The sequence below is a fragment of the Anneissia japonica genome, unplaced genomic scaffold (genome assembly GCF_011630105.1).
Source record: "Anneissia japonica isolate Jap-2015-1 unplaced genomic scaffold, ASM1163010v1 scaffold288071_len251177_cov169, whole genome shotgun sequence".
In the NCBI taxonomy this organism is placed as follows: Eukaryota; Metazoa; Echinodermata; class Crinoidea; order Comatulida; family Comatulidae; genus Anneissia; species Anneissia japonica.
This window is the reverse complement of record NW_022753604.1, coordinates 93959-160046: the sequence shown is the minus strand read 5'-3', so window position 1 is coordinate 160046 and position 66088 is coordinate 93959. Positions and strand designations below refer to the sequence as shown.

The 66088-nt window shown below is 33.3% G+C and overlaps 3 protein-coding genes and 1 long non-coding RNA gene across 7 annotated transcripts in view; 2 read left to right on the top strand and 2 right to left on the bottom strand.

The window, feature by feature from the left end:
* The window catches only part of LOC117122940 (lipase maturation factor 2-like), a gene marked incomplete in the record, with an annotated part of 23168 nt that extends 22238 nt beyond the window's left edge, over window positions 1-930 (bottom strand). Inside the window, 1 exon segment of the mRNA XM_033268720.1 lies at window positions 721-930. Within this exon segment, the coding sequence (XP_033124611.1) occupies window positions 721-814 (94 nt within the window).
* A 1536-nt stretch (window positions 931-2466) lies between these two features.
* Window positions 2467-15962, top strand: LOC117122938. Its single transcript, XM_033268717.1, has 5 exons — window positions 2467-2621; window positions 12330-12473; window positions 12701-12785; window positions 13208-13251; window positions 15424-15962. Exons 1-5 carry the CDS (start codon window positions 2546-2548, stop codon window positions 15609-15611), a joined length of 537 nt encoding a protein of 178 aa, XP_033124608.1. The 5' UTR covers window positions 2467-2545; the 3' UTR covers window positions 15612-15962.
* A 2062-nt stretch (window positions 15963-18024) lies between these two features.
* LOC117122935 lies at window positions 18025-25150 on the bottom strand. Of its 3 annotated transcripts, XR_004447772.1 has the most exons (10): window positions 25107-25150; window positions 22061-24585; window positions 21724-21892; window positions 21473-21614; window positions 20981-21220; window positions 20762-20886; window positions 20252-20391; window positions 18895-19756; window positions 18494-18621; window positions 18025-18315 (listed from the first exon to the last, which is right to left on the bottom strand). It is a non-coding gene; the product is annotated as an uncharacterized LOC117122935 (long non-coding RNA). The 3 variants fall into 3 exon arrangements; XR_004447771.1 differs by having other exon boundaries at window positions 20762-21220; XR_004447773.1 differs by lacking the exon at window positions 20981-21220.
* Window positions 25151-30976: 5826 nt separating this feature from the next.
* LOC117122933 (MOB kinase activator 2-like) lies at window positions 30977-60718 on the top strand. 2 transcript variants are annotated; one of them, XM_033268711.1, is made up of 5 exons: window positions 30977-31130; window positions 49972-50129; window positions 51945-52041; window positions 53266-53390; window positions 60055-60718. In XM_033268711.1, exons 1-5 carry the CDS (start codon window positions 31114-31116, stop codon window positions 60324-60326), a joined length of 669 nt encoding a protein of 222 aa, XP_033124602.1. In that variant the 5' UTR covers window positions 30977-31113; the 3' UTR covers window positions 60327-60718. The 2 variants fall into 2 exon arrangements, with proteins under 2 accessions (XP_033124602.1, XP_033124601.1); XM_033268710.1 differs by lacking the exon at window positions 30977-31130 and adding an exon at window positions 40508-40803.
* Window positions 60719-66088: the final 5370 nt, after the last annotated feature.

The following is a 66088-nucleotide window of genomic DNA, read 5'->3' as shown; positions in this document are numbered from 1 at the left end:
GTATAGACCTGCTTGGGGGATATATTCTCCACGAAAAAATTTGGCCTAGAAATCTGCCAACGCATTTCTGAAAATAAAACTGAGTTCTGCGCAGATTTCACCAAACATTATGCTTTAACCTGATCTTACATAAATAATGTATTATTATGCAGTAATTACACTTCTGCGCACATATTAACCTAGTGAATTTATGCTCAAATTTGAGCTGGTTTTTGAGGTATCGTCCGCACAATTAAGAAAACTTTACAATATGGTAGGACTAGGCCTACTACTACTAAATTTTGTAAACATCAATTATGTATTTCACTTTAAACTGCAATTTTGATGTTAAAAAGAATACTACTACAATACCGAAATACACACACACAAAAAAAAAAAAACATCCAATCACCTTTTTTAATTAATTAAGACTGTTGTAACAGTATCCACTGTCTATTTTTTTTATACACATCACCTACAATTTATTAGTCAGTGCTATAGAAATAAAGCAAAAAAATAATAATATTGGACAACGATTTGGTCTCCTAATCTACGATCTAAGCCAAATATCAAGATATACTACTATACTTTTCTTTAGGCCTACGGTATGGGTAGACATCTGATTATCATACGAGGTCAAACTCCTTCCTCCGGTGCATTCTGCCACAGACCCTACTTAGCACTAACTGCATGGAGCGGCGTCATTTCCCTGCTGAAGAAGGGCCTACAACTGAATCTTACCTGGGGCTTGGTGGTAAATTGATGCAAATGCCATCAAGTACACTGCTGACATGCACCAAAGAAAAGCATTTTTTGTAAAAGCTATGGAAATCATTTTGCAATATTTCTAGAATAAATGAAAATGTTTTTGCAGCTTGCACATAAAACAACAACGTGTTGTTAATACCGGTACTCTCGAATCCTAAACAATGTAGGGAGCCACCATTCGAGCACAACAAACTCTTCCTCACGCATAGCGCCGTCAGCGTCCGAGTGTGTGACTCACGCGCTCACGCGTAAGGATTTCTGGTATGCGCGCTTCCGATATGCAAAATAGCTACGAAAAGTAAACAGATCTCGTTAATCCGATAATGTATTAACATTCATTTTTTTAATTGCTTTTTCTTGAATGTCATTGTAGTCAAATGGTAAAAAAATTATTTTATTCATACTAAAACTATTTCTATCACAATTATTATTGTGTATAAAAAATAAACGAAAGAGGTAAAACGTAAGCGAGCATGAAGTTCGCGCGTAAAGATGTTCGGTTTGCGCGCTCCCTGTAAGCGCGCTTCCGGTGTAAGCGCATCTGGTTTTCCGATATGCAAAGTAGCTACGAAAAGTAAACAGATTTCGTTAATCCGATAATGTATTAACATTACATTTTTAATTGCTTTTCTTGAATGTCATTGTCGCCTTTTATGGTAAAAAAAAAATACTGTAAATCAAATTATTTTATTCATACTAATAAAACTATTTCTATCACAATTATGATTGTGTATAAACAAAATAAACAAAAGAGGTGAAACGTAAGCATGAAGCTCACGCATAAGGATGTTTGGTTTGCGCGCGCGAGCTTGCGATGGCAAATTGTAGCTACTTACGGAAAGTAAACATATTGTAGAATCTGTGTCCACTCATTAATCCGATAATGGAATAAAATTAGCTTTAATTGCCTTTCTTAAATGTCATTGAGGCCTTTTATGCTGAAAAATAAATCATATATTTTATTTCACTATAATATTAAACCTATTTCTATCAAAATAATGATTGTGTATGAAAAATATCGTTGATAATTTTGAGTTACGTCAAAATTAGCAAATTAATTTCAATTTTTTTAGCATTTTTTCATGATACATTTTTAAAGATTGGGCAAGGATAGCTCATAATAGAATCCAATGGATGACACTTGAGGAGGGCTATATCAGACAATGGATGTCGAAGCCCAGTAAGTAAGTAATGAATGTCTTCCAATTGTATACAGGTCCTTTATGAATAAAAATACAATTTTTTAAGATAATGATTTATATATACAAACTAGACATGCGAAAAACAATCTAATAAAAATGATAGAACTAGTAGCTCTACTTTTTATTCTATTTTAAATCTATTCAAATAACTTTACTTTGAAATAAGCATTTAATAAGAAAAAAAAAAATATATATATATATATATATATATATGCCTATATGTGTGTGTGGGGGTGGGGGTGTGTGTGTGTGTGTATAACATTAATAATTAGTATTATGTAACCGGTAAGGCCTATGTTCACTGCTGGACGAAAGCCGGTAGCTCGATCTTTTAATTGCTTTGTTTGCCCATTTTTTATCTAACTTGAATCAATAATTATATTTTACTATAATATATATAAATTTCTGATATCTCAGGAGCAACCACTTGTGATATCAGATCGATAGGTCACTACGACGAGTCACTCTAGTCAACGCCCTCTTCGAGCTGGCATTCGTTGAACTTTAAATACCGATGCAGCAAACAACGGGCCAGACTTCGGAGGTAACAAGAGATTTTAGAAGTTGTCGAGTCGTTGTGGCTGTAAGCTGTTAAGATGATGCAGTCCATGATGTCTGTTCTAGTTATGCTCCTACTGTGGACCTGTCTAATCAGTATATGCTCGGCTCAGAGTAAGATCATAATTAATATTTAATTTATCAATAATTTTATGCATTCGTAATTTACATTTATTGTCTGTTTTTCCATGTTTATGAAATGTTAATGTTTATATTATGCTTTTACAGATATATAGCTATTACATGGTTTATCAAGAAAGTAATTTTATAAGTTTTTGAATGTAACATTACTTTCCAATCTCGAACGGAATTTTTTGTTTATCTGGGTTCGGCGGCAAACATTTATCGACAACTTAAAAATAATAAATATGATTGGCATATGCGTCAACTGTAACTATTTGAAATTAATCAGAATAAGATGAAAAGCGCTCTAAAACTTTAAAATTTTCGTCATCATCTTTACCATGTCAACATATATACAGTACATATGAAGTTTTGGAAATCATTTTGTGGGAGTTTTAAAGTTGTATGTATTGGAACACGCAACACAACACAAGGTAAGCCCCTAATGCGGGGTTCAGACGCAGTTAGCGTTAATGATTATAGACATTTGTGATGTTTTGCTGTCGTTTTATGCTGAAACTTTATTGTGTTTACATTCAAGTATTTCCGTTCACTTGGGAGCACTTGCTAAGGGATGATGGCTTACTGTAGACGATAACACTGTTAGACTTAGAGCCAATAAGGTTCAAGATCGTAAATAAGACCACTAAATAGTTCGAATAAAAGCTCATGCACTAGCGTATGCAAATGGCTATTAGCCAAAGACTGAAAGTGAATTTTACCATGCATGACTTTCAAAATGTGATAAATTTTCTTTTGTACTTTTTATTTTCGCTTTTTTTTATGTGGGGGTGGGGTTGGTGGGGCGAGAACATCTACATTGATAAATTACATGACGGGACAATGTTATGATATAAAATCAAGTCCCTTCATAAGGCTTTGGAAATAACCATGAAATGGAGATAAGTGGTTTAGTAGTTACGATGCTTGTCTTCTAACCCCAAGGGACTGAGTTCAAATCGTATTAGGACAGGAATTTCTCTCATGAACAAAAACAACTTCAGTGCCCAGGCGTCATAATTAGACTTTTGTCTTGTGCTACTGTGTTGAAGTTCTGTCCAGAATATCAAAAACATGTGACATGCCTAAATATGGTCATGATGATATTACATCATGAACCATATATAGGCACATCATGACTATATATGGGCATACAACAGGTTTTTGTAAAAGAAAATTGGACAATCTGGACGGAGATTTATACGGTTCTTGTTTTCAGTGTCCCCAATGGAAATCATTATTTGACACTGATTTTCACCATAGTTAAATATTTTTTTTTTAAATAAAACAAAGCTAACTCGAGAATTGCCTGCCCTAAACCAAAATCCTGTCATGTACAAGACCGTCACTCAGAACAAGCATCTTAACTATAAGTCACTTTTATCAACATTGTCAACATGAGTCGTTTGCCCCAAGTTCGGTTGTTATTTTTAATAAATCATGCAGCCGATAGGAACCTTTGAAAATGTTTTATATAAATTGATTTTCCTTTGATGGTGACTTAACTTTTTAACTCGGGTGATTTCATATTTAAATCTATCTTTACACATTGTTATAAATGAAGGTTTTAACTATGCTTTTTTTTTTAAACTTTGACTTTTTAACTTTGTAAGTTTGAACTTGATCCTAATTTGCAATTTTGTGTTTTGTTTGTGTGTGTGTGGGTGTGTGTGTGGGGGGGGGGGGGGGGGGGGGTGTTTGTGTGTGTGTGTGCGTGTGTGTTACGACCCTTGTATTTTCTGTGCGTTGACTTTTTATTATAAAAATATTTACAATTTAAATAGTGTATCAAACAACAAATTTCCAATTGTATGTTTTATATTTGGAAAAATAAATGTTTTTGAATTTAAATTTCAATAACATACATAAGAAAGAGTCATCCTCCGTTGACGGATATAGTTTCACGTGTTTAAGGCCACAATGGTTAGGAATTAATTACGCTTATAACAAACTTTTCAATTTTGATATTTCTGTAAGAGATTTGAAGATAATATTTTAATTGAAATATTACCATTTTCAAGGACATCTAACATAGCTGAGTAAATATGTCATTGAGCGGAACATAGTAAAACTAACGAATGTTCAATGTCAATTAATGAAACATCCGTCGACATTATGTCTCAAACTGACCTTAGCACATCAAAATGATTCTTACCCTTTCGGTAGAGGCCTAAAGTTTGACTTGTGGTGTTTAAGATCTGTCGAAAATTACTTTATATTATTAGCGATTATAATGCTGAACTGCAATCCAATATAAAATCAGCTCACCATTATTATTTATTTCAACTCATCTATCAGCATTAATCAGCATAATTTTGCACTCACTGCCTATAAATTATCAAGTGTATATTTATACTGGTACTTTACATGTGAATTGAATATATATGTCTTTTAATTGAACTTTTATTTTCGTTTTTGTTCTGTGTCTTTTACTCTATGTATTGTTTCAACCAGAAAATGACAATAAAAAATAAGCCTATTGAATTTTCAATATGGTTTAAATGCCACGAAAATTAAAGTTTAGATCGGAGTCTAATATTTACCAGTGTTATGGTCTAATCTATTAATTATTATATTATGTAAACCTTAATGTCATATCCTGATACGAGCGATCTTTTTTGCCGTTTGCTTTTGGTGAAATAAAATAAAAATAAAATTTTTAAAACATTGTCTATCAATTAAAAAAAAAAAACAAAAAAACTCCACTGGTAATTCTCGTGATGAGAAAAAATGATTACACACGTTATTTTTTATTGATGTTTGAAAAAATTGTAAAGACCTAAAGAAATACCGGTACCCTTAAATTACAGCTAGTGGCGGATCTAAAAGCTCAAAATAGAGGGATCCCAGGAGGAACTTTCAGCGATACAGGGTCCACCCACGCCAGAAAAAGGCACTCTTAGATTTAAATTTGAATATAGGCCTATTTTCAGATTTTCCTTCATTTCCTTTTACATTTAAAAAAAATGGGGCTGGTCGAGCCGGCTGCCCCCCCCCCACCCACCACCCCCTCTAACATTGAATCCGCCACTGATAACAAATATGTTATCACTGATAATGCAATATTTTATTAAATTAAAAAAATTAATTATTTTTCGAATTCCATTTTTGAATCTTAAAGAAATTATATTCGTGGGCAAATTGATGCATTTCGTGATTTGTAATTGACGGCTTTCAAATGGATCCGGCGGCCGGTCCGAAGTCATCAATTGCGAAACTCCCTTATGGTGCTTAAGAACTTTAAAAAACATCCTATCGAATGTCTTTAATACTGACTCAATGTTAATTGTATGTATCCATGTGTGAAGAAACACGGGTTATGTTCATTAAACGATAAAAAAAAAAATTAGCAAGCTTCATAATTAGAGTTTAATCACTAAGCACATTTTCTTGAAGCCTTGCTTAGTAGAAAAATATAAGGACAACTGATTTCCATGTGTGATCAAACACGAGTTATTATTTATTAAACGATTAAAAACAAATGAAGTTTAATTACAGTTTTTAATGAACATTAGGTTGCGCATTTCCAAAAGCTAGGCTACGGAGGAAAATAAATGATTTTGACCAAAAACTCTGGAACGGTGTGAGATATAGATTTTTGAATATTTAAAATCTGGGTGAAAAAGGGGCGTAATCACCAATTTTCCACCGTTTTCTCCCAGTTTTTAAATTTTCAAAAATATGTATCTCATTAACTGTTCCGAAATTTTTGTCAAACACTTTTAGTTTCTTAGAAAAATCAGTACGACATATCAAAAAAATGTTTTTCTCCGTGTTCCCGTAACACCGGAGTTATGATTGGACTCAGTTGAGTCTTCTAAGCATTTATACGTACATTTTAACATCACACCCACCTTTAACTCATGTCTAACCATAGATCAGTTTAGTATAATAGATGGATCTTTAAAAATTGGTATTGTTGGAGGTGATATGCTGAAGATGAGATATTACAAGCCGATCTAAAAAAAAGTCGGATTGTCTGAGTAGAAGATGGTATAATAAATTGTTGGTCCAAGCCTAAGATTATACAATATGCGAGCTATTTTAAAGCAGTCTTTAAAATATGCCTACACTTTTGATAATTCCAATTAGCTTTTTCAAAGACTTTTAACTGTAACTCTATTGATAAAGCAAACGCTTCTTTAAACAGTAGGATAGACCAGTTTTGGGAAATGTCAATAATTTTAGTGACAACAACAAAATATACTCCTTAGGGGTTTTAGTAGATAAAATGTAAGAAACATTTTTATATTGCCATAAAAATGTGACCTCTTTGTGCATTGATAATTGTCCTTGAATAATCAATGGCGTGTGTTGTTATAATTAATGTTTATTGGTCTTTTTTAGTCGAATTAATGAATGAATAATTGATAAATGAATGAGGCATTGCTTACTGCACCTGTCACTCACATGTACATAATATAGGCTTAAACAACTGACAGTTAAACTCCTCCCCGAGTATAATTTCAAATCCATGGGGTTACTTTGATGGATAAGTGTCAGACAACTCTAACTTATTGAAACGGAAATTACATTTCAGAGGGAATTGCTTTTACTTTATTTGCTTCAGCGAAGTCATTTGATAGAGACATTACAAAACAAAATATTTTGAGATTTAAATTTAAAAAAAAAAAATGTTTTTGAGAGTTAGATTATTGTATCATTGATGTACCGGTGTGATAGAAAGTTTCACCACCCCCAACCCCTTCAGTGTATTTGGCCTTTCTAGGTCTACCTAACCCTCATAGCAAATTAGGCTATTGATATATTTCTTCAGTACACACTTTTTTCCATAGCATCTACTTTCGAAACTGCACGGCAAAGTTGTTTTGCCTTATGTTTTTTTTATGTTTACTGTCTGTACTTGCCAGAAGTCCATTATCTTGTTTGCTACCTGTAACAGTGCACGTGATGTGTATGCTGTTCGAGTTAAGTCTGTTGAGACGGTCATGATATTTACCACCTGTGCTTCCTTCGTTAGATGTTCGCAAAAAAATAAAATGTGGATGCCTTTGGTATTTATTTAAGTCAGAAACATCCATCCAGCTTTCATAAGATTGTAATGTCTGGTTTCCATAAAATCGCTACATGCTATCGCTGATAGCTTTTGTCGACGCTAATTCGCGGGTTGATATGCGTCGAAGAAAGTTAAGCAGTGTAACAATTGCACTGTAGCGTCATTCTAGCAATGTTACATGATCCGCGCCACCTTGCGCATGATACAATGGGTGTGCATTGTGGTCTCTTTTCATGTATCATAAGATATTAAATGATCTCTATTATATAATAGCTGGACTGTCCATTGGCTGGTTTTATTGAGGCTACTGACGCCATGTTGGGGAGCCCATAAAGTTATAAATACGTCATTACAGCTGAAAAATTTTGAATCGGTGTGACGATGACCAACAATGCGAGATCGCTCGCGCTTTGTAAACTGCTTGTAAACTGCACAATCAGGCACGTTGATTGGTTAATTGATTTGAAAAATTCTTTCGTAAAATTTAAGTTCATTATGAAAAAGTAGCCTATTGCAATAATCCTTTTTTTAAGCAATAATTTAAACAAATGACCCCAAAAACTTGTCTTGACTGGTACTCACTTGAGCTCTTGCAAATGGTGTCGGTGGCTTCATTTTTTTCTGTACAATTATTGACCGATGAGCAATCAGTGGTTGCAAATTGCAATGTATGCATGTACTGTATCTCGACGTTCCGATTGAGATGCTTCAATCGTCTTCAGGAGAATATAATATCTGTATAATGTAGACCCACATTTTGTAAGATGCCTTATTTCTGAGATAACTTTGATACACTCTATCAACATAAATTGTGTCATAATTACTGAAATGTTTTATATTACATTTCTGTATATTATAATTATTATTTTATCAATTATTCCCACACTTTTAATACTCTGCTAATCTTGCTGTTCATGTTTTTGTCGCTTCTTGTTTTGATTCTTGTAAAAATTAACATCTATTAAAGTGACTTCACAGTATCACTGATTCTTGTATTTAGATTGATATACACTCTTGCCTTTAAAAACGACACGTTTTCAATGTGGGGGTGCATTGCGTGTATTTGCAATTTATGTTTGGAGTGCCACTAATTTTCTAAGATAATCCTAAAGCTCCGTTAGTGTGTATTCATAGAATATTATACTCCACAAATCTGCCCACAACTCGGTCAGCTGTCCACGCGTCTAGACGATTTGGTACCGTAAGCGAAACAAATTACGTTCAGGCCCCAGAGGGGGTAAAGTATAGAAATATAGGGAACGGCTAGAATACAAATTCTCCCAGTTAGTTTCCCCCTTTTTATTTTTAAAATTTCGTAATTTATTAGGTAGCCGTTACCGATTATTTCTTCATACACCCCGTTGTTGTCTTAGAATATCTATTTCTACAACAATACATTTTTGTCCTCGCCAGAGCTTGGCTTTATTTTTAGAATTGTTTGCTTTTTCGAGTTCTAATACTAAAATCAGTATTACTCTAAGTGCAGCGTCGTACAATATTTTCTTGTTTATTCTTGATGTATAGGTTTGCTAATATAGGCTTCTAGGTAAACTCCTGTGAGAATTGTAACAGGTACTTATAACAAAGATAGGAAATCATTGAATTATGCAGCTAATTCAATAATAAATTCATATTTTGTTGACTTTTAAGGATATTGGCGTTACGTAGGTCTATTCTAGAAACACAGTTCTAACTATAATGACTACGGCAACATGACTACGTTAATGATGAAAACTACGACGGTGAGAAACGATACTGGTGACGATGATGGCGATGTTGGTTAATTTACTGACGAAGATGAGGATCATCATATAATACTAGGCCTATAATGATAATGATAACGAGAACGATGACGATGATTGTGATAATGACGAGAAGAGAGAATTCGACAAGACAACGTTGATGATGATAGTGATCATGGTGATGTAGATCAATTGTAGGTGATGATGATGATGATGATGATGATGACGATGATGGTGGTGGTGGTGGTGGTGGTGGTGGTGATGATATTGATGATGATGATAATGATGATGACGATGATGTTGGTGATGATGAAGATGATGATTCAATTATGATGATGATAATGATGACGATGATTGATGAATAATATTTACAATTGATTAGGGTAAATGTATAATAAACAAAAGCAGTACCACCGAGAGGGGTGGGGGAAAGATCCCCGGGGCCATAGAAATTGTAGGTAGAATTTTTTTTCAATATTTTTTTTTAAATAATAATGGGTAAGTATATTAAACTTTCACAAGAAAATTGTAATATGCACATTACTATCATGGGTTCTCAATAATGGGATGGGTCCCCTAATAATAGACCCTTCATCACCCCCCACCCAAAAAAAAAAAGTACGCCTTCGGCGCAGTCTTTCTCACGCTTCGCGCCCGTAACCCCCACAGCGACCCTTGTCCCTGTTACAGTCCTCTTTCTTGTAGACCCTACATAAAAGTATCGTAAAGTTACAATGCTTTTTAACTTTCTACGTATATAGATCGCACCCACTTTCCCTCTCCTCAGACTAAAATAGTAATTAAATTAGGTTAATAATTACTGGCTAATAAATTCTAATGAACTAATAATGACTGGGTGATAATCCCTCACAAAAATTTAAAAAATGCTGCATATAATATAACCTAGATTTGCCTATGCTAAATAATGGACTCTAGGGAATCCGTCAAAATTAAATTATAATTTTGAAATTATCAACATTTTCTGTTTTACCGGGTCACGTGACCGTCATAACAGGATTCAACGAATTCCAGCGGAGGTTCCTGATAAACTCGAGCGTCTTCTGTGAAGTGTAGACATTTTGTAACTATTAGCACTGCCTGTGTATGTGTGTATATGTATATGTATATATATATATATATATATATATATATATATATATATATACGTATGTATATACATATATATATATGTCTAAATGTATATGTATATATATATATGTATTAATCTACACATAAAATGCAAAAGCAATAAAAAAAAAACGGTGTACAATCATTGAAAGTTGACTTGCGGAACACAAATTTATTAAGCTATAACAAAATCAAACGGATATTTCGATAGCTCCTGCTATCTCCATCAACGTTAAAGCATGGACCTATTAATAAGTCCATGGTTAAAGTGAGAAAACTTTGGAGATCTTACTTATACATAAAGAATAATAAACGGTATAAACCAATCAGAATTAAGTTATCAATACAATTAGTTGATTGGACCACAAAATATAAGTTCAGTGACAAGTTAATGGGCGAATTAATTACAACTAAACCATGATAAGATGTCGGCAAAATGATTGTAAGCGGTAGTTTATTGGCGGTGCCATTGAACCAGCTTAATGCTAAGACTCATTTAACTACATATACATATACACACATATGCACACATATAAACATACTCATATACATATTCCGGTATATATTCTAGTATATTTTATTGAATCATCATTGCATAATAAAATTAATTGAGATGATTAATTACAAAAAAATAAAAAAATTATACAAATATATGGCACTAACTTAAACTTATATTATCATTACTATATATAGGTATAATTTAAGTTGGCTAAAAAACGTGTTTACGGTAAACACAATATAAGGAAATAAAAATATAGCATGTCTAAATGAAAATCACGTGGTTGTCTATTTTGTCTAAAAAGGATGTTTAATAGGCATGTGCTTATGGTATTTACTTCCTACTCTTCTTCTTCCCCTCACTCCCTCCCCTCTCTTACCGGTACTCTTCCTCACATATTGATTTTAAAAGTGGACATATCGTACCATAGCTTTTCGCGTCTTAGTTTTGAAATGCCTAGTATTATGTATTCAAAACTTAAATGCATCCACTTGACAGAGAGATTGTTTTATTAGATTAATTATCAGCGACAACGACACTACTATTAAGTGACACATGTTCTTTGTTAAACATTTCCTATAATTTTTGTCAAGGTAATTATTTATGCAGCTGCTAGAACTAGGGAATCTATTATAGGCCTACTATTATGAATCCAGTATCTTAAGTACCAGCCAGATGAAGCTGCCATTAACAGCCAGCGAAAGCTCGCATGTCTAATAAAATGACATCTTTAAGGTTGGAAAGGGGAAACTATAGGCCTAATAATAATACGCTTTCACCTAAAAAATATCGAGGTCTAGGTTCAATACTGATATAATTAATACGATACAATTCTACCTCCAATTCGAGACCACCCTTTGGATCTGAAAATTTGGGGTGATCTCGGGGGTTGGTTTAGCTTTGTGTTAAAAGGTTGAAGATTGTTATTTGAGTCTTTGGAAAACAACAGAAGCAAATACACAAGAAGATCAGTCGCTCATGGTTCGAATCCATCACTGATCTCCTTGTGTATTTGCTTCTGTTGACCCGTCCTTAGGATGAGAATTGAAGCCTTTGGTCTCGAGTGCAATATGGCTCATATGAACTTGGGTGTATACTGCTGAATTTTATAGATCATTTCAGAACTTGAGTTCCTGGTTCAAATCCATCGCGGGTCTATGAGCAATCAAACGTGTTAATCAAACGGACATGATATTAACATATAATCTTCAAGACAACAATTAGTTTGGTTTGTTTAGGGTTATACTTATACTTCGTATATTATTTTGAAATTAACATTAATTTTAAATATTTTCTTATTAATTTAATTTTAGTGGGATGTCATAACCCATGTCCCTTGTCATATTATCCGGTGTGTGGTTTTGATGACGTCACGTATAGCAACATGTGTATGTTTCATAACCAGAGGAGGTGTGTCAATCCGCATCTAGCTGTACGTCATAGAGGAGTATGTGGAGGTAACTACATTGTTTTACGTATATACGAACATTTTAATTCTTAACTTATTAAAGATTAAGTAATATTTCAGTGGAATAATACTATATATGCCTATGTATATTATTTGATTGTTGTGATGTACCCGTCAACTAATTGCAGTTTTCACCAACGAATTATAAGCTCGGGTCAATTTACCTTTCGACAAAATTTTAATTCCTTTTCGTTTTTGCTTCTTTCCTATTTTCAGAAAGCAGAGACTGTTATGACAACGAAGATGGCAAATGGTGGGAAATGAATTCCAGAAAAGAGAATTGGAGGACTTGCAAAGAATGGTAAATTTTTTGCGCACTGATATTTAATTTACAGCAGTTTCCTATAGGCTAAGCGTATAGTCGATACATATGATATTCTATTAAAGGCAAAAAAATATTGCATGATATCTGATTTCATAAAGTGGAAAACCAAGATAGGCAGGGCTAATTTCACCAAATACAGTTCAATTTCCGCTTCGAAACCACCCTTGGGACCTGAATTTAGTTCTTTGGAAAATGGGCTTCTAATTAGAGGGGCCTCGGAATTAGAGCGGTCTCGAATTGGAAGGTTCACTGTATAACTATTAACGATAACCTTAACCAGTCTTTTGTAAAGAAGACCTTTTTTTAATTTCCTATAATTATGGTTTATGTTTAGATAAATAACCATTCTGCATTTTTGGTTCGAGTTCTGAGTAACGTCGCTTCCTATTGTATTTCAGCACATGTGTCGGTAAAGTGTGGGCATGCTCACAATGTACCACAGGTTAGTAACAAAGTAAGGCCTATTATAGGCCTACATTCTAAAATATCTTCTGTGCACTCACCTCATGAAGACTTGCAATGGGCAATCATTCCCAATGCAATCAATCAATCAATCAATCAATCAATCAATCGATCAATCAATATATAGTTAATATATAATTACTAAAACTTCTGCGCACATACCTAAGGGTAGAAATGGGCCATTCCTCTTATAATCAATCGATCGATCAATCAATCAATCAAATAATAATTTATCGAGTGTTCAAACGATCTATCATTCAATCAATCAATATATCAAGTAATATATTTAAAAAAAAAACAGTTCAATATATCTATTGATTTTTATTATTAAATGTCTTGCGGTTTTTTAATATTTCTAACACCAAAGAATCATGTAAGTCAAATTGGAAACAAAAGTTCTAAAAAAAAAAACATAGGTGAAATAAGTAGGTTTAAGTGTTTCGTGTCATGTTTTTGAAGTTGCTCATACTCGTATTACCCTGTTTCACATACTGTAGTCCAAATGTTATCTGGGGGAAAAGTTTTTGAAGTCTTGAACATGTCTCATATAGACACTTAAAAAATACAAATTCAGTTAAGTTTTGCGGAGGCATTATAGGTTGATAACTGACCTGTTTTGGTGGAAAATCATTATGGGAAACGTGTTTGCACGTCATATGATTGGCAAGGGAAACAAATGTAAACTAATTCAATAAATTGTGAACAAGCAATGTGGGCGTTTGATATTATATTTATGAATAAGACGATAAATAAGAATAATTTCATATCATCAGATTTAAAAGTATATTTTGTTTTGTTTATTTATTTGGATTTTATATATTTGCTTTCAAATATATAAAATATATTTATATATTATATATTTATATATTTATATATTTTATATAGGCCTATTTGCTTTCTGGAGTTTGTCTCTTTTCTTCACCATTTCAGCATTTGTTTTATTACTGTGGCTATAGAAAGAGAAGAGAAAAAAATGTGTTTAATTGACTTTAATTGTATTTATGAGGCAAAAAAATGAAATTAGACATCACCCCGGACATCACTAGTAGAAACTTATTTGTAAAAATGTATAAAATTGAATTAAAAGATAAAAGATTTAGGCCTACAAAAAAAAAACTTAGCAACATGAAAAAAGACATGACAGGATACAACAGTCATTCACTGTACCAGAAATCAGCGAACCTGGATCGAGTCAGAACCATGACAATAACCCTAGGGGAACAACATGACTTGGGCCTATGTATAGTAGGCACGCATTTTAATTTAAATTTAACTGTACTTTCTTTTCTGTCCCCTATCGATGTTACTTTTATTAGCGATTTGAAAAAGGTAAAATTATTATTGTGGACTGGGATCGCACTGGAAGGTAATTCCACTTATGCTTGTGATGATAAAAAAATATATACGTGACAGAAACATAAGTGTGGTAAAAAAAAAAATCGAGTTAATGGGAGTTCAAAAACAAAAACAGTGGTGGCGCTATGACTTCAGATTACAACAGGAATCCGATTGCTATTACTATCAAAGAGTACAACTGCAAAGTATCCGACTGCCCCAATTTTGTATGCACGCAATGGAACTTCAAAAAGGTACTGCTACGATATGGAGGCGCCCTATTAGAATTCGAATAGATTTCGCTCGAAAATTGTCTTTTAAGGAAATGCCCCTTTGTGGCAGAGCGTTTTCAAATAGAATAACGTTCCATGAAACCCCGAGAGTCGGACCACTTGCAATTCTATTACGACATTGGATGTTTTGAACTAAGTTTATAATTTCAAGTTTTCCGCTATCCCTCCGCTCAAAGCCGGTGAGGTCATTCACATTGAAAATAGAAATGATGCGAGTGCCCCACAGATGACCCCCATTTACCCAGTGACCATATGTGAAATAAAGATGAAACTGTTTGAATTGAAGATTCGTAAATAATATAATTTTTATTCTTGGCAATGATCAAGAAGTTAATCTGCGGATGCAGGAGGTCTAATTAAACCAGGATTTCCATGGTCTTTGCAACTTGATCAATAAGAAGAATAATAAAGATAAGACATTTTTTAATTTGGAAACAGAAACATGGTTTTTATTTTGATTTGGTCTATATATATATATATATATATATATTTTTTTTTTTAAATATGCATATTTTCCATTGTAGGTAAAACGTATTGTCCTGAACGCTCATGCCCATGGCCTTGTTACTATGGTTACCGTGTAGAAACTAATGGATGCCAAAGTTGTGACTGTATGCCCCGTAAATACTGGTACCTCGCCGTGAAGGGGAACAACCACTATAATTGGCGACAAGCATACTGGTACAGACGCCGTCAGGGCAGGCAGGGATAGAGATGAGCCACGACAGCCTGGCAGATTACGGCCTAGAAAGATGTTTTTTATGATTTATATTTTATTCTATTTTGGTTTATGTCTTGGTCATATTATTATGGAATAAATATTATTAAATACTTTCAGTACACTATGTTGTAATTTCTTTTAAAATACGTAAATTAAAAAAAAAAACTATTCCTAATAAATGGATAGGGCTGGGGTCGTTAACTGTACATTGATTGATGAAGAAAATACAAATGTACAAGAGATACAAAAAATTATTATTACTATTATTACTAATATTACTAATATTACTATTATTGCTATTATTACTACTATTATTCCCATTATTATTGTTGTTGTTTTTATTATTATTATTATTGTATTATTATTATTATTATTGTATTATTATTATTGTATTATTATTATTATATTATTAATTATTATTATTATTATTATTATCATTATTATTATCATTATTATTATTATCATTATTATTATTATTATTATTATTAACATTATTATTAGTGGTATCATATTTAGATCTGCAGCAAAGCCCTAATTACTGAGACAGCCTGGGGCACACATGATAGCGGTTTTGTTAGAACTAGAGTTTCCCAGTATTAAGAAAAATTAATATTTTGCTCTGTGGCATAAAAGGACGGTTTATATTATTGTTATTTCTATTATAATTATCGTTATTACTGAAAGCAATCTTAATAAGGAATCGAAGGCTAAGTATATAATAAAGTTGTCATTTTAAACAAGAAATGCAATTAAACTGATTTATTATGATGATATTCTTGGAAAATCAATAAAGGAGAATAAGAAAAAAAATGTATTTCTAAATATTATTCATGTTTGCTCGTTAAAGAACAGATAGATATCACAAGTGAGACAAGTTAGTCTTTTAAAAAACGTTACAGACTATAAAGGAAATAGGATGGAAAATTGAGAGGAAAATCATCATGATGATGAATGACACAAAGAATGGAATGAGCTATTGCAGGCTGACTGTGAGATTGTGTGGAGAATTCCACAGCGCAGAAACGTATGCATTGACATTATATTATCATATAGGCCTATTATATTAAAATCATTATTGCCGTTATTACTAAACAAAATCATGATAAGAATTATTGGAATCGAGGACTTAATTATCATCATCATTATCATCATTATTATCATTATTATTAGTCCCATTAGTCTGCAGTGTTTGACGTCATAAATATAACTGTTTCGCTTTGCTCAAACAATCTTTCAGTTCCCACATCTCGTACAGAAACCGCACTTGAAGCTTTCGTTATTTTCTGCCTCTTCCTCTCCATGGAACGAACTTCCTCTTTAAATAAAAAAATTACCTTCACAACAATAATACTTTTTCTCATTTTTTTCCTTATGTATGGACCTCTCACTTTCTCTTCATGAAGAACCCTCATCAAACAATTATAATAATATATGATCAGGATGCCGGTGTGACAAAATAAATCCAATTAAGCATATAACATCTGCCTTACTAACAATGTTTATTTCCATCAACATCACAATTACCACAATTGAATATATATATATATCAAATGATAACAACAGTTAATTTATCGCAAGAAATTATTTCAGCATATGTCATTGCAATTGTAATACTTTCAAAACTATAATTATTTGTGTCTTTATTTTATGTTGTAACTTTTATTGATCAATAGTATGTTCTGATTGGACGTCCGCAATGTGAAGAGTGATGTCTGATTGTTATGCAATACAGTGATACAATACAGGATACATTGAACTGATGTTAAATAATGGAGGTTAATGTAATGTCCATTCCTCTCTCATTTAGGAAGGAAAACTACTTTTTTAACCTAGCTAATACTTACTCTACAACTTAAACAAAGACCTATCTATCAAGCTAATCTAACTTAACTACAACCTATCTAGGCCAACCTGAGTTAGACATGAGAGAGGGTGGACTAGGTTAGGGTGAAATGAAATGATATGAAAGCGATTTACAACACAAACAACAACACAAGTACGATAACAAATATACAAAATGAACAAAGAAACACTTGTATGAATATTGTACAGATGAATATTGTATTCGTATGATTGTCTATCATATATTATTTTAATGCAGGCTATTATTTTGTTAATGTTTTTTTATTATTAATATTATAAAAAATATTATTACATATTAGCCCATTTTAATATTTATAGTTTAAAACCAACTGCATGACAAGTAGGCTTAACCATTTATCTAATTGTACGTTCATGTTCTTTAACACCAATGCCGTAGCCAGCAATCGGGACAGTTGGGACAGTCCCACACAATTTGTCTAATGGGTCCACAAAGACTGGGTCAAAATTATGCAATTTTATGCATAATATGAGTCCAATTTTTGAAAAATCTGTCCAGATTTCTTATATTTAGCCTAAAATGGGCAAACTTTAAGAAAATGGGTCCAGATTTTTCATATTTTTGTGTTAAAATGTTTTTTGCGTGAAATTTTAAGAAAATGGGTTCACATTATTTGAATTTACGCGTAAAGTGGGTCCACCCGAAAAATTCTGACTAAGGCATTGCTTAACACTTTCAAAAATACATGGCATCTCTAAATTAAATCGACCAGATTGGCTTATTCCTTCGGAAATGATATTATTCTGCTGATAAACAAAACAAAATTCGCTTTCTATGTCATACTGATATTAGGTTGGTCACAGTTCCAAATTCCTGCGAAAATAAAAAAAAATACATTCATCGTTATTTGCAGGGGTGGCGTCAGAATGTTCCCGACGGGGGGAGGGGGAGGGGGGCGATGTGATTTGTGCACATTAGGATGAAACCCGTGTGGATCTAATAACCTAATTTGTTGGTAGTATAATTTCAAGAAATCAACATTGAAACCCACCTTTAGTATAATCAACTTTTAATCCACCAGTAGATTCCTCTAAGTCGATGGTACACAGTTTCAGTAGGTTGAAGTCGGCGGCAGTTCACAAGTATTCAAGGCCTTGCATATCAACCACTTCTGTCGGGCTGTGTTTACAAATAGACCTATGCGTAATCTCATATGAAAACAATTGACATTTGCAAAAACCCCATCCTCAAGACAGACAACAAATCCTAGTTAATTTTAAAATCATGACATGGCCCCTGGACCCCCTACCCCAGAATTGGTAATATTATGTTTCAATAAACTCGGAATTTGGTCTTCACTCGCCACTCTTTAAATCGTTGACCAATACAATTAGTCTATCCAACCAAAGGTTCATTTCACATCATTTCACAAGCCCAGGCATTCAAACTTACCTTTGCAAGTTGGTCTACCATTTCATCGTCACCGTGACGTTAACATTTTATCGCCATCATATACAAGATTATATTCGTTATAATTATCATCGTCCTCACTTTAAGTTGATATTCACCGTCAAAAGGAACACGTTGATATGATTTAATCAGAAAATCGGTAATTCCTTATTATTTCTTTTCTGAAATGAAAACAAATTTTATGTTATAAAAATGTATAGATGTCTAAGCCTGTGCATAGCCCAATAGCCCTCTGGTCATTTTACAACACCAAGCCGCTTTGAAAAACAAGGTCAACTTTCATGCATTCACATCATCTTAAAAATTATATTTGCAAGTTTAGTTAGGGCCTACACCATTTCATTATCGTTAATAGTCACTAAAAAGTCAACGCTGCCGTTTTAATCATCACCATTATCGTCATTTTTTTTATTAGGTTGTACTAATGGCAAAGTCTCTTAATCAGCTCAAATCCCAAATCACTAAAGCTCTCAGGAACCACCCAAACTTTCCAGTCCATATTTGGATCCATGATAGGAAGATAAGCAGAGTAAAGATTCAAGAGTCAATTACAAGTTATCAAGTAGGGCCTACTGTAAAATTAGAATCGTCGTTACTGTTTTAACGTCAACTCTATCGCCATCCTTATCAGCAACAACATCCTCGTTATCATCATGAATTATATCATCGTATTCGTTCAATGTTCATTTCATCATCATCATCATCATCACAATCATCATTATCATCGTCACTGTTCATTTTCTTTTCAATTCAAGTCAATAAAATATCCATCGGCAGAAGAACCACCAGCCAATCATAGAATATTTCCACAAGCATCATTATCGAAATCACCAGGTTTTCTTTTCTGAAATAAAGTAACATTAAATGTTATAAAATTTAAGGGGCATAATAAGGAGTAGCCAAACACAAGGAAATGCTACACTTATTTATTTCTCACACAGGCATACGTGACAATTCATAAAAGTTCAAGATACCCAGGGGGAAAATGTCATAAGAATGATAAAGAAAACAATGGTAATACAAAAGCTATGATAATGGTAAAAATTAGAAAAAAATTAGAATTTTGAAAAAAGTTACAATCTAACAATGAACTGTGAGCAAACTATTAAGGTTTGCGGAAAAGTACAAGTGATTTGCCACTGCAGATTGAGCTTTTGACAAAATTAATATTTCTAAAATGAAAAGATGGATATAATAAACAAATTGCTTGGAACTATAGACCTACAAATAAGAATCTAAGTAATTCGCAAAATTATCACAGCAACATCACTACCTTTTTTTTATTCGCATTACAAGAGCATTCTTCATTACCGGTACACAATAGGTTGCAGAAACTCACCTTGATATAAGCCGTCCATTATCATACGGTCATTATTAATCATCGACGTGCACATATTTTCTTGTTTTTAAGTCGATCACACCAAATTCCAGTCAGGTCGGGGACTGTCTACAAGCATTTACTGATTTGCGTATCGACCACTACGTAAATAATGAATATGTAATTAAGAAGTATGAGCTCACGTTAACATGAATCATAATGTTGTTTTATACTAAATAAATTCAATTTAATTCAATATGTGAAACACAATTAGCAAAAAGGATACTCGGCCCGCCTCTCCCACCCTCTCGACAGCTAAAAATTGTAATCAAGTTTCCAGATTGCAATAATAGATTGATATGGGCCCTGGACTCACAGAATTGGTATGGGAACATTCTCCTATGACCTCGGACACCCCGTCGGCCAAATCCTGGCGCCATCCCTGCAACTAAATGGCAGACAACAGCAAGCAAGCTAACCATCCATGCATACTGTAGGTTTATTTCACAAGCCCCATGCATTAAAATTTACCTTTGCAAGTACAGGTCTACCATTTCATCATCATCATCACCATCCGTACCATCCCTATCGCCATCATCCTCGTTATTCGCATCATCGTTATAGTTGTCATCGTCCTTTCCAGTCCATATTTGGCTCTATGATTGAAAGATAAGCATAGTAAAGATTCAAGAGTCTATTACAAGTAATCAAGTATTGTAGGGCCTACTGTAAAATTAGAATCGTCGTTACTGTTTCAACGTCAGCTCTATCGCCATCCTTATCAGCAACAACATCCTAGTTATCATCTTGAATTATATCATCGTATTCGTTCAATGTTCATTTCATGTCGATATGAACAAGTATACATCATCATCATCACTGTTCATTTTGTTTTCAATTCAAGTCAATAAATTATCCATCGGCAGAAGAACCACCAGCCAATCACAGCATATTTCCACAAGAATCATTATCGAAATCCAGGGTTTTTTTCTGAAATAAAGTAACATTAAATACTTATTTATTTCTCACACAGGCATAGGTGACAATTCATAAAGTACAAGATAGCCAGAAAAAAAAATCATGAGAATGATAAAGAAAACAATGGTAATACAAAAACTATAATGGCAAAAAATTAATTAAATTAAATTAAAATAATAAAAAATAGAATTTTGATAAAAGTTACAATGTAACAATAAACTGTGTGAAAACTATTAAGGTTTGCGGAAAAGTACAAGTACTCACCTTAAAATCAGCCGTCCATCACCATACGATCATTATTAATCATCGACGTCCACATATTTCCTTGTTTTTAAGTCGATCACACTCTAAATTCAAGTCAGGTCGGGGAGTGTCCACAAGCATTTACTGCTTTGCATATCAACCACTACGTAAATAATGAATATGTATTTAAGAAAAAAAAATATGAGCTCACTTTAACATGAATCATGGTGTTGTTTTATACAATTCAATTTAATATGTGCATTCAAACTTACCTTTGCAAGCACAGGTCTACCATTTCATCATCACCATCAGTATCATCTCTATCGTCATCATCCTCGTTATCCGCATCATCCTCATGAGCACTTTATGTCGATAATTCTCCATTAGAAGAAGAAGCAGAGAAGAAGCCCGAGTCCACCTAGCAAATTGATTTGATTTATTCTGAAATTCACACGCATTATAAAAAATATCTATTTTTTCTATTTATTTATTTTTTTTATTTATTTTTAATATGGCCATTATAGTCCTATCTTCACTTCACGTCATTTCACAACCTCACCAAGTGGCCTTGCAAACTTTCAGACGTTCAAACATTATCTTACAACTTACCTTTGCAAGTTTGGATACACCATTTCATTATCGTTAATCGTCATCGCTGTCGTCACTCATCACCATCATTTGTCATTTTATAGTATGTTGTAATAGCAAAGTCAGTCAAAATCAAAGTCAGTTAAAAAGCTCAAATACACTACACAAAAATTTAAAATCTTCATTAAACGTCACTATTATAGTCATCGCTACCGTCATCATCACAATCACCATCATCATCATTTTTCTTTCATTCCACGTCGATAGGTAGAAGTACCGCCAGCCAATCAGTAGGTTAGCATATTTCCTCAAGTATCATTATCAAAATCACCAGATTGTTTTCTTCTGAAATGAAATAAACTAACGAAAGTTCATAAAATACTATTGAACGAATAATATTTATTTATTCCGCACACATTGCATGGTGACAAAGACCTGTGATGCACAAGGTATTTGTCGCCTTGCTACTGTCTGTGAACAACAAAATGTATTAAATTTCTGAAATAAAAGACATACTATTAGTTATTATAAACCTTGGATTTACATACACTGAAATTTAACAATAGTAAATGAATTTCATTTACTATTGTTTTACATTTACAAAATTACAATTCATAACAAATTCAGACAAAAACACGTCTTAGGATGTTAAATAAACGAGACATAAACGCATGTTCTGATGTACCAATTTATTGAAACAAATTCATAGGGATACAATGTTTGGTATAGGACTAGGGGCTGACCATAAATGTGATAAAAAAAAAAAGACACAGATACCAATGTAAAGAAGGAGTCAAGACACAGTTGTTTGTACAAATGTACCAGTACAGATTTATTGTAACAATTTCATAGGTATACAATTGAAGACGCATTGAGGCAGCACCTGCTATCATTATCAAAATACTGACCTAACCCACTATCGAAACGAATAAAAAAATAAATAAATAAAAAATACTATGATTTAAATAAAGTGGTTTACAAGATGGGCATTGGGTACAATATTAGTATGATTGTTTCTTCTACACAAACAATCCTGTGGTTAGTTGACTTACTTGGTTTGATGCTTGGATGCTCGAAGCGATGTCTTGCTGTGTTAGTAACTTACCTGTGGTCCAGTTACATTTGCATATAATCAACATAATTAAACAACAACTGTCTTATTCTATATCGGTCTAAGTGTTAGTTCAATTTGCATAATACATACATTCATAAATAGTCTAATTGATGCTGTTTATATGATAAATTGATGTTGTCAAAATTTTGCAGAATATATGATCTACATGCAGTGTTGTCAGATTATCAGCATCTAGTAACAGCTAGTGGCCTATAATGGTAATTAGAAGGCCTATATTGGAAGTTTATCCATGGAACCCATGGTTCATCTATATTATCATCGCAATTCTGTATGATACGATAATCATTAAACCTTGTTTGCAATTATAAAATCTAGCTAAATATGCTATACAGTATTAACATTGAATAATATCAACAAGATCAGCCGTAATTATTATTAGCTTCGTTGCCCTGAAAAAGAAAAGCCTAATGTCTAAACCTGTGTGTTAGTAGAAATGGAAGAAACACATTTTAACCAAAAAGGTATTATATAGAGTTCTATATCTGGGACGGATCCAGCGGGGGGGGGGGGGGGGCATGAGACCCGTTCCCGCCCCTCCCCCATCAGTCAAGCCAAAAAATAAAAAATAGGGAGAAAAATTTGAGTTAGAGAGAGGAAAGATGAAAAAAGACAGTGCACCCATGAGTTCAGTGGTGATCAGCAGTGGGCGAAGGAAAGCTAGATTATTTACCACTTATTTTCACCAACCATGGTGGGGCCGAGGTGGGAGTGGCGTGGACTTCTTATTGTGTCCCCACTCCCCACCCCTTCAGAAAATCTCTGGATCCGCCCTGTGTATATTAGCTTTTTGGTTTCAGCACATGTTAGTTCTTACTATGATTGATGCTTGGATGCTCGAAGACGCGATGGCGTTCATCAAATCAGCACGTCAAGGAGGATAAAAAGGCACAAACGCCGAAAGACTCCAGTTGGCAAAATTTTATATAAAATTTCAATAGTTTCGTATTTGTATGTGAATATTTCAAATTTGACTATTGGCGTCTACGAAATTTACGCGATTCCTAACGTAATAAAAATAATAATAATTATAAATAATAAAGATTTTAAAAAAATTAAAACTAACATTACGACAGTATTAATAAAATATTTTTAATAAAATAAAAATAATAAAATAACACCTACGAAATAATTATATTCTATCGATGTGCTGATTAAGTGCATGTTAAGAAAATAAGGTAGATGTATATGTTGTTGTATTTAAATAAATGAAATGAAAATGAAATGAAAATGAAATGCAATGAAATAAGACAGGGGATGATTAGATAGATGCCAAAAGTCAAATAACGTTTTTAAATCAATTCCAAAAAAAAGCATATAACAATTCTTTGGAGTGTTGGCGCATAAATTGCCTGACTGGCGCTAAAATTTGTTTTGTATCCATGGACGTCAGTATGACATCCACTTGTAAGACCTGCAATACAACACGAGCAATATTATTAGAGCACTAGTTGCATATAAGTAACTTCGAAAAAAATGATACATGGGTGGAGCAGTGTGGTAGTGAAGTAATGTAAGCATACTTATCGACAATATATAGGCTATACAGTTACTGTACTTCGATACCTATTTGAATCACAATGATAACGTCGAAACTCATACGTACTAAATCATGGTAGGCCAAGAACCAAAGATAGTAAGCTATTCATGTTCTTTGGTAGAACTCCAATGTTTCTCGTTTCAGAAATTGCTATGGTATAGGTAGGCGGGCCTTAGAAAATCAAATCGTTAAGCGCCGTGTCGCAGCCGTTAAGCTAGTCCTCAGATACAGTAGGCTAACAACTTCGCAATTGAAGACAATTTATTATAAAGACAATTCTCAACCCGTCCTCTAACCTTCGTCAGAGTAACTTCTAATAGTAGGCTTACATTATTATATTTATAACCATTAGCCTAGGCCCTACAGGCCTATTAAATGTTTACTCTGGTACTCACCCGCTGTGTCTCTCTTTGTTTACACCCTCCTCCGCTGGTCACACTATAGGAGAATAATGAAACAGACCAAGAAACAGTCTTTTTAACCGGTATATTCAAAATTGGAAGCTTAACTATGATTGGATGCTATTGTATGCATGGTTGGATTAAAACAATAATATCCAATCAACATTAGGAAATTTGTTTGAAAATGTAGGCCTAACTGTCAAAACAACAATAGCCACTGCCTAAAGTGTTTTGGTCATTACCTTGTAAATTCTTTCTTGCCGATACGTCAAACTGATTGATTCCTTTGTTAGTGTATATGCGAACATAATTTTATTATGTAAATGTTGAGTATATTAAGCCATGTATTTTTTATCAATGTAAAGACGGAATATGTGAAATAAATATGATAGGCAATGTAAACAACAACGTCAGATCCGGATTTGCCTGCCACAGGGGCATCTATGATTTTGGAGGTGGGAATTCTACCAGAGCTTCAGATATTTTTTGTCTGTAATTTGAAATTTTGTATTATAAAGATTTTTTTGATACAGTGCTTTTGTATTTATGAGAAATGAATAATAAATATATTAATTTGCTGATCCAAAGAAAGTTATTGTGATTAGTGATTAACATATTCTTGGATACCTCCATTGGAGTAAATAACGTTGAACGTTCTGACTTCACACATTCGGAAATGTCACACTTTCAAAATTCACTGCACACTTTTAAAACCATGGCACACTTTCAAAATTCAACTTTTTGAATGTCACATCAAACTTTCAAAATCACTTCCACATTTGAAAGTAAATTTAAAATCCTAAAACTTTTGGTGGCAGCTACCCAGCCCCATTGTAGTCTAATCCTTGTTTATATAAATCTAGGCCATATGCAGAGTCTATTGTTAAATCCTGACTTAGGCCCCTTCTCCGGGCCTGGCTAACTTTACTGAATATTAATTATTATTAACAATTAACTTTTATACAATTATATTACAATATACAGTCATGGGAAAGTTAATATATGTAATTGAATTAGTAATTTTCCGTGACCCTTTCTCATTTTCTGATAATAAAGGCCATAGCCATGGCAATTTTGTTTAAAAGCAGTGAAACAATAAAACCAATGAATCTAAACTTCAGCAATCATGTTGTAAAAATTGTAATTAGGCCCATCGTCTCTCTATAAGATAAATTGTTTATCCGATTAAAATTGGAAAATTCGTATTGTAGCTAGTAGTAATAAGTCTGTCTCTTATACACATCTAGATCGTTTATTGTCTATTGTCATGGCTTCAGAAACAAAAGAATTTGTGACTATTGGATCTACTAGTGTTTGTCAATGAAGTCACTGCAGGCCCATAGAAAGCATTTGGTCAGATATGGCATAATTTAGACCCCTTTAGCATCTAACATATTTGTTAGGCCTATGCGTAATTTTGGCAAATTTAGCATATCCTAAGAAGAAAAATATCTCTAACTGGTCTCAAAAAAAAAAATTTAAAAAAAAAATGGTCAAAATTGAAACCCAACAAAATTAGATACTAGATTAATTAAAATTATTTCATCCAAAAATCCTTGCTCTTTTGAAAATCTAATATTAGGCCTGTATACACTCATCACATTTTCCAGAGGCAGGAAAGGGCATTTCCGAGCATCTGTAGGACCTAAAATGAAAACTTTCCAGTGGAGGGCCAATGATCCCCTCCAAAGTACTCTACCACATCATCAGTTTTTTTCCCAAGCCTCTGTCCTGCACCACCTCGACTACAGAACCTTTTGGTCCTCTGACAAGTATATGCAAATTCCCCCCCCCCCCGGTCGGGGAGAAAAAACACAATTAGTCGGGGAGAAAAAAAAATATATGTATTTTCTACATATTATTAAACTCTCTAAAATCGATTAAATAAGCCTTTGAAACCCCTAAATTGATAACATTTTCGGGGGCTTTTCCCCTGGACAACTTTCGAAAACTTTGCTTTCGTCGGGGAAATCTGACCCCCTTGTCGGGGCATCGGCCCCCGTCGGGGACCTTTTTTTTTTACTATGATGGTGATGTGATGATGAGGAATTTTACTATATAAGAGTGTCATTTCCTTCTTTAAGTTTCTTTAAATTTTCCAATAGCCCCCTCCCCTCTACCTTTAAAAAATGATCTTTGCCCGTATTTTGATATCATTAGTCCTTTCATCACTCAACTATTCCACCGCCTATTATGTCATCATCATCAATCACCATCCCCATGGCATAAACTCTTGAGGGGACACCTTCGGGACCATTTTAATTGATCTATAAATTTAACTAAATTGTATAAATAATTCGCAATGAATATACCATACATTTATGATGGAGTATAGGCCTAATAAATGACGTAATTAAACAATAAAATTGTACTGTATATTGTTTCAGATTTCCAGTGCTATGACGGATATAGAATAATGATTTGAACATTAAAGTAAAGATTTCAATGGCGAATTCAAGGGGTGGGGGATGTAGGAGCTCCGGCCCGGGCCCTTAACTAAATTTTTAGAAATTGTAAAAACAAAATGAAGGAAAAACACTGCCACTGCCATAATCATAGGCCTATATTTTCTTCAGCTCCGCCATAGTTGGGGCTGAGGTGGTAGATCGTCCATTTGTGAAAGTCCCGCCCCTTCCCCACCCCTCCCGACCTCCATGGATTGCTAGGAGCCTTGAAATGTGAAAGGGGGGAGGGTGCAAAATAAAGTGATTTGAGGTGAACTATTTGACCGAGAGGAAGGGGCCAAGTATTTTTGGAGGCCTTCCCCCCCCCCCCCCCCCCCGGAACTTTCCAAGATATGCCAATGCAGACCTCCCGTCAATCCTTGCGGCATCACTGCCAGAATGGTATTGAGAATAGTGTAGCTTTCAATTTGTGCGGGGTGGCGCTTATTATAATTTCCAATTAGTCCTTAGTATAATTTGATTCGCATCGCTTGTCACACTGACATATACACCGTGTGACCAATGTGACGTTAGTAACTAAGACCCTGTACTTCATTACTTAATAACTTTATACAATATACCGGTACATTACAATACAGACATGGGGAAGTTGAATTCAATAATTTGTTAACTTTCCGTCACCCTTCTCTTTTTCCTGGAATATAGGCCGACTAGCCATGGCAATTTTGTTTAAAAGCAGTGAAACAATAAAACCAATGAATCTAAACTTCAGCAATCATGTTGTAAAAATTGTAATTAGGCCCATCGTCTCTCTATAAGATAAATTGTTTATCCGATTAAAATTGGAAAATTCGTATTGTAGCTAGTAGTAATAAGTAGTTAGACCATTGATTGTTTTCGTTTCTTTCTTTGAACGGCCTATCCTACCTCTAAAATAAGACCAGCTAGGCCCTATAAATATGTATTTTTTTACTTTGTGCAGACCTCAAATTGATAATATTCCAGAGATCCTAATTTTGGGGGGAATAAACACACAGGGACAATTTATTATGTTTACTTCCATTGGTTGTACAGTATGTATGTCGAGGAAATTAGGAACGAAAACGTAGTGCAGCTGAGATTATGCAAGACGTCACCATAAGAAGCCACGCCCCTCGACTGAATTGGTTGTATTTAGCAACTATAGGACTACCACGTGTAATACAATGTAGCTGACGGTTACTGTATTTGAATCCGTTAAACCATAGAGCAAAGAAACTTTATTTGCTTTATGGTTCATGAATGGTTATGGCGCATTGACAGCAAGAGGTCAGAGGTTCGAATTCCGTTGGAGCCCTTTTTATTATAAAATTAATTTACAGGACAACATTCGTTGAGAGCTACTGTATGGGCCATGCTACACGATGTACCATCATGAACTTCATTCAAAAACTATAGTATAACTTTCTTTGATTATTTAGGCCTCTATACAAATTTGACGGTGTTAAGTACGGCTATCTTGATTATTATATGTTACTAAATTTCATTTCCAACTGTACTTAACGCCCTCTTGGGCTCCATCATTGTGTGTAGCTAGCTGACGCGTCTATTTGAACTGTTCAATCGAAGCCTCTGTGGTCTATGGTTATGACGCTCGTGACAGCGAGGTCGCAGGTTCGAATCCCGTCTGAGGAATTTTGGAACCCAGTCTACAAATTTAGGCCCGTACGATCACTAGTCATTCCCCCTTCAGCCGCATGCAACAGCTGCAACCTTCGTACTTCAAAATTTACTCCATTATGTGTGAGACCTCAAGTTACTACTGAACTTGACTATAAATGCACAGACAATGAATGAGATTATTTGATTTTAACGATAATATTAGTGCAATAAAAGGGTCTTTAGAAAACGAAAACCAAACAAATCAAGAAACTATTTCGTTAAATGAATCCATGGTGCGGCAGGTGTTCTCGGGTGTTAAAGTGAACAAAGCCACAGGTCCTGACGGTATTAGTAATAAGTTATTAAAATGTTGCAGTCACCAACTTTCCCATGTTTTTACAAAATTATTCCAACGCACTTTTGATACCGGAGTTATTCCAGCTATTTGGAAGACTTCAAAAATAACACCTTTGCCTAAAACTAAACAGATTACATCTTTAAATGACTACCGTCCTGTAGCTTTGACACCAAATCCAATGAAATGTTTAGAAAAAATAATTACTAAAATGATTATGTCAAATAATAATGACCCTAATCAGTTTGCCTACAGACAAAATAGAAGTGTAGATGATGCTGTGATAATGTATACCGACAGCGTATATAGACACCTTGATGTACCCAGATCTTTCATTAGATAGATGTGTATAAGAGACAGATACAAATTTGACGGTGTTAAGTACGGCTATCTTGATTATTATATGTTACTAAATTTCATTTCCAACTGTACTTAACGCCCTCTCGGGCTCCATCATTGTGTGTAGCTAGCTGACGCGTCTATTTGAACTGTTCAATCGAAGCCTCTGTGGTCTATGGTTATGACGCTCGTGACAGCGAGGTCGCAGGTTCGAATCCCGTCTGAGGAATTTTATTACACAATGTACAGTATTTACAGAACAACATTCGTTGAGAGATATGCTACACGATGTACCATCGTCCTTTCTTTGATTTTTATATATGGCCTACTACATATTCAAATCAAGTTTTTAGCACTGGGACACATTGTATACATCAAAATGTGTATATTATAGGCCTAGTAACTAAAATCGGCCTATCAAGCATAGTGTATCAACGAAAGTTAATAGTTAAGTTGTATGAAAAAAGGGTCACTGATGGGAATCGAACCGGCAATCTATCGCTATCCCTGAGAGCGTCATGATACTGTTTAGTCCACAAGGCCCTGGAACCCAGTCTACAAATTTAGGCCCGTACGATCACTAGTCATTCCCCTTCAGCCGCATGCAACAGCTGCAACTTTCGTACTTCAAAATTTACTCCATTATGTGTGAGACCTCAAGTTACTACTGAACTTGACTATAAATGCACAGACAATGAATGAGATTGATTGAAATCGTACTGTGGTGAAAATAACTGAGTTGATATAAAACTCTAGCTGATAGATGATTCAAATAAAATTATAATAGGGCATATAAATTACCAATGGTGAGAAAATGAGGGATTCATGAGTTGATAAAAAATATCCAAATAGATAAAACTGTATACATATAAATTAAATTAATTATTGGTAGAAACAGTGCTCAGCGAATTGACTATATGAACAATGATGTAAAGGTCGAGTATCGGGCATGCTATTGCCTAATATTAACCAAAAGGTTCCTTATCGATTGCGATTTGATAAGCCTCCTGCTGTTAGCACACCCTCTGCATTTTTTCAACTAGGTAAAGTACCGTACCAGTCGTTCTATAGAGTTTATTTACACGCCAAGAATTACCATCAATGAATCTGCTTTACAGACGTATGGATATTAAAAACAAGTTGACCTTCAACAATCCGACAGACTGACAACACAGGGAGAGAGGGTAGTTGTTAGCTGTTGTTGGTACTATTAATGTTGTTTTGATCAGCTAGTATCAGTTATATCATACAAAATAAACCAATGATGGACTGGATTTGGTGAGTATATGACTATTTCGTGTATGAATAACGCACTTATTCTGTTGTTTTTTGGCTTTCGTCTTACTCGGCTAGGCCTCTCAACAAGCACCGAATTGTGGAGAGAGGAAACCTGGCCTTGGCCTAGGCCTAGATTCAAGATGGTAAGTAGAGTAGCCTAGCCTAGGTCTGACTGATTTATAGTCCGCTCTAAAGGTAAGAAATCAAGCCTTTTCTTAATTTTGACTGGGTTAGACCTAGATCTAGCTAGGACCAAGTAGCAGGCCTAGCTAGGTAGGTAGCTATTTATTTGTTTTGGAGTAGGCGGCCTTGGCCTAACTAGAGTCTAGGAAGATGTGATCTGATGCATTTATTGATTTAAAAAAATTATTATTCATGGTTAGGAATAGAAAATGGCTATTTAACATTTTAAATTGATTGTATAAAGAGGCCTTCACATAAATTTTATTTTTTTATTTTTTAATTGTGTTTTTCTCTGTCCTGTTTTGTTAATGTGTTAGTACTTTTTGCTGTCTTCTGTCTGTCTGTGTATTTTCCTTGTCCTTGGTTGACCAATCACAAGATACATTTTTTTAATCTTCTTGGGTCTTTACCTACTTTGTTTTGTGTATCAGTAAATATTTAATTGTCATTATCTTATTATTATATTTATAATTTTTAATGAGGAAGTAAATGAATGTCACATTGAATTGAATAGAAATTTAATTGATTTGTTGATATTTATTTAGAATGAGTATATAAATAATATGGTAACATTAGCACTTCCTGTTCTGAATTTTAAGTGTGAATAACACAGTATGAAATTTGAACATGGTGAATTTTTTTTTATTAATTTCTTTACCACTCATTGTACACACAAATTTAAACAAAAATTTGAATCAAATTTGTTATTCCCAAATATCAGATTTCTTCCTTCCTACGCTGACAGCTGTATAAACATGTAAGGTCGGTCAGAATCTTCATATGCAAGGGCTATTTGGAAAGTGAAAAAAAAAAATAAAAGAAAAAGAAAAAAATGTATCACCCAAAATCCCTCAGAGGGTATTTTCGGTTATCTAGAACACATAAATTTTGTGGGGGGAATGCTCCCAGACCCCCTGGGGTATTGTTATCTCAATTGGTGCCACTTTCGGGGTCCCCCTTCCACCCTCTCCCCTTCTCCCCCTTTTTGGACATCTGGATCTGCCTCTGATTTGGTTGACAATGTCATGTTCATTATTGCCATGCATTTTCTTAAGACTACAAACTGTGCTTGAGGAGACAGTTAAGAAAAAATTTATTTATTTATTAAGGTTGATAGAGCTCTGGTAGTCTGGTAGACGTATGAACATAAAAAACACTGGTGGACCTTTATTAAATAATAAATAATTAATAAATAAACTTGTAAGCTTTTGCCGGCAGTCTTGCTGGCTTCATCAGGTGAAGCCAGCATCATCATCACCATCATCATTTATTTATTTATTAAAAATTTGACACAAGAAATAGTGTCAGAAGAGGAAACCATGGGCCAAAGGTCCAACACCAAAAGTGCGTATGACAAATTGATGAAATTAAAATGACAACATTATCATTTTATATAATTATAATGTTATATACTTTTTCATGAGGACAGAGTGGGGGAAGGGGGAGGGAGGATTATGTTTTGTACACTCATGATAGTTAAATTTGATGTGACCCTAAACAATTAACCCTGTCTAAATTTGAAAACTCCTTTATTATTATTAGCTTTGGCATTTCAGGTCAAAGACTTTTACAAAACGAACAATAGAGTACTGTATATGGTTGTAGTCTACAGTACAATAAAGTAATTTATACAGTACTCAAATAAAGTGAAACTTAAATAAATTAAATTAAAATGTTTTGAATAAATAAACCATCAGTGATACAGTACTAATTAGATTATTTGCACTTACCGTAGTTCCTCAGGTATACACCCACCTCAGGTATAAGCCACTCCCTCTACTATACGCTTAATTTTACATACCAGCCTTTCTTCAAGCAAAAGCCCAGGGATTAATTTCAATAAGTAGCTTATCTGATTTTTAATGATTCTCTAAAAAAAATATCAAATATTGGCTATGAATTACAGTAGGCATGAGTGCTGAAAGTTCGTTTTGATTTAAAAAGCATTCACCGGATATATAAAGGGCCCCCCCCCCCAAAAAAGAAAAATAATGGCCCAAGTGGGGTGGGGGTGGTACTTTTACCATAACTACAATATACTTTATTTGGTACAATATGTACTAATATTTTATTAAAATAATTTATTGATTATTTTTGTTGACTTGTCACTGGAAGAATTGACTAGTTTAAATGAAAAATATGTTTTCCAGATGATAATACAATTGATTATGGCTAACAAAAATATACCTTTACAGTGGTCATTGGATATGAATCGTAGACAGGAACTGTTATAGCTAACGGTATGTCATTAATGGCAGACATTTTGTAACTGACACTTTTTAACCTGGAAATGTCAGGGTTCAGAGTTTGTAGTTCATTTTACAGTATACATTGTACAGTTGAAATGGATTGTCCTCAACAGAAGTACAAAATGTCTGGTTACAAAATTGCCAATAGCTTGAATACAGATCAGCCTCAAATTTAAAAATTCAAAATAAAATAAGTCATTTATCAATAAAGTGTTTATTTTTTTATTTTATTTTTTTTATAGTATGAAAACACTCAAAAGGCAACATACTATATGGTAGAAATGTTGAAAATTATCTGAATTTACAATACAAATGGAAGAAAAAAAAACCGGACATCAAACAAAATTTGTTTGATGTCTTTTTTTAAAAATTTATTTATTTTGTTTATTTTTAAAAATTTATTTAATACATTTTTTCTAATATCATAAGATATTCAAATATGAATAATCACATTTCAAAACAAACTATGATGGTCCTTCTCTTCTCATAGCCAAATACTTAATGAACATTTAAATGTATTATAATATGTACCAATTAAATGAAGATCCCAGCTTTCATTATGTTTTTAAATTGTTACCATATGTTTATACTGAAAATCCTTCACATTCATAGCTCATGCACAGCTTTAATGCATAAGGCCAACTATATTGCTAGTACAGTACTAACAACTGAATGATAGATGATCGTTAATGGCATTGTTTATGGTATGTTTTGTTAGAATTACACACTTGCTATAAAATATACAACCTTCAATATGCAGAAAGTGATTTAATTTTCCACTATATTTGATATGGATGACCTTCTAATGCTGGATGAAGCTGATGCAAGATCTGTGATTTAATATTCTATATTCTTAGAATATTTCTCTGCATTGAATACAATGCGGCGGTTAATGGAATTTCCAGGGTTAGAATTGTAAATTTCTAGGCTCTTCAGACATTTTGAGCATTAATTTATTTACTGTATTTCATACTTAAGCTTTCTTTAACAAGGGGGTATCCATTCAGTGACTAGCAGCACTGCTTTCCAAGGAAGCCCTGGTACATACAGTAAATATAACAAAAATAAGTTTACAATCATGAAATTCAAAAGTAACTAAAAGTAAATCAAAAACAATGAAAAGAAAGCGTAAAACTGAAATGAAAGTAGACAAATGAAACTACCACACCCAAAATAAAAAAACATAAGTTAAATGAAACAAAAGGACAGGTACAGTATTACTGAATACAGATAAATACCTCTTTTTAAACATTGGAAAGAGAATCAAAATTTTTATGATTGTTGTGAGAAAGATTGTTCCAAAGATGAGCAGCAGTGGTATGAAATCTAAGCTCACCACATTTTGAATTTGCATGTGGAACAACTAGAGTATTTGATATTTGATTTCTAGGTACTGTAGGGTAAGAATGAACAGAGTGGGTGAAGGTGAATTTAGAAGATAGCTATTCAGGGGCATTTAAATAATAAATGGAAACCTGTATAGCGCGGGTGTCCTCACCCAAAGTGGCGCTTTGTGCATTAACAACGGAGAAAACATCGATAAATATCGATGTTTTCAAGTTATAGTATTCTTGATACTCCAGACTACAGGAGCATTTAAATGTTGCTGGTTAAAGCTGTTCCATACAGTTGTGGCTGCAACATAAAATGATCTCTTGACCCTACTGATTTTTGGCCCTACGCTCTTGAAGCAGGTTTCGGGACAATGATCGTAAGCCTCTACGGGATGGCTCCTAATGATTCACAAGGTCAGATAAGTATGCAGGAGCTCTGTCATTCAAAATCTTGTAGATAAACAGTGCCAGTTTGTACATTAATTACCAAATTTTCTCTGTAATCTTGGAAAAAGCTCAGAATATTTTGGTATAGTTTAGTAAATCATAATTAAGCATACACACAGGTATAATTATATTAAATTAGGCCTTATAGTGGACCATTGAACTTTGAGCTTTAGTAATTACAACATTTATTCGTTTGGTAGTGCATGCCCTTAATGGTCAGTGCTAGTGTAAAATCTAGCACGTTGTATGCGCTACATACTGTAAATCTCAAACCATTACCATTACACTAAACAATCATTCTGTTACACCGATTCATATGTTTTTGGTATTATATCATAATTTATTACATGGAAATCTCTTGGGTTAGCATGGTAAATTGCAAGGGTTGATAATGAATAAATAAATAAATACTTTTTTTTATGTTAATAAATCAATCAATCAATCACAGAAAAATACTTGCAGAACAACAACAAAGTGTTATTTTGTTTTTCTGTTCTATGTTTTTGGTATTATATCATAATTTATTACATGGAATTAACTGAGTTAGGATGGTAAATTGCAAGGGTTGAGAATGAAAATAAATAAATATAAAATAACTTTTTTTATATTAATAAATCAATCAATCAATCACAGAAAAATACTTGCAGAACAACAACAAAGTGTTATTTTGTTGTTCTGTTCTATACTGGCAGTGGCAAGTCAATTTGAACTAAATTTACGAATTTGAATTTGTACAGTAATTCTCAAACCGCTACAATAAGTGTGCTAATTTACTGTATGTATTTATCATGCCACAATCTTGCTCTGTATTAACATTAAATTGAACAGTTCAAATTTGCTAAAGCTTGTAGCATTCCTGTTAATACCATATTTGGTTAACTTTTAGGCTGCTGATATATTACCCAAATTATGTAAAATGATAATTATTATCATTTGACATTATTTTTGTAATATATTTATTTATTTTTTTTTTCTTTCACAGTGTACTATATATTAAATTCTTATATAATGATACAAGACCCACTGATAATAGATCTTACCATTCTTATTGTGATCAGGTGGTACTGTATGCTGTATTGTATCTCTGTATTGTATTCAAAACATTAAAGAGTAAAATTCTGAATTATCCCTCTAGAGTTTAAAACAAACTAACATTACTTCACGAGAAGTACAGTACAGTAATACAGTACTACATACATTTGATGAACCATTATTCTCAATATTTTACTATGAAGTGAAAAAGCTTATTTTTGAGATTTTAATTAGAATGTGTTTATTTTCTGATTTTATTTAATGTTTAATTTGGTAAATTAATATGAACTCACGTTTCTTGTCCAACTGTCACCCAGGGGTATTGTATGTAGGATAGTACTTCTTTTTATTTTCTTTGGAAACAATATGTACATTAGCAAGTCCTATTAATACTGCATAGTTAATCTCAAATCTCACAAGGATCTTTTGATATCACTTAGATTTTTTTGGTGGTCACATAAAATGTTACATTTTATAAAAACCCAAACAAAGAGGAATGGGGTGAAGAAAAATGATTCAATACAAACACAACTTATTGATTGTATTCATTGTGATTCTTTTTTGTTCCTGTAGACAGGGGTGGCCACAGGCTCTAGATGTCTTGTTCATTTCTGGTTGTACCTGAAAGGTGGGCCAGTGTCCTTGATGGGAACATTAGTGGGCTGGGCCAGGCACCAACCATAACGCCTATGAAGTGTCTAGGGGCAAGTCTCAATAAAAAAAAAAACTTATTTAAATTTTTTTATTTCTGAAGAAATTGTGGTCTACTTCGTGGACACTTACCTGGATAAACCTACTAATTGCCTATTTTTCTCACACGAGAAACACCCCTCGAAAAATAATAGAACAGTCGACTCCTGGCGCCAAGCACAAGCGGCCCCGCAACCATGCAACTCCCTCGTTCTTTTTCGATCTAACGAAATAGAAGCACCTTCCGATTACGCGAAATTTTTATAGTAGAGTTGTACAGTGAAGTATTTTGTCCTATCTGACAGTGGGGGGAAACTCTTTCTAATAGTTGGGCCCTTGCCCCTTCTCCTCACATGCACCTCCCCACACAGACCCTCTTTCCAATGGGTGGGCCCTTGCCCTTTCCCTTCACACACACACACCTTCCCTTCCCCCACTGGCACTACCACTGGTCTCCTTGATTGTTGAAATATTTTATTTGATTTCTTCCTTCATGAACCAACATGTTCTTTCCAGTGCCGGGTTTGTGATCTTGCGGGATTTTTTTTTTCTGTTTAAAGATTTTAGTGTCTATATCAATTTATTTTTGTTCCCCTCTGATTTCCCCTCATTCTCAAAAACATTTCCCTTCCATTTCTTTCTTTTATATCTAACAGGAAGTTGGTGTACTTGTGTCAATTAGTTTAGGAGGTGGATGTTAAGCTGCATAAACATAGCATTGACCACGCTATCATGTTTATTGGTGACCTGTATCAGTGGTTCGCCCATATTTGGGTATGGTGACGTCATCACTCTCATACTGTTATATGATATTGACAAATCAAACAAATACAGTATGTCATACTTGATAATTACTGTAGACTAATTTCAGGGAGTGAAGATTTAACAGTTTGTGTGAATAAAAACAGCCATATACTGTAGGTCTAATTATACTATTAAAAATAACATTTATTTCATTACTAAACAATTAATCCAGACTTAAATTTCATGTATTTTCTCAATTCTAATCTTGGTTTTGTTTTTTGTTGTGTTCTTTTCTATTGTCCTGTCTTGAGACTGGGTAAAATAGCACATTGAGACATTGCACTTTATTATGCGCTATAGAATGGAAGACATAATACCATTACCAATAAGAAAAGATAATCCAAAGGTGAGAAGGCGAAGCTAAAAGGGAAAACCTATAGTAACTAGAGCTTGTACTTTGTTGGAATGTGGTAAACATAATCAAGGGGAAACATGTTGACAGATACATGCAGGTGCCTGCACTTGTGTCCCTAGGAGTAATGACTTGCCGTATGGGGCTGATGGGGTAACAAGGGTTAAATTGGGATGTGAGGGTTTTAGTAAAGAGGCATTATTGGGGAAATGTTATACTAGTGATTTTTAACTACATGATGAGTGTAATATTTTTACTCAGCAAAATTTCCATTTGTTTTGAAATTTTTTATTTATTTAAGATAAATATATAGAAATCTTTCTTTATTCTGGATACTCAGTCAGTATTGTTACACTGTTCTTCCTCGAGATTCAGGGTATTATCTTTTAAACTACATTAAATTACAAAATAGGCAAATGCATTGTAATGTTCTTCCCCATTCTATACTGTAGTATCCTACTGGATAGATGGGATAACAGAAAAATTTATAACTTGAGAAAATAAAGTAGAATACAATAATTATCTGATAAGAACCAAGGAGCCTAGATTCTGGAAGGAAAGGTCATTATCATAGATTTTATTTTTTTAAACTCGGTTTGTTTTTTTACTATATCATTACAGGATGCTAGGTTGACTTGTACCAGAAGTAGGTCAGTCTTGAAAATTCTGTAGCTTCATATTAACATCCGATGCCAGAATATTTTATATAAATTGAATTCTCATTCACATAGTCATTTTATTTATTATTTAACTTGTGTTACATGCTTTTCCTAATCAAATACGAAGTCAATTTCAGGAATATTACTATACGCTGAAGCGTGAGGCGCATCAAATTGAATGGTCGATTTGAGTTAAAATTCAGAGGTAGAGTGTATATTTCGAGTTTTTTTTTGTTTTTTTGAAGACAATAATATTTATCCATTCTTCACCCTGTGGTGCAGTACATATGTAAGTGTCAACAGTGGATTTAGGGGGTAGGGGTGATGGAGGCTAGAGCCCCCCTCCCCCCTCCGAAAAAAGAGAGTGAATTCAGAAGTAGAGTGTATATTTTGAGTGGTTTTTTTGAAGGCAATAATATTTATCCATTCTTCACCCTGTGGTACAGTACATATGTAAGTGTCAACAGTGGATTTAGGGGATAGGGGTGATGGAGGCTAGAGCCCTCCCCCTGAAAAAGGAGAGTGAATTCAGAGGTAGAGTGTATATTTTGAGTGGTTTTTTGAAGGCAATAATATTTATCCATTCTTCACCCTGTGGTACAGTACATATGTAAGTGTCAACGGTAGATTTAGGGGGTAGGGGGGTGATGAAGGCTAGGGCCCTCCTCTGAAAAAAGAGAGTAAGAAGAAAAGAAATAGGGAGGAAGGAGAAATAAGGTATTGAAGTGCTGAATGGTGTCTATAAATTTGTAATTTGTGTACGTCTATTTTATTTCACAATCGAATAGACCTCATATTTTTCTCTGGATGCACCGCAGATTGTAGCGACTACTGTAGATAGGGTAATTTGAATAATATGCGAAACTATTCCAAAGAAATTAAAATTAATAATTAATAACAGTTTTATTTATTCACAGAGACTCATTTCAGTCTTCAGTCTTATTCCAAGAGAACATGTCCTTAAAACTACTATAGCAAACAAAAGGTTTAAAAGCAATAAGGAAAATAATAGAATGTGTATGAGTTTCCAACTGTTTACCAATGACTACATACCAGTATTTAAAATTTGCTGCCTATAATTTGAGGCTATCAAATACTAAAGAAATGGTAATAAATTTCAGTGAATTAGTGAGGAAATATTTTTCTCAGCTCTGATTTTCTGTTGAAAGTCGAAATTACGATTAAGCAATTCAAGTTATATTTGCAATTTATCTTAAAATACCACTTGTTGAAAGCTCAGTACCTTTGTGTGCACTATAGGAAGTCATATTCACTTAGAAGTAGTCCGGATATTATTTCATAATTCAAAAAACATAAGGAGGAAAAAAATATGTTTATTAGCTACCCTGAAAAATTCACATAGTAATAATAAATATACAGGTATAATTATTTACCATGTAACCGTACTGAAATGGATCAGGCCAGAGATATAATTTGATGATGTAGAATAATTAACTGATAGATATGCTCCATAATTTAATAGGCTTTTTTTCTAATTTTCTGCTGCTGAAAATTTAAGAAATATATCAAGAAAGGTATGACTATTACAGTAGGCTCAGATTACAGTACAGTGTTCTGTCTATTAAAATTGACACCCTTCTTGGGCTCTCATGCGTAATCAGTATGTGAAGCAATTCGGAAAAGGAAACAGAACATGCAAGTGAAGTGCAGAGCACACTGGTTGTGTTGCATGCAGTAGCTTGCTAGTTCATTCATGTATTAATTTGCCTTCTCATTTGGAAATTCTCGTCGCTCATTCATATCACCGTTCTAGCGTCGACTGCAACCTGTTTTTAGCATAGTGAACTGCAAGAGAGTGAGTTTGTATCTGCTTGTGGACATGTCGTCAAGACCTGTAAGATTGTGGTATGACATGTACTCATGTTGGCCATTTTCTGTGAACCAGATATACATGCGATATAGGTAAGATTCTGTATAGTTTAGTGTGGGTGGGTGTTAATGATTGTTGCTACTGTATATGCTAAAGCTAAGTGGTCATTAAATTATAATGCTAACTTCTATTGATGCTCACCTTACTGTAAAACAGCCCAAAATTTATGTCGGCAGCAAATCTTCATCTGCAACCTCTGCCATACAATCAAGTTTTTGTGTCATTTTTGGCCTTGGTAGTGTTATGTTTGGGGGAGGGGGAGATATGCCTATAAAACTTCAATTTATGGCCAAAATAAAGTTATTTGATCAGTTCTGAACATTGAATATGTCAGGAAGTTAATCAGATTTTCAAGATCTTCACAAAATTTGAATTGGAATAATTAAAAAGCTTGAATTATAATAATGTGAATTTTTGTCAGTTTGTCAGTTTGAAATTGACAAATCAAAATTATGAAACATATAAAACAATTTTAAAGCCAGATCGAGAATTAAAAAAAAAAAAAAAAACTAAAATTAAAGCTGATGTTCACATTCTCTAATCTGAGTTAATATCACAGAAAAGTTGAACAATGTTTTCCATAGATATTTCTATCCATAGTAGCCTACACTCGACCTTCTTTAAACTATTATTAATTATCCGTGCTTTTTGCTCATGTACAGTTAGTCTACATTTTAAATTTTCAATGGGTCATTTCAAGTTCAATTCCTGGTTATAATTTTTCCTGTTATGAAGGAATGGGAATTTCCTCAAGTAGGCGTAATGTCATATTGCAAACTTTCAACAAGTGTTTACTGAAAAATGTGATCTACAGTAGCTGAAAATAATTTAAAAAAAAAGAAAATATGCAGTAAATATTATGTTAGAAGACAGTTTATCTCAGGTTTACTGATTTGTTACCTCTATTTTTTTTTTTAATTTATTTGTGTTTGTTTCTAATAATGATAATTATGGTAATTTTGATTTTATTAACTGCTAAATTGTACTGGACTTCAAATTAGGATTTTAAAAATTTAAATCCATATAGTTAAGTTGCTTATGTTTTGTTATTGTTAATGTATTTAATGTTTCAATTTTGCATCTATATTTGATCAGTTTTCTGTTTGGGCTTATGCCTATTCTTTGCTTCTGGCAATAATAATAATAATAATAATAATTATTATTATTATTATTATTATTATTATTATTATTATTGTTATTATTATTATTATATTAGTTTGGAATAGACAAAAATTAGACCAGTATTAAAATAAAATAGAGAATGAATGCTTCAAGTACAAAGGAGTTCCACTGACTTCCTCAAAAGGTGCAGTTATAAGAGTGTTGCTTCAGCTACTAGGGTTCCGCCCTGACCCCTAAATGTGCTCTATTCTTTGACCCCCCCCCCACCAGTGCGTCTAGGCACCTACTGGTATTGTGGTTATCCCTCAGGAAACCTTCCAACGAAATCCTAAGAGGCCAAAAATCCACATGGCAACTGGAATTTGTTGTTATTACTATGTAATAGACCGAATTAGTCACCAAAGATGACGTCATCAAAATTTGGCCAATTATGTATTGAAAGTTGTTTACATCGTAAAGTCCTATGCTAATGCATTGAGCAGAGTCGAAAGTGGTATATATTATTAAATCGTCTAAAATGTAATGAGGTTAGTGTAGAAAATACTTTTTATAACAAATGTATACATTTTGAATGATTCATAAGATTCATGAGATTAAGGTTGATTTGATTTTAATTTCCATTCAGACTAAAAATATGAAGAATTTCGAGAGGTTTTCTAAGGGGCCTAGGCCCGTCGCTTGTGGGACTCGCCACACCCTGCACTGACTAAGGTGATCGCTGTTGATTAGAGGTACATATTTAGCTAATACTGTCACCAAGTCATTTGTTGCAATTTCTTTATGAAATATTTAAACTATTGGACAAACTTAATTTGCTGAATTACAGAATAAGATGTTTCTTTTGACTACAATGGCCAATGAGTCAGAAGACTCTAGTCTAGGGCTAGGTCCATGTTCATGCGAGGAGGCTATGCAAAAAAGTGTTGAAGTTTTCCATATTTCTTTTATACTCCACTTCAAATATAGCAGGTCAATACTGTGACGGTTATTAAAGAAATATTTACCAAGGCTTTTTGATAAGTTATTTTAAGATAAAATGTACAAATAAATAAGTTTGAGGAGTTGAAAGACTGTCAAAATTTACTCTAGCGGAGGCTCATTATTGTGTGAAAAATACCTGTTTGTTTTCATGTTATACCCACTACGGCTTTGGTTTGGTGACTAATTATTGACTATCTATTGTAAAAAATGAATTATGCTAGTGTTAAAGGATTTATCAAGCATATATCTTTCACAAGTTTGATATTGAAAAACGATGTTTACTGCGGTTGGCGCAACGATTGTGGCTTGGACTCTAAACGTTGAGGTTGGTGGTTTGAGAACTTAGGCAAGACACTCTTTTGTATCTCTGTACCCTGGAGTATAAATTGGTATCGGCATATGCTGGGAAGGGGAAGCAAACTACTATGCAGGAGAAGTGGCAAACCCTGTCGATTAAATACATATTAAAGCCCTGTCTCTTATACACATCTAGATGTGAGGAAAGAGAGAGACTGGCGCTTCAGCTTGTGAGCCAGCTAATAAAGTTTCAACCTTTTCTTTACCTTACTGTATGTTTACTTTAAGATGCATTCAGTACGGCTCATCAAAAATACATCATAATGTAAATTAATATAATCTACGAAATAATAAGTTAATATAATTATTGTAATTTCTTTTCTAAATAGTAAAAAATAATGACTAAGTAATGCAAATAGATAATTAAATATTTGAAATCACTTTTTGTGATTGATTATCATATTGTAAAATAATCCATAATGTCATGAACTTGGTTCAAGGACAAAAAAGATAAAGTGGACACATCAGCAATCTAAGAAATAGATATACTGTAGTTATTATAAATGTTAATAGGATGTTAGTTTCATTTATAATAGTAAGAAATAAATGAATAATGAGTGTGAATTTTAATTAAATATTTAAAATCACTTTTTTATGTATTATCATAATGTAAATAGTCCATAATATCATGAAACCTAAATGATAATAATTATAGTTATAATTATTTTATTTCTAATAGTAATTATTATAATAATTTCATTTATAAAACTGTATAGTAGTAAGAAATATATAAATAGTCAATGTAAATTTTAATTAAATATTTAAAATCACCTTTTATCATAATGTAAATAATCCATAATGTCATGAAACCTAAATTATAATGATTATAGTTATTGTTAAATTATTTTATTAACTAATAGTAATTATTGTCATTCATTTGGTTAGTAAGAAATAAATGACATATGTAAATTTTAAATAAATAATATTTAATATCACTTTTTCATAGATTATCATAATGTAAAATAATCCATAATGGCATGAAAAAAAAAATGTCAAAAAATATCACAGAGGTCAAGATAACGTGGAGATATCAGTCCTTATGTCTCACTAGGGATAAGTAGATAAGTCAGTAGCTTATATCAAGAATCGTTTGATTGATTATATATTCATGATGCTCAGTCGCAAGATTATGTCATTGAGAAAAACGACAGAAAAACTTGTTATTATCTGAAAGCTACTTATAAAATTAAATGTCTGAAATCCTCATTCATGTATTGTAGTGGCTCGCATTTAAATATTTAGCCTGCTTGTTTTAAAATGAGCTTTATGCTTTGATTTGTCAGAGGTACAGAAAAATGCAGTGCAAACACAAAAATCAGCTTACATTTCTAGTGACTCTGCCTTTTGGTGATTGGTCAGTAAACCAGAAGATAATCAGTCTTTTTTAAAATTTACATACATGTCGTAATTTTTTTTTTTCGTATAGAATTTATTACAGTAACACTAACATTATCATTAGCAAAAGAATGTACCATTCCCATGGCAATAATGTTTACAAATGTTTTTGGTTCTATTTTATACTACAACTTGATTCTTTCTGGTTGTTTATAACTATGCATCTGTCGCCATCCGCTAATATGTTGCATCTATAATCTTACCTTTCTATATTGATTTATGCATGTTTGGTACAACATACATGTTAATAATTGCAACAGTGATAGTTGCAATGAATCTTGTGCCATGCTGTCATTAGCATAGTAACATTAATGCTACTCATTCTGACATGCCACAGTGATTCATTTTTGTTTATAGTGAGTTCATTAAACCATCCATATCCATAATGTTTCGTTGCTCACGTGGAGCACATCTCGTTATTAAAGTGTTTAATAAAAGTGTTAGAATGTTAGATGAATATTGAAGAGTGGAAATGTAGTTCTGTATAAGTGCAGTACTAGTTTTTTTTTTTACTTTAGGCCGTGTTTCCGCAGGATTTACTATTTCTCCCATAATTTCTCAGATAAATTATCGTAAAATTCCCTCCAAATATTTTATCCCATCATGCAACATTATGGACAACAATGCAATGTGTTCAACATCAAAACATCTGTTTTGTTGACCAGCAGTTGACCTTTTTTTTTGGCGTGAGATGGATAGGCCTACAGTAGGCCAAGAACGAAAATGTTTGGTACTATTTCACTATTTCATTATTTCATTATTTCATTATTATTATATTATTTCATTATTTGGTTTTCTTTAATACGACAAGGTTGGGATAAACCTAAGCCCGGCCAGGTACCGTCGATGTCGACGATTATTTAAATTTTCTCACTTTTTATCATAAAGTGCTTAATACTAGACATAGGCCTACTAACGAATATTTGCCTAATAATCACCAAAAGAGTTCTTGCATGACCCTGATTTTACATCGGTCAAGGGTTAATTTTTTTTTCTGATAAATTAGCTGATTCTCGTGCGAAAATTTATTGGAAACTTTAGGCCCTGAAAAATAGCAAAAAAAAAATATAAAGCGAAAAATAACAAAATAAAAAATAAAAAATTCATCAAATAATATGTGCTGCTGGAGCACGGCGGTAGATAGATCGTCTCAGAAATTATATGCAAAACTAAAACATTTTAAAAAGATCAGTTTCAAAAGAGACACATTAAACATTTTGTTTTAGTAACTACATGCATACATCTGTTATTAGCAAGAAAACATATGTCGTAATAGTTGTCAACGACTGAAATAATACAAATTACAAGTTTTACTTTTCTGCTGCCGTAGTTAAGATTTTCCCTCCTTCACCCCTTGATTTTATTACTGACATGTTTGACTCGCCTTATATCGGGCACGTCCAAAATTTAGCAATTAAACTAATTTACTATAATAGTATAAAGGCCTGTTTATACAGTACTTGCAACGATAACGATAAAAAGCTATGAAGCAATTTTTCATATAGAAAATAAAAGAAACAAGAGAAGTTTTTACACTAGGGAGATTTGATAACTGTTCAATGGATTTGTTGATCAATACTGTAGCAGAGAAGAGTGGAAGAGGGAATAAGAGGCGAATGCCTGGATGGGAGACGAGAACTATCTCACGGGTAGAGACTGGAAAGGTGTACTGATAATACTGTTTACAACAGCTTTTGTGGTCATGTTTACATTACTCCGGGTTTTTATTTAAATTTATCTAGTTTCCTTTGCAATTGCATCATTCTTGTTTTCCCCAGCAAGTTTTTTTTTTTTTTAATCTGCATGTTTTTTACCTTTAATTAGATGTGATGAACAGTGACGTTGAATATCAACTGGTACACCATATTTTCCCAGTTACAGCTTCCCTGACATAATCATTGGGTCCCACTTAAACATTGAGCCCCCAGTCATCCCCCTCCCCACTTATACTTCTCCTCCATGTCACTGACAAAATAGATCTCAGTGAGACGTGGCATTACTAGGCAACCAATGACTGGATGAGTAACTGATTTACACTGACTTAGATTTGTTTAAATGGCAGCTTATCAAAATACATATTACCGCAAGTTGAAAGACAGCCATTTTCCTTAAGATGTTAAATTGCTTTCATTAAGAGGGAAACATTCAAATCCATTTCCGGATGCAAAGAAGACTGCTCGACATAAATCTAGATTGTTTGTTAACATTTCTATCGTTTGTCATTTAAATATCCAGATTGTAAGAGGACTATTAATCTAATTTTGTCAACCCTCTTTTCCATCATCTTCCACAACCTAGATTTGCTTCTTCCTTCAGTGCTACTGTACAACAATACATAGATATAGCAAATCTGCTGTGCTAGGTGCCATATCTTTATACTGTAGCATACAGAAGCAGTGCTATTTAGAAAATGTAATTTTAGACAAAATTTCTATTTTTATACTAAGCAGTTTTTCGCACTGTATACAGGCCAAAAGTAAACTCATAATAAAATTGTGCTCACAAGTTTTAAGATAGAATAATATTATTGTTAAATTATGTAATAAGAATGCCACCAAAGCAGAAATTGAAAGGCCAGCAGCAAAATTTTAATAAAAGATGTGAAGATAAACTTTCAACAAGGCAACATAAAATTTTTGGTTCCTTGGTGTATAAAGATCTAATAAACTGCAGGAAAAATTTATAAAAAAGTTGTTTAACTACGATTGAAAACTATCTACCGCCAGACACCATTCTGGTATTTTTAATTATAGGTTTTGGGCATGCATTAAGCACCGCGCCAATTTTTTTTTGTAAAGCGCCGCTATCGAAAAGCCTCCAAAGATGTTATAAGCTCCGCGGCACTTATTCAAGTTACATAAAAATATTTACATCAATATTAGAAATAACAAACAATGAAAGGCTAAAAAAAAATACTCTTCTATTGAACAATAATAATAAGATGATGATAATAATAATAATAATAATAATAATAATAATAATAATAACCTACACACAGTAATGCATCAATTCCAAAAAAGGGTGATTGAAGATGCAGTGTATGTTAAGGCAAGCTATTGTCAGTATTGCATTTAAGGAAATTTTATACAAATTTAATTTTCAAAGCTTAATGTTAAAACAGGAAGCTTTCACATTAGGTCGTGATGCTATGTACTCAATTTCCTTGACCTGAAACTACAATGCACACATTCTTTTATATTTTTTTTTTATCAAGATCTACCCTTCATTGATTCTAGCTAGAAGTACAGATGTTTTATAGGTTTTTTTTTACCCATAGTGCTTTGGTGACTTCATTCATATCACAGTGTTCTTCACTTACCTCAGCCAAGATTTGTTTTATGTGCAATCCATTGATTATCTATCTAGCTTCTCTAGATTAAATACATATTAAAGCCTGTGTAGTATTATCAAGGGAGGAAGCCTACAGCTTCCAAGCTGTATAATGCTTCGCAGTATTTTCTGGTGAGTATCACTGTAGAATATTCTCTTTTAAATCAATATGTATAAATTCTAGATGTTTTTCCGCCACAAAGGAAGGTACAAATAATATTTTAATTTTTATTTGATGTGTATCTGTGCACTTTACCAATTAATATATTAGTACACAAGCAAAATGTTTGCCAAAAATTGTATAATGTTTTGCAGTTTTTTCTGGTGAGTATCGCTATAGAATATTCTCTTTTAAATCGGTGGACGAATTTTGGATGTTTGGCGCCACGACGTAGGTATTATAAAATTTTGATTTTAATTTGATATGTACTGTATGTGTGCACTTAACAGTACTGGGACACAACCAAAATGTTTGCCAAAATTTTATATATTCTTCAGTATTGTACTTGTAAGGGGTCCCAAGTCTCGCTGGAATCTGTTGGAAATTGCTACAGCGTTCGGCACTCCCGCAAACAAGCAAGAATCTTCTGGAAATAACCGAATATCCCACAAATTCATAATACGGTATTTTCATGTTTTCACTGATTGTCTCATTGAAGTCATTGCCGATTGGGTATCACGATGTGCAGCAAAATATAATTAAATGTTAAGAAAGTTCATAACCAGATTAGTGGCAGATTCAATGGGAACACCCCTCCCCCCCCAAAAAAAATAAATAAATAAATAAAAATTAATAAATAAAATATTAAAAATTTCCATAAAAATGGAGAAAAATTTAAGAAAATCACATTCAAATTTAAGTCTGAAAGTGCCATTTTCCAGCCATCTAGAGATTCAGTAATCATAAATTTTGTAATCAGCCCCAACCACGTGGGGCTGAGGTGGTATAGATAATAGACTGTGAAATCCCCTCTCTGGTTCCCGTCCCCCACCCCCTTCTATTTCAAATTCTTGGATCCACCAACTGCAGATCTCCTGGAATTGACCTCTTCCAACTTCGGACCCCTGACTTGTGATCTGTCTACAATATCAAATATGGGCATCATAATATCAAACTCAAATATTGGCTTGATGATGTCATATCATTATCATGGGCACTTAACAGGTATTTGTCTTATAAATAAAACTTGATATACGGTTAGTGTGGATAGCGATAAGGGTCATATTTCTTTCACCACAAAACAGTCTTAAATGCTAAGTATATAGTTCCACGAATATGAAGGGAATTTGAAATAACTTACGAAATACCAGATCCTATAGTGCAGTAACTGTATGTAGGGGACCTCATGTCAAAGGTTATGTGTAGTCATGTCAAGTGGCAATCTGGTGACCTGGTTAAATATCAATGATTATAGGCAAGTTCATAATATTTGGAAATATGTTATGTGTGTTTACTTTTTAAAGTGCTTTGTTTGTTGCCTGTACTCATCATTATGCACTAGGGGTATTTTTCAAAGTATTTTTATAAATTACTTCTCATTAACATAAAAATTAAGTTATCACCAATGATGTAAAACTAAAATTAATTGTTAATTTTCAATAAAATATGTAATGTTATTGATATAATTATTCACAGTGCTTCTTGTTTGTTTTGTTGTTGCTTTAGGCGCCGTTTATACTTTGTTTACTATTTTTATTAATACCGGTAGTTATGCAAATCAGGATAAATATTAATCAATGATGTCATCCAAAATTATAATTCACTTGTAGTAATTGTATGCATAAGCCAACCTTAGCTTTATTATCTATTGGAATATCATGGTGTCAATTTGAAACGGTAGCCTAGGGGAACTTCAAATGCTTTACCTTTAAAAGAGATTAACAGTAAATTAGCTCAGAGTAGCCTTAACGATTGTAGCAAATGCAGAAATTGCTCAACAGAATCCCAGTCGCAGAATGGAGAAGAACAAGCTATCGTTTTTAAGATTCTGTTCGCAATATTCTTTCTTTGATAGGCGGCCAAGAAAGGAGAAGAAACCGACAACGACCGTCGAGGAGAAGAAGTTGTTTCTGGAGCCGCAATATACCAAATCACAGGTGATAGATCTTGATATACGAGAACTCGTCAGGCTGCCCAAAGGTCTTGAGCTAAATGAATGGCTGGTATCTAATTGTGAGTATGACAAAATGATTAAGGGGTTTTTTGGGGGGGTTGGGGGAGGGGTGGTTATGGGGTGTGAATCTGTTCTTAACTTTCATGTAGCAAAACACCCAGAAAATTCTATCAAAATATACAAACATCCTTTTAACTAAGATTTTCGGTGACTGTTTCTGTGTTGATCCCATGTTTAAGAAACATTGGTGGCCTCTTTTCAGCATGGACTCCAACAAGGCCAAATAGGGTCCCAACCAAAAAGACACTTGTGGCCTACTGTACAGTAAGGGTCTCCTAGTAAAACCCCTGGTGACAATCAAGAGCAGTGTCGGTGCAAGAATTCCCCTATTTAACCTGTTGTTAAAGTTAAGTTGCTAATGCCATAACAAACGGGAAAATTTAGGTTCACCCCCTCCCCCTTTTTGAAAGCAAAAAAAAAAAGAAAAAAAAAAAGTGCCTCAGAGGTTGTTTTCGGGCACCTAGAACACCAAAATTTTTTGGGGGAATTACCCCAGACCCCTAGAGTAGTGTTATCTCGATTGGCCTGACTTTCAGGGGCCCCCCCCCCCCTTTTCAGATATCTCTGGATCCGCCCCTGACAAATTCTTGTTATGAAAGAGCTTGGAGAGTGGAGTTGATGTTTGCAATTAAATAAAAAATCCTGACACTTTATAACTTCTCCAGATTTAAAACTATGTGTTGGTATGCAAGTCATCTTTCTTTCTTATCTTCAAACCACATCACCTTGAACCTTGAAATATTTTGGAAGCATGGCGTAGCAGTAAAGTTTCATTCTTATTTAAAGTTTTGTTTTCGAATAATTAAAGTAAATTTAAATGTAAATTAATGACTATAAGCTCATATTTCATTCAAATCCTCTTGTACGGTACCTTTTGGATAGTTTTCTGTAAAATTAATCTAGATACGAACTGTGAACTACCTCAGTTTTTAAATCCATTAAAAATATATTACTTTCAAAATTGATTGATTCCTATGAATATTTTACATTCCTACTAAAAGGAGATTCTGTATAAATATTACCACTGTTTACAGCATTACCTTTGAAAGTATACAGTGATTGATATGAGATTTTGTCTATTATGAGTTTCTATTTGATGTGATATTTAAAGTGATACTGCATATATAAGTAGAATTTATAACGTTATAGAATTATTAACAGACTTTCAAACACATTCTCTTTTTTTGTAATCTTCTCAATTACCAATTGTTGAATGTCCTTTCATCTCATTATAAGGTACAACTCCTTTGTTGTCATGACAATACTGGCAATGATGTAATGTATGTGCTTGAAGATGGATTTCCTGATTTTACTTGATTAGCATTACAGATGCCCTTATTTATTATTAGCTTCTTTATCACATCCTCATTGTCATCGTAGTCATCATCATCAGCATCATCACAATCATTATCATAATTATCACCAACATATCGTCATATCAATCTTAATCATCATCATCATAATTATTATTATCATCATTATTTATTTCATTTCATCTTTGGAACACAACAGAGAAAGATCCATGAATTATTAATCAAATTAACTAGTGATTCTCCAATACCTATTATTTGATTAATGATGATTAACATAATTATGATGTTGATGTTAATGATGATTAACATCATCATCATAATTAATGATTAAAATCGCCATCATCAACATAATATAATAATCATCAGCGGCCTTACAAACCAAAGCAAAACTGCAATGTCAACCACTCCCAAATATGATTCATTCTTTTTTTTCTACTAATCTATTTGTTTTCAAAATTGTCTTTTCCCGCTATATTTCTACAGTGTTTTTTTCATTTTCAGGTTTATCATTTTTCAATAACATTAATGTACTGTATGGTGTAGTGTCCGAATTCTGTACTAACGAATCATGTCCGATAATGATTGCTCCTTGCAATACGTAAGTTATAACTTGTTTTAAATTTTTTAATTATTGTACTTTATAATATTTCATTAAAATGAGTCGGATTCTGAGTGGTGCATGTAAAGTGTATTAACCCCTTTTGCCCCTTCTGAATGCTAAATAATTAGAATATAAACACATACACTTCAAACTATCATAAAAAAAAAATCGCTTTTGAAATTGTAATGCCTTTGAACTCAGAAGATAGCCTTTGGATATATTGATTTTATAATAGATTTTTAATTCATGGTTACTGTATGATAAAATTTAAAGTGTTATATTGTTAGAAGTAGCAGACATTTTATAGAATTTTCAACAATCTTTGCCAAATTGCTGATAAGCCATCATCATCATCATCATCATCATCATTTTCCACACAGCATCAGGCTTAAGGGTGTTAAATTGCACTGGGGTGGAGGGAGGGGGTGTGGGGCACTATATACTATCATGCTTATATTTCTCAGCATTTTTTTTTTTAGAGGATAATTACTGGACAAAGGGTAGCCTATAACAAGGCCCTGATGAAGGGAAAAAAATTTCTTTGTAATAAAAATGAAAGTGTTCCATTTCCTAATATCTTTCTGGTCTCATCAGTAAACCAAATAATCAAATAGAACCTCAACGGCGATAAAAATGCTGGGCTTTTATTTTCATTTATTTTCACATATTTGCCTCAAACTGCCCATTAGCTACAGTGAGTCATAACACCACAAGTGTAGCCTGTAGCCCCTACAATACAATGGATGAAAATATGGAGCCTTGCCATTTCAAAATCAGCGTACTATTGCTAAACCGAGTAATTAGCATAAGAACATGGCATTATTGACTGTATTTAATACTTTTACCCAAAACTTTGGCAATAGTACTGTCGATCCTAGTAAATCACCCATCATTTTAAAACTTAATAATTTAGAGAATATAAGAATATATTAAAAAGTCAATTTTCATTTGATGGTCACTGATCCTGGTGGTTTTGTGAATTCAAGCCACATATAATGTATTCCTATACACAATTTATACGATACAGTGTCATTAGGCTATTCATAAAAATTCCATTGTAATTTATTTAATTTGAATGCATTTGAATTGTGTGCACAGTAAAATAATGATTTTCTGAATTAACTCAAATAAAATCAAATTAACCATTATACCTAGGAGATTGGCAGATTATGGAACAAAAATATTATTAATATTTTTATGATTATTTTTGTATATTTTCAGTCAGTACTTTTGGTATGATGATAAAGGGCGAAAAATGAAATGCACAGGTCCACAGTACACAGACTATGTGATGAGTTATATACAAATGAACATACAAGATGAAACAGTCTTTCCTGTTAAATATGGTAAGGATATTCATGTGAAGGGTCCATTAAATTTGCTGTAAAACTTTTGATTTGTACCCGCTCCACTTGAGATCCCCCGCTCTAATATTAACCCATCTTAGGGTTAATCTATATAATGGTAAGGATATCTACATGAAGAATTCCATTGAATGTACTGTAAAACATCTTATTCATACCCAATACTCTATTTGTTACCCATGCTCTAATCTAATACTGACTTACCCATCTTTAAGGATATAATGACCCAGTACTGTGGTAAAGATATTCACATGAAGGATTCCATTTTTAAACTTTCAATTGATACCCAATACTATATTTGTGACCCATGCTCTAATGCTATCCTATCTTAGAGTTAATCAACAGTATAATAATGACCCACTACTCTAATGTTACCCCAGTGGGGTTGTTAAGCCCAAGAGGAAGGAAAAACTTCTAGCATATTTGCTTATCAATTTATCGATGATGCTGTAGGTGCCTTAATGTTTTGAATGGTGAAGTTAATGAATGTGATGATAATTTGTATCAAGAAGAGAATGAGGCTGAGAATTTTTGGGATGAGATCCATAATAGATCTTGTCATCTGATCATCTCTTCTAAAGGATGTAGACATGACGAGATCCAGGATCTTGTCATCTGATTATCTTTTCTATAAGGTGTCGACAAAGACGATGATTATCTAGACATAATGGGTGGCACTTTTAGGCTTCCATACGATTAGTATGCGTTTGGTTTTAATGAGGAGGATGATGATGAGGATAGATTTGGTAAATGATAAATATGACACTGGTAATATATGGATTGGATTGGGTGGGATTTATTCGGTGTAAACACCAAGGATAGCCCACGAAAGTCTAGAAGAAGACTTTTTTCCAGTGTGGTCCTTCTGGTGGTGATTGGGCAGTACACCAGGAGACAATCCCCTACTCTTTTCCAAAGAGTGTACTGCGTTCTTTAACGTGCACATGGGCCATCAATGCACACAGGACCAACGGCTTAAACGCCTCATCCAAAAGACGGTGCGGTATTGTAACTTTGTATTTCAACCCTTCAGCTGAAATACAAGGAGAGGCAGCGATCGGAATTGAACCGGGGACCTAGAGATATCTACGGTTCAGCGCACACACAGTGGCTACCACCAGATTAGCCGGTTGAGCTAAGCTGCTCTCTCATGATGCTAACCTGCTCTTACCATGATGTTGATAAATATTATATCTTTGTGTAAGGTTTACAGAACCAATTGTTATTGTTAATGTTATTATTGTTTTAGTATTTATATAGCGCCTTTTCCTGTAGGTTACAAAGCGCTTTGTTGTCCCTGGTCATTGGGTCCACATGCTACAGTTGTTTTTTATTGGCGCAGTAGCAGGCTACCCCACCAGGTACCCATTTATACTGTACTCCTGGGTGGAGAGTAAGCAATGCAGATAAGGTGCCTTGCTCAAGGACACAAGCAAAATGTACAGCAAGTGATTGAAACCCCGACCTCAAGGTTGGGAAAACAAACCCAAACCGTTTCCCGCTGTGCAAAACCGCTTCCAACCTAAAGCCTATGTTATTAGTAGTGTTATTATTACCATATCTCTAGTTTTTTTGTTTTTTTTTTGTCTTTAAAAGTGAAATGTCTTTTTCACCTACTTTCAACCAGATATGTCTTTTGGTAATCGGATCTTAATGTTTATAGCAAGTTTAAACTGCTGTGAGAAGTCCTTTTTTCATTTGAATTGATTATCACCTAAATATTTATTATTGTGATTGATTGCAACATTGGAAACACATCACTTACTGTAGTATGTAACTGTCTCTACCTAATGAAACCTACAAAGCCTGTACGTCATCTCACTGATAATTGATCAGTAGACCGTTCCACTATGAATAGATAACATATCTGATTACCAGTGAATTTTGTGAATACTTACCTGGATAAACCGATAAATGCCTAAATTTCCTTTGAAACTTACCTCTCGAGCATAAAAGAAAATAATGGACTCTCCCTATCTCGCCTATATACGCCCTGCGTAAAATGAACCATATCCTCGTTTCCTTCTCGATTTTGTATGAAAGCTTGCTATCGTTCTTTACAAAGAGTTGTAAAGTGCAGTGTTTCATGTCGCCATGTCCGCGCGGAAGCCTACTTGTTCGATGTGTGGAGGCCTAGCCCACGCGATGATAAGCACCCTGCTTGCCCGGCGTGTCGCTCATGCGGGCAGGGCGCGCCGTGTGATATTCGAATAGATAGCATATCTGATTACCAGACTTTTTTATATTACTAAGATATTAATAAACATTTTTGTTAGTGCACATAAATTATGTAATATTTAAAGTCCATGTTTCGCAGGTAACAAAAATGTTGGTATTTCGCAAAAACTCTGGGTGGTTACACCCCTTTTTTCCCCAGATTTTAAAATTCAAAAATTTGTATCACATGTTTGCAAGTTTTTCATCAAACACCCTTTTTATGTCTTTCAAAAGGAAACAAAAACAAAAATAAATATCGGTTTTTGACTCTTGACTTCTCCAGCGACCTTTGCCAGCCCTAAGCAAATGGCAGGGGATCACCCTGTCTCACAGATTTCAAATATTTAAAGGTGGCAATAAAATAAAATTGCAACACATAGTAACTATGAATAACCGTCTCTCCATGGCCTTTAGAAAAATATGATATCTCATCTATTGTTTTTTATTTCGTTTGTAATTTATTTAGTTTGTCCTATTTATCAGTCTGCAGATGTGTTACCATTCATCAGAATAGGAAATTAGATGTCTGTACAAGAAGATTTTAATTATTAGCCCGTAGGCCATGTGACTCAAATTGCTTAATAATGGAGCGTGACGCATTTTAATCTTGGATAGAAAATATTATGATTTCGCTGCTTCAATTCTGTCTTATATTAATCTCCTTTCTTCACACATTTAGGCTGTGGAATAATGCGCGATAACAATTCATTTATTATTTCATTAAAATTAACTTACGATGCACTAAGTACTGTGCTTAAGTACAAAGGAACCTTATTAGGAAAATCGGTGATGCAAGATAAATGGTTTGAGATTAACATGTCCAACGTCTAGCAGACATTGCTACCATATGGATTTGTACATACAGCACAGGTGGGCAAATTGTGGCCGGTGGACCACATGCGGCAGAACAACAACTTTATTACGGCCCACGACAACCATACAGTGTGCGGTCGCCCTACCACCTTTGGCTAGAACACCTCTTGTTTTTATGTTGTTAACACCGATAATCTGTAAAAAGTATATTTAAAACTTAGCATATAGCGGTATAAACTCAATGCATAAATGGTTTCCTGGAAAGGCCAACGTTTGGGTGCTGCTCCCAGTGCTAACTCTTTCTGAATTTTAATTTCTTCCTAAAACTCACCTTTTCCCATAGTTCATACTTTTAAGCGCTGTGAGACTCCGGTAAAGAGCACTATATAAATGCTTGAATATTATTATTATTATTATTATTATTATTATTATTATTATTAAATCAATTGACTTTGGCCCTCCGACCCATTTTATGCCCACCCCAGACCTACAGTATACCTACTGACCGTATGCCAATAGAAATTCAATACCTAGAATTAAGGATCTTATATGAATCTGTTGATGAGATTTGTGTTTTGTGGGAATATGTTTTATGTTCTTAAAAGATTGTTCCATCAATGAAAAGATAAAATATGAAAAGCTACTGGATGTAAAAAATAAATCACTGTAGAAATTGTAACAATGAATGTAAGCACTGGAAAATTTGTTTGCTTTTTGTGAGAATATGTTTTATGTTGCTGAAAGATTATGTTCCATCAATTGGAAGATAAAATATGGAAAGTAAAAAATAAATCATCAAATAAATCAGTGAAATTGTAGAAAATTAAAACAAAGCTAGCAAAAGACATGAATAACCATGAATATTGCAAAGTACTGGAAAATTCTAAAAATTACCCTAATGTTATTAATGAGGATGATAGTGATGATGATAACTGTGACAGTTGTGATAATGGTGGTGATGATGGTGGAAATGATGATGGTAATGAGGTAATGGTAGAAGCAGTTTTGTAGAAGCGGTTTGGTGCTCCTTCAGCAAGGCACTTTAATCTGCATTGCTTCTCCCTACCCAGGAGTATAAATGGGTACCTGGTGGGGTTGCTTGCTCCTGCGCTGATTACAGCAGCAACACTTAAGCATGTGGATCAAATGACCAGGGACAGAAGCTCTTCGTATCTGCAAAGAAAGGCTATATAAATAAACCAAATATAATATAATAATAAAAATAATAATAATAATAAAAATATAATGTGGTGGTGAAGATGAGGGTGCTAATGATGTGATAATGGTGGAGATGATGGTGGTAATCATGCTGGTATGAAAGTATGATTGTGGTAATGATAGTGGATAGGATAGGAGTATTTTTTGTGCGAATCACAGGAAGGAAAAACCTCTTAAGTTCAAAGACTTATTTCCAGTGGGGTCCTTCTGGTGGTGATTGGTCAGTACACCGGCAGAAAATCCTTAACTCTTTTCAGAAGAGTGTACTGCATTCTTTAACATGCACATGGGCCATAGTATGCACACAGGACCAATACCTCAAACATAACATCTGAAAGAGAGTGCACTATTGTAACTTCCATCATTTGATAATAGTAATTATAATAATAATAACTTATAGAGGGGTTAATACAAAACAATGCTTAGCGCTTTACACAAAACTCTAGCTGACATACAATGTAATGATCATGATAATGGTGACGATAGTAATCTGTAATGGTGACAGCGATGGTGTTGAAGGTAATTGTTATGATGGTGATGAGGTGGTAATGATGATGCCAATAACTATAGTGACAATAAAGATGATGATAATGATGATGATGATGATGATGATGTATACCTGTGCATTAAAAATATAAGTTCAGACATCTTAAAATTGATGGGTGTGCTTGCAGTAGGATGTGAAAGTTAATATAAAATATTTAGATTTTTGCCAAATATTACTCCCATGACTTGAATATTTCTCCAACGCTCATTATGTATTCAGCCATCTAAATGTCAGGACTGTTAATATGTAACCATCCTTTTATAAATCTGCATGTTAAATGCACAAACTAAGTAAATATCAAACCTCTTTGGAAACCCGCATTACAATTTACATACACCTTTTTTGTATAAGAAAAACTTGTCTTTCTCTTGTATATCTTGGATTCATTGAATACTTCAGCAAAATATCTTCATTTTACATGTCAGTTCCCTAGTATTCTATTAGTGTGTTATCATTTAACCTCATTGGTTTATCTATGTAATATATGGAGCTATGGTAATATTGTAGCTTTTTATCTTCATGCTGTATTCCCTATGTTAACTATCACCCACAGAATATCAAACACATTTTCTCTTGTACGTATTTCCCAGCGTGTCCTTCATCTGATGTCTGGGGTATTAATATAATATTTATGGTATTATTATTATTTGATTATCATTCTATTTGGTATGTCATCATCATTATCATTATTATTATTTTCTTGTTATATTACCATTTTCATTATATATAATTATTTTTATTAATTGTTATTGCTATCATTATTTGTGTTATTATTACTATTACTATTATTGTTGTTGTTGTTGTTATTATCATTATTATTACTGTATTATTGTTATTATTGTTATTATTATTGTTGTTATTCTAGTTATTATTATTAATTTTATTACTGTTATTATTGGTATTATTATTATTATTAATATTATTACTGTTATTATTGGTATTATTATTATTATTATTATTATTATTATTATTATTATTATTACCGGTACTATTGTTATTACCGAGTCAAATGGCCGAGCAGTTAAGCCAGGGGCACCACAACCTGCAGCCATAATATAGGCGCTTGATCGAACAGCACGCTCACCTATGGTTCTGATGGTAGAACAAGTCTTCTCGGATAAGGACTATAAACTGTAGGCCCAGTGTACACAATGTCTCGTGTGTGCTGTAAAGAACCCAGTACTGTACATCATTTGAGGCGAGTATGTGGATACCCCTGATGTAGTGGTACAGACAGCCCCTGTGGTGGACGACGCGAGAGTTGCTAATACCGGGTTCTGGGTAGCACAGACAAGAAGGGACCCAAACGGACGAAGAAAGTCATTGATCAAGCTACTAGTCCGCATACCAAGCTCCATGAGCATCTTTGATGGATACCGGCGCTATGCAAATCTACACTATTATTATTATTATTATTATTATTATTATTATTATTATTATTATTATTATTATTATTATTATTACCTTACTGTAGTGCTAGTGGTATGTTCATCAACAATAAACCATTATTTTATGAATACTTGCGTGTCTCTGTTTAGGTAATAACCTCCTTGTTTTGACCATTTGTAATACGCTAAATGCGCCAAAATTTTATGACAGGTGGAACTCTTTTACATTGATGATGAAGAATTTTTATTGTTGCTATGTTATTCGAAGAGTGATGTTTTGCCCTACCTGACATATTATCGTACTGAATACTCAGTACATTCCCAAATACTTGCGAAAAATATTTACAAGTGATTCGGCGGGAATCGAACCCACAACATCCAGATAACCAGCCTGGCACTGTTATGTTATTGTTATCAATAATAATATTACATACAGTACTATAAATTCTTTTTCTTGTTGCAGGTCAAGTCTTCCCTAGCAATATTGAGAGTATTATGCATAAGATTCTACGATATTTATTTCACGTGCTAGCTCACATCTACCACTCGCACTTTGAGCAGCTCGTCTTCTTCCAACTCCATGCCCACCTCAACTGTATCCTTGTTCAGCTTGTCCTATTCTCGTACGAGTTCAACATACTAGATTCCAAAGAGTTCACTGTACTAGAAGATTTAATTTCGGAATTAAACATCATGCCATCTTCGGATTCTCACAAGGCAGCAGAGGCGTCATAAAGGAGAGATTTTGATTGACTGCTATAAATTATATATTTTTCATAACATTTTTTTTGACAATATTTATCTTTTTTTTGCTTTTTCTAAAATGCAATTTATCCTTTTTTGCAACATAAACTACTCTTGATAAATATTCAACATGATATAAAATTGTAAAGTAATAATTTTTGAAGCTATGTATTTTGCATTACTGTATTATTCTAAAGGGCTGTTCACACTATTGTGTTTTATGTAATAAACATGTGTTTTTGCCTATTATGGGTGTGATATAACATTTTCATAATCATCATCATCATCATTATCGTCACTATCATCATCATTATTATCATTATCGTCCTGATCATTATCATTATCATCGTCATCAATACCATCATTATCGTCATTGTGATCATCATTGTGATCATTATCGTCCTTGTCATCATTATTGTCATTGTCATCATTATTGTCATTGTCATTATTGTCATTGTCATCATTATTGCCATTGTCATCATTATTGTCATTGTCATTATTGTCATTGTCATCATTATTGTCATTGTCATCGTTATTGTCATTGTCATCATTATTGTCATTAAAACTTACAGTGTGGACAGAGCATTAATTCTTTATTATTTATTTATTATTTACTGCCATTTATTTTGGTTTCACAGATATTTTTGTGCTTGATATTCATAATTTTTTAAACTATTAATGAATGTTTGAATTCTTATTCTTGCTGAACATTGACAGAATGATAATGATAAAAATAATAATAAAAATAATTAATAAATTGATAAAATTGATAACTTCATTTAGTTTATTTTTTAATACATGTGTTTTAAATTTAATCAATGACAATACAAAATAATACAACGTTGCTGTACACTACCCTGGGGTATGTCAAGAGTGCTAGGTACTATAATTAATATGTTTCAGATAGTATCCAAGAGTGCTAGGTACTATCCAAGAGTGCTAAGTACTATCCAAGAGTGCTAGGCACTATGCAAATGTTGCATGCTTACCTGTTTGAAAGAAAATTTAAGCCTAACATGAAGCTAAAACTAAACTAGTAAACTAGTGATGTCACTTGCTCATCGACATACAGTAGTGATGTTACATGCTCAAGCATAGAGTAAGAACGTCACATGTTTATCAAATTTAGAACACATGCTCAATCAGCTGGTGTCACATGATTACCAACGTAAAGTAATAATCTCACATGCTTAACAACGTAAAGTAGTGATGTCACCTGGTCATCAACATAAGTAATGATGTCATGTCATGTCAACATAAATTAGTGATGTCATTTGCTGATCTATGATGGCACATACTCAAAATGTTGTGATTTTATTTAAAAGTAGCAAATCTTTGTAATATTTAAAAGTCCTACATTGCATTCTAATAATTAAATAATTATTAATTATGGTAATGATAAAATAATTGTAATTATATTTAGATAAAAATTGTATAGTATCTCTTGTGTGACCTGATAGATGTGGTCTGGTCATTATTGGCAGATTGATCTTGTAATAAATAGCTTTTAATATGGTTTATTAATTTTAATAATATTTTTTAATATTATATTGTAATTATTTATATGTTATCTTTATTTTTTATGTTAATATTATAATGTGTATCATTAATACAGTATATTTCTATTATTAATTTATTGGCATCATACTTATGTTTATTTCTGTAATTTCTGTCATTAAAAAAAAATAATAATAGTTACAGTAATACTTTTGTTAGATTTTTTTAAATGTTTTAAAATATAAAAATAAGTGGTTGACTGGTTGTTATTTAAATTACTATAAGGTTGAGTTTGCCTGTTTTATTTGACAAAGCTTAAAGTTTAAGAAATTGCTTAATATTCTACTTAATACTTTTTTGCATGAATGAAAAGTACAATAATAAATAATACAAGTCACCTTCCTGCCTTATAATAATTTTTTCCCACCTTGTAAAATCCCCATCGCTGTCAAAAGCTCCCTTCCTCACCAGTGGCGTATCTAGGGGTCTTGAAGTGGGGTGGGGGTGATTAGGGACAAGGCGGAAGTGGGGTTCTTGGTGATATAAGGGGGAGGGGGAAGCTCTAAAAATATGGTGATTTGAGGTGATTTTTGACTACTTGACCATGATTTTTTTGGTTGGTAATTTGGGGGGGAGGGGCAAGTATTTTTTGGGAGTTTAAGAGTCATGAGCACCCCCTAGATATGCCATTGGCAATATTTCATGAGGAAATTCCACACCTTTATTTGAACTGTCACATTATATAATTCACAGCCACTTGCAGGAATTTGAATCTGAGGATGTTATGATTTAGAATATGCATAACAGGATGAATGCATGAATAGGTCATATTGGCACTTTTGAATCACACACAATTTGTATTTGCAAGTTTTGTTTTGTTTTTTCTCTAGTTTTAGAATTAATATTTGAATTAATATAAGTTTTATAGTTGTAGGAAAGTTTGAAGTTGAATCATCTGTTAGTCTACGGCATACATTGACCGATTCGGTGATGGGCGTCATGTGACCTAACTTGGGTGTTGGATATAAACAATGGACTGGCTCAGCAGAGAGTGCTATGTTGGCTGTCCCTTGCTATTGCTGTAAAGATCATCATAATTGCTATATTTGTTCTTTTGAACGTGATTTAAGTTACTTTAAGTCGATTGTTGATGTCCCGAAATTCACCACACAAACTTTGTGTTACTTCTTGTCCAATGGAATTTGAGATTTTTAGACAAATGTTAGGCCTAGGCCCCTACAATCGTATTGCCTTTCCTTGCCATTTATTTTTCACATTAAACAGTGGGTAGTTGTTTTCGCAACCATAACATTATATTTTCCTATACTTTCACACTGATCGCACTGTAATGTTTCCCGTGGTATACCCACCGTAGGTCACGTGACCGGCTGTAAACAAACATCGCCGAATCGGTCTATTATTGTTTGTATTTAATTTAAACACAAAACTGTTTTTAGTAAGCTAAGGAAACAAGATAAAGTTAACATTATGGACTATTCCATTTAGTCATTGGTGATGTGCACATTTTTTTTTATGTTCGTTTTCATTATGCATTTGGTGTTATACCTGACTCCTCTGGTGTTTAATTTCACTACACTTGTAAAAAGTGTTTTATAGTATGTGAATGTTGCTTATTTAATATGAATTACGGTATTGTATGTTTGATATAAATTCTTATTACTTTCTATAGAAAAATAATGACATCTTCATTCCATGATGGGGTCATTTTCAGTTCATTGAGGTACTCTGGGTGCAATTGCATTTTTGGGTTACAGTTCATAAGCAAGTTGTATCATGTGTACCTCATTAATTGACCTTGAAAGTGACCCCATGATGGAGTCAAAATGTCATTCCTTTTTTAAGCATTATTTTGCTTTTAAGTATGGTTTCGTCAAGTCATGGAAAAAAGTTGACTGATTGATCGATTGATTGATTAATTTAATCAACCTGTTCCATTGGTAGATATTGATTCTATACTTGAATTTCCCTCATGAATGTATAATAGCTTTAGAATATCTGTTTCCTGCCCATAAGTTATCTTATATACCAAAAAATATCGGACACTTAAAGTGTGCCCTCTGGTGTTCATATTTATCAAACATAATATTTATTCGTAGTTAATTATATTACCATGTCAACTATTATGGTTCACTGTAGTAATGTTGCTATATAAGGACATATACAAAGCAATTTGGGATACAATAGTATACAATTACACCACATCTATCATACCTGTTGATTATTTTTCTCATCATTTAAAATATAAAATTAAATTCATAATAGCTATGAGTATGTTAACAAGTTTAATGATTATTTTCTGGGTAACAACATTTACAATTCAGAAAATGGTATAGTATAAAAATATAATTATTTATGATGTTAAAACATTTTATTTTTAATTATTATTTAATCATCCTAAAAATAACAGCGTATCTTAGGGTAAACATAAGAATGAATGATCCTGCTTGTAGATGGAATATGTAATGTTTGGTTGTATTATAACAGCCTGCCTGTAGTGATGATATAAGGCCAAATAAAAAAAAAAACAAGTTTCTCGTCCCATCGCGCATCCATTTCCTCTCAGGGTGGCACCTCTGACAAGTGCGAAGATTTCCCCGACAAGAGCAAAGTGGGCATGTTTCGAGCATTCCCCAGCCCTGCTGGTCCCACCCATGTTTTCTCTGCTTCACCTAATTTTTTTTCCCTTTATTTTATGAAATGTACAAAAATCTGGCTAACTCATGTAAAATTCGACTCTCGATCTTTTGTGGTTGGGGATACATATGGTATGAATTATGTCTAGTGCTTCTTTTATTTGCTTTCAATGTGTCTACTTTGTAAAAGTGAGAAAGTAGTAGCTGTTTTCCATTGACCATCTTTGATTTGCCACCTCGGAGTAAAAAAATACTTTTTTTTCTCCTCAAAATATTTGGACGAGAAACGACTCGTTTGTTTTACTTGGCCTAAACTGTGTTCACGGACAGTTTTGAAGTGCAATAAACCAGTAGAAATCATATTATAATGCATTAGTGTACAGATGACAGTTGAAACAATATATAGCCTCTTTGTAGTTTTAGGTATAGATGTAAATAAGAAATGTATATACAAGTTTACAGACACTATTGTTTGAATTTTAATTTAATCCTAGCTACTTTTCATTTGCACTTCTAACCAGAGCATCATAAATTAATATTAATTAATAATTCAACAATTAATCTTCTAATATTATCATTAATTAAAAATTCGCTGCTTATTATATTGAATGATGGAATATATTTAGCCCTGCCTTATCTTGTCGATGATTTTGAGCTGCAGGGAAACAGATGTTGGCAACATATGTCAGTTGTCTTAAATTGTAAGAATTCAATATGTTATTAATTACAAACAGTTGTGAAGAAGTGAAGAAATGAAGGTATTTGCATGGGGAGAGGTAAGGCAATTCAGGAATAAGGTTACAGAATTGGATAGATGTGATGCCTACCGGCACAAAAAAAATGTGCATACTGTAACTCCTAGGATGCTGTCCAAACTTCCTGTGGTTAGACAAAAGTGATATAATAATTTTTTTAAAATTGCATGATGTCATAAATTTATTATTGCAGTTTCATGAATTCATCACCCTCCCTCTTTTTTCATTGAAAACAGTAAATTCTTTCCATGCACCAAATAAAAAAAAACTTGACTCCTTAATTTGTTTGTCAGATTTTCCGCAGACATTTTTCTATCCAAGTTTGTCTCCTGGTAGGCCTAGTAAAAATATATGTTTTTCAGTGTGTTGTTGGGTTGAACCATAGACAGGGTTGAATGTTGGACAATGCTTTACCACATCCGACATAGTCTCATCAAACATTGCGGAGTCTGACAAACTAATTTTGATAGTGTATGCCTAGCTCTCCACTATATTCACAAAACATTATTTGCAACTCAGTAGTGTTATTTTTATCCAGTTCTTGTTACGTAGTTTTCATTGACGTTTGATGGATTTTTTTTTTTGAATGATGTGATGTCTTATCTTCATTAAGTTACAACTTCTAATAATTTATTAAATATGTTTATTTCTAGATTTTGCCACTTATAATGGTTAATTATAAGATTTTGCCTTTGTTTAGAAGCTTTCTAATTATGTTATGTCCTTGGCTGTGATTGAAGGAAGATAATAAATGAATGCAATTAACAGATTAAAATATTTGATTGCCTTTCTTGATTTTTAACTTGTGTTGATAGATTATAGAACAGCTATAGATCCGAAAGGGGGG

Excerpts from the sequence above, each read along its gene's own strand:
- LOC117122933 (XM_033268710.1), top strand. The coding sequence starts at position 40,721 with ATGTCGTCAAGACCTGTAAGATTGTGGTATGACATGTACTCATGTTGG. Across the intron at positions 50,130-51,944 it reads TGAATGGCTGGTATCTAATT|GTTTATCATTTTTCAATAAC; the intron begins GTGAGTATGACA and ends TTTCATTTTCAG. Across the intron at positions 53,391-60,054 it reads AGTCTTTCCTGTTAAATATG|GTCAAGTCTTCCCTAGCAAT; the intron begins GTAAGGATATTC and ends TTCTTGTTGCAG.
- LOC117122938 (XM_033268717.1), top strand. The coding sequence starts at position 2,546 with ATGATGCAGTCCATGATGTCTGTTCTAGTTATGCTCCTACTGTGGACC. Across the intron at positions 12,474-12,700 it reads TCATAGAGGAGTATGTGGAG|AAAGCAGAGACTGTTATGAC; the intron begins GTAACTACATTG and ends TCCTATTTTCAG. Across the intron at positions 12,786-13,207 it reads TGGAGGACTTGCAAAGAATG|CACATGTGTCGGTAAAGTGT; the intron begins GTAAATTTTTTG and ends ATTGTATTTCAG.